Consider the following 66,506-nt stretch of genomic DNA (forward strand, 5'->3'; position numbering starts at 1 on the left):
CGACCAGAAGTGGGGACCACAGTTATCTTTAGTCGCACCCATCTGAAGTCGAAGGCGGGTCTCAACTTCCCGGCTGGTAGCAGCGCGGCCACCCAAGTTGGGTCCCGCCCCTTTCCTTTCGAGCCCCTCCCAGGAAGGCTCCGCCCCCTGCAGTCGGACCCGCCCAGCGAGGCCGGGGTTGGCCAGCGCCGGGGGTGGGCGTGGCCGGAGGCTCCCGAGCGCCGTGTACGTCACCGAGCGGCGCCGAGGCCGCGGGCTGAGCCGGAGGCGGTAGCTGCCGGGCGGTTGGCTCCCGCATTGGGGCCCGGACCCTAGCCGCGGCGGGAAGCGAGGCCGCAGCCGGTATCGGGGAGGGGCGGGGAGCGGGATCCTCGGCGCGGGCGCTACTGGTTCCGACCCGGTGCCGCCTTCCGCGTGCTGCGCTGTGCGCCCAACCCTGCACGGCGAGCAGGTTCCCTCCGCGTGTGCGGCCCTGTCCTCCTGCGGGCGCCGCTCGGGCTTCCCTGTCCCCGGAGACAGCCGGGCGAGGGTCGATCGGGGCGCAGAGGGAGTCCCGGGCCGTGGGGGCCCCGCGCCCTGCGGCCTGGTTCCTTGGTTTACCCCCTGCGCCCCGCCCCTCCAGGCCGCGGAAGATGACCACACTCACGCGACAGGACCTCAACTTTGGCCAAGGTAGGGAGGCCAGACCGGCAGACCCAGAGGGAGGGGTCTGGGCTTCGGGCTTCCCCGGAGCACCGGCGAGTGTCCCCTTTTACAGTGGTGGCCGACGTGCTCTGCGAGTTCCTGGAGGTGGCCGTGCACCTAATCCTCTACGTGCGCGAGGTCTACCCCGTGGGCATCTTCCAGAAACGCAAGAAGTACAACGTTCCGGTCCAGGTGAGCGCACACCGCAGGGTTGGGCCCCTGGTGGCCCCAGAATCTCAGAGTGGGTAAAAGAATTTTATCCCGCCACCATCAGGCCTCCTCTTTCTGGTAGCCCTGCAGTTACTGTAGAGCTTTCCCTGGCCTTCCCCTTGCCAGAAGTTACAGAACCTCAAATTAGAGTTGTCCTGGGGGCCTATTCTAAAAGAGCTCCTGCAGCCAGCATGGTGACATACAGCTCCTCAGAACGCTGAGGCAGGAGGATTGCACATTCAAGGCCAGCCTGGACAGCTTAGTGAGACCCTGTCTCAAAATAAAAAAGGGCTGGGTTGCAGCTTAGTGGTAGAGTGCTTGCCTAGTTTGTGCAAGGCCCTGGGTTCCACAGGGTGAGGGAACTAGCTAGCTCCTCAGCCAACCAGCCAGCCAGAGGGGAGCCTTAGTTTGGGGAGAGGATTCCCAGAAGTTTCCAGCACTTTCTTCCCCATTCATTGGCTCTTTAATGGGTGTTTAAGGTTAAAAGGCAGATAAAGCAGTAAACATGCTGTGCTATATCCAATCCCTAAAGTGCCTGTTCCATAGAAGGCACATTAGAATACATGACCACTGGATATTGGAAGTGGTACAAACTTAAAGGTTATACAGGGAAAAGGAAAAGCCAAATAACAACCAATATGTCCTAGGTGTGTACTTAAGACTTAAGAGATGAAATAATTGAAGCTCAGAAAAGTTAACTAATTTTCCCAAAGCCACACAGCTCCTTAGTGCTTAATTTTCAAACTCTGATTAAGTTTGTTGAGATTCTCTGAGAAAATGGCCATGGGCACAAATATAACTTGGTGCACAATTTTAGGGACTTTTCGGACTCTTTGAAAATCCCATTCCTAATGTTCCATTAAATGCTAGTGTTGAGACTGAATTATTCTTTGAACTTTTCTTTACCATGGATAAACTCATAATTTTTAGCCCCATGAAGGGAAGCCAGATCTCTTGGGCAGGGAGCCCTGGGGAGCTGCTGGGTTTCTGTTCAAAGGCAAGCGGTCGGGTGGCGTGTCAGTTTTCCCCCGTGCTTCTGGCCTCAGCAGCCGTGTGGGGTTGTATGCAGATGTCCTGTCACCCGGAGCTGAACCAGTACATCCAGGACACACTGCACTGTGTCAAGCCACTTCTGGAGAAGGTGAGGGGACACCAGGCCCTTCCACCCCGACACCCCAGTCTGTTCCTCTTGAGTGGAGTGATGCTGAGACTCTGTGGGCCTCCATGGCTCTAATACCCAGAATCCTGTTCCCTGCACTCCCTACCGATGGACAGGCCCCAGGGCATGTGGGCCACATTTGGGGAGCCTTCTGCGGGGGGCTGGAGCCTGGGCTAGCTGGGCTGGCCGAATGGGGGCTGCCCCAGAGGGTCTGAGTTCCTGCCATGTCTGCCCCCACCATAAGTTCTGTCTGGCTGGGGCCCCAGGCTTGCCTTTCCTTCCTGTCCTGGTCTTAGGCTTCCTGGGCCTCCATGGCGCCACCCTCTCCTCCCAGCTGCACCTCTCGTGTCCTGGGGTGCCACTCTCTGGGCTTTCAGGAGCCTTGGGCTAATGGTGGAGGTGGCCAGGGAGTACCCTTTGCTACCCTTCCTTGGGCAGGGAGGGGCAGGGGGGCAGGGTAGAGTGCCCAGCTCTGGAGCTCTGGTGCCTGTCCTTGCAGAATGACGTGGAGAAGGTGGTGGTGGTGATCTTGGACAAGGAGCACCGCCCGGTGGAGAAGTTCGTCTTTGAGATCACTCAGCCTCCGCTGCTGTCCATCAGGTGGGCTGCTGTCCCTGCCACCTGCTGGCTGGCTGTGACCTGGAGCAGTGACCCCTCTACCCCACTGAAGGCAGCCTCTGACCACCTGAGAGGAGAAATTGGCAAGATGTGCCATTTCTTGAGACATGGGTGGCTACATCTTTGTGGACAGTACACAGTTGTCATGGTTGCACTTAAAAATCCTAGCATTGGTGACTGCTAGTCCTGACCTCATTCTGTGGAGACACCAAGGTCCAGAGTGCCCCAGTTTCCCAACTTAGCATCAGTCCGTAGTGAACTAGAAGTTGGCTTTGGGCACTCAAATGCTTCCTATCGGAGGTCGGCACTGGACCTGGCACCAACCTGTTTCCACTGGCCGCATGGCCCCAGACAAGCCCTTCCCCTTCTGGCCTGGTGTGCAGAGTCCTGGCTGCATCCTGGCTCTGCTGCCTGACTCCACTGGAACCGCCTGGGAGGTCCCTGTGCTCTTCCTCCATTGTGTCGGGGGTGGGGGGCTGGGCTGGCATCCTCAAGGACACTGCAGGGGCTCTGGGCCTGGAGGAAGGGTGCCTGTGTAACTGGAGACCTCCTCTTGCTCTCAGCTCTGACTCTCTGCTGTCCCACGTGGAGCAGCTGCTCCGAGCCTTCATCCTGAAGATCAGCGTGTGTGATGCTGTCCTGGACCACAACCCCCCAGGTCGGTGACCTCCCCCTAGTGTGTCCCTGGCTGCCTTGGGTTGCTCTGTTCCCTGTTTGGCTATACCAACCCTGGTCTTGACCTTCGTGCCCACCTCCTGGGAGCTTCCCTGATTGACTCCACCTGGCTTCAGCCTTCTAGCGACTGTGTCCCCTCTTAGCCCTCAGCGCACACTCTGCACCATGGGGTTTCTGAGCCAGCTGGGGAGGTGGGACAGGGCTGGGCCCAGGGCAAGCTCCTGGTGGCTCAGCCTTGATCAGACTCTCGCCTCTCCAGGCTGCACCTTCACAGTTCTGGTGCACACGAGAGAAGCTGCCACCCGCAATATGGAGAAGATCCAGGTCATTAAGGTGAGATGAGACCAGTCTGGCAGGGACAGAATGGCCACTGGGGGGCTCTGAAGCACGATGCCACAGCTGCAGGCATGAGTGTGTTGTGGCTCTTGTCCTCGGGTGCTGGCAGCAGTGCCTGGCACCCGGCAGGTTCCCATGAGTGTTAATTGTGTGGCTGTGTGCCTGGTCCTGCTCCATCTGGGCACCCAGAGCAGAGAGGAGCCCAGATGGAGCCACATGCAGGGGCTGCCAGCTCATCTTGCCTCTTCTGAAGTGGGGTTCTCAAGGGAGGGGTCCTTACCCACCCATTTCAGATTCAGTGCTTGAGGCTTGGAAATCACAAGAGGTTCCAGCCTTCCTGGTGGGGAAGCCCATGAATCTACATTGCCAGTAGCTCCCCAGGGATTCTGAGGACCCCAGCTCTGGAGGGGAGGGTTTGCAAAGGGAGGGCTGGCCAGGGTCCCACTGTCCCACCCCTCTTTGTGGGTCACCTTCCTAGGACTTCCCCTGGATCCTGGCAGATGAGCAGGACGTCCACATGCACGACCCCCGGCTGATCCCCTTGAAGACCATGACATCAGACATCTTAAAGGTGAGCTGGCAGAGGAGGTCCAGCCCAGAGCCCAGGCTTGGAAGAGGACTAGGGAGGTTCCATCCCCTTCCCCCTCCCTCCACTTGGGCAGAGGCCACCTGCCACCTGTGAGCTTGCCAGGGGGTGGCAGTGGCCCTCACTGAGGCTGCCTGCTTCTTCTCATTAGATGCAGCTCTACGTGGAAGAACGAGCTCACAAAAGTAGCTGAGGTGCACCTGCTACCCTGATGAGGGGGTCCCCAGCCCAGGGCAGCGCTGCAGGGCCACCCAGACTCCAAGTGCTCTTACTGCCTCTGTGTACAGATGCCACCTCCAGCCCAGGACTGCTCAGGCTGGTGGCCTCCATGGACAAGGCCTCCCTAGAAGGGCAGTCGGGACACTGGGACTGTGATATCTTGGTCTCTTGGCTTCGGCTGGCCAACACTGTCTGTCTCAAATACTGTGCTGTGAGTTACTTCAATAAAAGGGCCCCAAGGGCTGACTGGGCTGTCACTAACTAGAGCAGGGACAAGTGCAGCGAGCCAGCCTGGGCTGCTTCTCTGTCGGGGTGCCAGCACCCCACCCCACCTGTAAACTCAAGCCCAGGCTGGTTTTACTGGAAACATTTATTTTGACAAAACATCTGCCCAAGGCTGGAACTGGGGCTGGAGCTCCGGGGCAGGGACCTCACTGCGCACTACAGGCTCAGCTCTTGCCTGGAGGGACCCTCCCTTTGTCCTGGACAGAAGATGGACGGATAGCTGCAGATGACCACAGGCTGTCCTCTGGCCCATGGAGATGAAGTGGGAAGGGACACTAGGAAGCCTCCCCCTGTCCCTGCAGTGTCTCAGGCAGAGTCCCGGAGGGAGCCAGGCTCCTGCTGGTCTTGGGGCTGATGATGATGCTGCTGTTAGTGACACGGGGCCCATACCAGCCTGCCCAGAACTGGGTGTCCTTGCCCCCGTGCTGGAACAGGATGTGGCGGACGCCTGGAGGGTAGTCAGAGAAGGTGTGGGAGACCTGGGGAGAGGAGGTAGCCACGGTTACTGGGGACGGGGATGAAGAGGGGTGACCCTCCTCCAGCCAGGTCCCGCCCCTGTTTGCTGCCATCCTGGCGCTGGGAGAAGGGTGGGCAGCAGGTGAGGCCTCACCTCTGTCCATGTCGCGTCGTTCCACTGATGGACAGTCACGGGTGGGGGCTCGAAGGAGGCCAAGACGATGTAGTCGGCGGAGGCCAGCTGCACCCGGATGTGGTAGGAGCAGCCACAGTCGGCCCTGGCAGCGAACCTGGGGGCGGTGGGGGGGTTCAGCTGCCATCAAGAGCCACTGAAGGCTGCCCTGGGGGCGGGGGCAGGCCAAGCCCAGGACCTGAGCTTGCTCCCTCTGCCAGCTGCTCTGCCCAGGAGGCCCAGCTGGCCTTGGCACTCCCTGTGCCCTGGGGTGCAGTCTATCCATGGGGAGCCTTAGTTAACCCCATTTGAGAAAACGGGCAACCTTTGAGCATTCTACTAAAGATCTGACCCCAAAACAAAAAGGTCATCTACAGAGACCAAGGCACCATCTGTCTAAGCTGTGTCACCTGTGTCACAGTGGCCCAGAACATTCAAGTTGGGGACCTGTGTGGTGGGGGCTGGCAGAGCTCACCTCTCCTCAGTTCAGCCACCCTTCAAACATCACCCCTTCTCTCTCAGAGGTGGCCCTGGGACCTGCTGGACCTAGTGCCCTGCTTCTGCATGGCCCAAGCCAGTGCCTCACAGTTCTGTGTGGGCAGGAGCCCTGGCAAGTGCCGTGGGATGGGCGGGTGCAGCCGGTGGCAGAGCAGGTGCAGAGCATGCCTGAGGCCGAGCCCTGTCCCCAAAGCTGTAAATTCAGAAAGTGTGTGGAGGTGCCCACAGAATCCAGAGGGCAGCGTCCCCTGCTACTCCCAGGCTTTAGTGACTATTTTCATCCATAGGCCTCAGTCTCCCGCCTGCAAACGGGCCAAAGTGTCTTGCTGACTACATTGTGGAAAGGGAAGGGGACTGGGTGTTGGGTCCCTAGACAGGCAGCCCTAGCCCCCAGGATGCTGCTGGCACAGCAGGGGGCGCTCACCATAGGCTCTCTGACCCAGTGACTATGGCAGGAGGGGAGGGAGAGGGTGCATGGTGGAGACACTGGCCTTGGGCCCCACTCACCAGTCCTTCACCACGATTTCAGGCCGGAATGTGTCCAGCAGCTCCTCCCAGTAGCCCTCGGCCTTGAGGTCCACCAGCTGGGACTTGAGGCACATGCTGAGGAACAAAGGGCAAGGCTGTCACACCCAGACGTGCTATGCAAGACTCTGTGGGCCCAGTGAGGTGGCCCAGGAACCCAGGGGCTGCTCTCAACCGCTGCAGGACTCCAGCGTCCACTTGGGGGCAGACCCATGGGAAACAACATGTAGGTGATGTGACCTGCTTGGGCCTGGGCAGCATCTGATCCCAGTTGAAAGGCCCAGTCTCCTGGTGGCTGTGGAGGGCCTTCTATGACTCCACTCCTAGATCAGGACCGCCGGTGGACACCCTGCCTTACCCTACTGCCCCGTGAACTCCTGGCGGCCTGAAACTCCTCTCCCCCTGCCTGGACATGAAGCTTACTGGCTCCAGGAAGCTGTGGGCTCTGAATGTGTCTGGGAACTGCCTCCCCCAAGCTTCCTGAGGCCCTCAGGTAGGCCTGAGGTTTGCAAAGGTGTCCTGGTCCTCAGCCCTCAACCCAAGCCTGCTGGCTTCAGCCCGACTTACCCGTAGGAGGTGACAAAGTACTTCTTGACTTGGGGGTCAGGAAAATCTGTGCCATGCTCTCCAGGGAGGCTCTCCACCTTCCAGTGGTCCCCCCCATTGGAGTCGATTCGCCAAGACCCCATATCCTCTAGGAGAAATGGAACTGAGGTGAGATCCCTGCGGAAAGCTGAGGCCCACCTTCCCCAGCTGTCCGGCTTTCAGGCCAGTGACACTGCAGCCAGGGTCAGTCCCCCACCAGCTGAAGAGCATCTCACCTGTGCCTCAGGGCCCCCAGTACATTCCCACCTGGGTCCCCGTGCTGGGCTCTGACCTGGACTCATTCCCTCCCGCTCTGTTCTGATCTGGCTTGGCTCCTAAGGTGCAGTTCAGTTCTTAAAATTAAATCTCAAAAGAGCCTGTGAGAGTGCTTGGTCCCCAGGACTGATGTGAGTTCCATCAGTGCACGCCACTCACTTGACCACTGGCCTCCCCTGACGTCCAGGAGGAAGAGGATGTCAATTAACTGCATAACCACAATCCACAATCCAGGAGGACTGGCTGGAGGGTTTCAGGGAACTTGTTATTCCAATATGACTCTACCGTGGCAAAAGTGGCCAGTGGGGACAGGCACCCTGGTCTAGTGGCTGCAGGAACCCTGTGTTCAAGGACCTCCATCGGGTGGGCTCAGCAGGTGCCGGGCGCCTCCTCCTCACACTGAGCTCAGAGGAGCTGAGCAGGCGACAGTGCCCCTCGGCTGAGGCTGCCCAGGCCGTCGCCACCGCAGCTTTTCCATACTGCTCACCCAACGGGAGCCCACACACCTGGCCCCCATGTGGCCTGGGGGTTTCCCAAGAGAGAACCAAGAGAGTAATGCAGAACCACGGGGGCTATGCTGGTCTGAGCTTAGGCCCAGGGAAGGTCCAGGCAAGCCTGGGGTGACTGCTGCCAGATGCAGGCCCAGCCCCAGGCTCTGGGAGGCCCCATTGGCTGAGTGGGCAGCTTATGGACAGAATCTGGAGCAGGCAGGAAGAAGGCTGGGCACTGGCAGTGGGCCTCTGAGAGGGCCTGAGCCTTTGTTAGTCCGGAAGGGATCTCAAGACTGCCACTTCCAGATCTCAGGGCAAGTCATCTCAGGGCCCACAGCACCCGCCTAGCAAATGGAGCTGCCTTCAAGGCCAATGAGGACGAAGAGAAAACCAGTGGAAAATGACCTAAGTGCCCAGATGAGGCCTCTTAATCGCCACTGTGTCCTGAAAGGAGCCTGGTGCTCTGGGCATGGTAGGTGCTAAGTGAAGGAAGGAGGAAACAGACACAAGAAGCCCCCTGGAAAACACAAATGTACTACAGGCGACACGTGGGTCTCAAACTATGACTGGAGTCACCTCTGGATCCTCACTTTTTGCAGAGGAGGGTTACCACATCTGGAATATCCTTAGACAAGTGCCGGGTGCAGAGAAGGCCCTGGAGAGCAAGGCAGCTTGTGCTGAGCTAAGGGGACAGGCGGATCTGCAGCGTGTTCATCCAGCGAACACCTCTGGGCACCTGCCACGCGACGGCATCTTTGTGGGCACTGTACAGTGGCTCATTAGGGCCTCTGGAACTTCAAGTTTGTACCAGAGGGGAGAAAACTGTAGTGTGAACAGTGCTGCTACGGGGCGGTAAACGGTAGGCAATAGGTGGGAGGCACTGTGTTTAGATGGGAGGTCAGGGCAGGTCTCTGAACTGAGACCTGAAGAATGGAGAGGAGCCAAGGTGTTAGGGGACTGGAATAGCAAGTGCAAGTGCCCTGAGGTTCAGAAAAGCCAAGGAGCCAGCGCCGTGGTAGCCCCAGCCCACCTTCAGCACACGGGTTGCGTAGGAGGTTCCTGCGGAGGCTGCACAGAAAGTAGAAGATCTTCCAGTCGGACACGGGCTGGTCCCAGTCCTCTGTGACAAAGCCCTCGCGCAGGCATTTGCGCTTCCAGAGGGTCACAAGGTCGATGAGGTCTCGCCAGAGGCTGCAGACGGGCCGGCAGTGCAGCAGCAGCTGGCGGGCAGGCACATGCGTGAACAGCTCCAGCAGGATGTTCTCGGGCAGCTCGTTGATGCTGACCAGGGCCATGGTGGTGGAGGGTAGTGTGCACACAAGGGCCTGCAGGGGACAGTGGTGATGAGCCCAGAGCAGCCAGGTGGACCCTGAGATCCAAAGGACTGGCTCTTCTCCACTCCTGTTTCCTCTTTTGTGAAAACAAGGGGTTAGGGAGCATTCCCAGGGTCTTCCCATTGCACAGGGGTGGTCCCGTTTACACACATTTGGAAGAGTAAATAAAAGTAAGGTTTTAGGCACAGAGCAGGGCACGGCAGCCCACCTTGATGGCCCCAGCTACTTGGCTTCAAAGGCTGAGGCAGGAGGACAACAACCCCAGGAGTTCAAGATCAGCCTGGGCAAGGTAGTGACTTGTAGCTCAAAAAAAAAAAAAAAAAAAAAAAAATATTGTTTTCAAACCCCACCCCCAACTATAAAATAACTGCTCAATTCTGAAGCCAGGTGCCTGGGTGACCTGTCCTAAGAGTTTGCTGGGGCCACCTGTTGTATGCAGGTTCTGCGAAGGTTTGGTGATGGTCCTGCACTACTGTGAATTCAGAATACAGAAATCCAGCTTCCAGCCACTGACTAATGTTCCTTGGGGAGGGGCTGCTGCTGCAAACAGCTTCCCTTTCCCAAACCGCTCCCTTTGGCCTGGAATTCAGATGAGGAAACACACCCGGAGCGACCCTGCAGCGGTGGCTGGGCTGCCTTGGTGTGTCTGGCCAGGCCACTGGGAAATCTGTAGCCTGGGGGCTCCGGTGGGTGGGGGTAGGCTCTGCACTGTCACTCTGATGAGCCTGGTCTGCTGACATCTGGGGACAGAGTTCTCCAACCATGGATCAGAAGAGAAACTCGCTAGCTTCTTCTGATTTGGCACAGACGTGGCCAAAAGAGCTGCCTAGTCTTGTGAAACTCCCATCCCAGATTGCAGAGGGATGCGCACCCTGGCTCCTGGGGGAGCAGCATTTCAGTGGGCGGGGAACAAACTACAGCAGACAAGGTGCCGGTGCCTTGTGCGAAAATCCCTGGCGGAAAATCGCCACCAGGCCAGCACGGTGGCCAGCTCTTCCCACCCCGGGCTTGAAACTGCGCAACGTCAACTTCAAAATGCCCCCAACTTCCAAAAGCACCAAACGAGCGCCAGGCGGGGGCGCCCTGGAGCGCGCGGCGCCGGGTCGGTCTCGGGCTTCGGTGGCGCTCTGCCCCGCCTCCGAGTCCCCTTCCAAGTCCCCGGCCACCCGCCCCGCGGGGCGGTTCCGAGGTCGCCGCGACGTTTCCCGTGCGCACTCGCGCCGGCCAGGACGCCGCCTCCGGGGCGGGCTCCTAGGTGCCCGCAGCGCCCCTCTCCCGCGGCGCCGGGCGGGGAGGGCCGGACGCGGTGGGTCCAGTTGCGGTCCGCGCGCCGGGGCGCCGCCGAGGGACCCGCCCCGCCCGCGCCCCCTCCCCGGCCGGCGTCCGCGGGTCCGGTGGCCGCCCGGTGCCCTCCCGCGCGCGCCGCCCCTTCCCGCCCCGTCCCCCTGGGCCGCGACCTGGGCGCGGGGCCGCTCGGCGGCGGCAGCTCCGGTCAGCCTGGGGCCTGCGCCTCGCCGGCGCCGTCCGCTCTCGCCCCGCCCCGTCCGCCGGCGTCACGCGCCGCGCTCGGGCCGCCGCCCGCGCCCCCACCCCCGCCCGCCAGCCCGAAGAGGAGCCTGGGGTCCCCCGGGCCCGCCGCGCCACCCGGAGGCGCTCGGCGAAGACCATCCTGGCGTCTCGCGGCCGGGGTGGGGGCCGCGCCTCCCGGGATCTCGCGGCTGCCGGCGTTTCCCGAGCCTGAGTCTCCCTCTCCAGGCGGTGGTCAGCTCGGCAGCCGGCACCCACCTCTTCCCCGCTTCCTCCTTCTGCTGGGGAAGCCCAGTCGGCTGGGACTCGGTCCTGTCCCGCGCTGGCCACGCCTTAGACTTCTTTTCACCTGTTTACCGCACACGTTGGAGGTGGGGCCAGTTCTTCTCCCTGGATTCGTGGCCCCCTCCCCGGAGGGCCAGAGCTGACATTTTGGGTTTGGGCTGGGCTTTTTGTAAGCCTCAGCTGATGCAAAGATAAAAACCTCTTGTGTGTGTGTTTTTTTTTTTTTTTCCTTCGTTGTTAACTCACAACAATTTATCAAGCACCCATTTCAGACGGCTGAGAGGGTTGCACAGGCTGAGCGCTGCACGAGGGCTGGCCCAGCAGCATCGCTCCAGTCAGGGCTGCGCCTTCTCCATGGAAGGTGTCTTTTTCCCCTTTGGTCCCACCTAGCAGGGCCCTAATTAACTCATAATTGAGTGTCATAAATTTAACAAGTACTCACTAAGCACCTCCCTGTATGCTAAGCACAACTTCAAATGCTGTGGCCTCATCCAATGTCAACAGTGGCACTGCTCCCAGCAGCAGGTGTGCCAAGGGCTGCCCAGAGAAGCCCATCCACGGGCCCAGCCCTGTGGACGCTGTGGTGCCCGAGGCTGCAGGAGTGCAGTCTGTTGAGGGGTCTGCCCCACCACCAGGCCTGTGAGGAGCTGATTCCAGAAATACCAGCCCCTCTCTACTTTGGACAGAAGCCACACTAGAGCCTCTGCAGGTCCAGGAAGGGCACCCAAGAAGTTTGTCTTTCCCTCCAGAAGCCACAGGGCACAGGCTGGCTGGAACACTTTTATTCGGCAGCATGCGGCAGGCAAGGTCAGGAGGACACTGCTGTCCTTGGTGGGGCACTGCTGTGGGTGGGTTTTACTTTGGGGGGGTAGTGCTGGGCTGGAATAATTTCCAAGTTGTAGGGAGCCTAGCCAGGGCTGGAGGTGGACAGCTGGTCCCTGAAAACCATCTACCCTACTCATCCAAGGTTCACGTGTCCCCACCTTGCCCCCACCTAGCCTGAGTCACCCTGTCCCCTAGGACCCACCTGGCGGCGGGGCTTCGGTGATGGTAAGGGCAGCCCACACCCGCCTGCAGCCACCCTACCTGGGGCCTGGCTTGTCACCTCAGACCAGGCCAGAGCCTGGGGCTGAGCCACCTTTGGTGAGCAGGCAGAGTGAGGGTCAGGGGTGGCCACAGGGCAGAAGTGGCTGGCAGAGCCTGCCTCTGCTTCTCAGACCTGTCATCTTTCAGATCTGTCATTGTGAACGGCTGTCACAAATATGACAGGTGTCTTGCCTGCTCCTGCTCCAAAGACCCCCAAAGGACCCAGGGAGAAAGGGCCAGGGAGAGGTACAGGCAGACGTGGCCCAGCGTTCTAGCTGGAGACCCCTGTCCAGGAAGCCTGGGGATGCCCTGCTCCCTGCCCTCAGGGCTCCGTCTCTCGGAGGGACCCAGTTAGGCCGCCCCTGCAATTGTTCAGGTTGGGACCTCAGCGGGGAGCGGGTCCCCAGCATGGGGCAGCTGCCCAAATCCAGAGGCTCCACAGAGAAGAGGTGAGTAGGGGCAGGGACACACTGAAAGGCTGGGGACACCTGGCTTCCGCCTCCCCTTCCCAAACTCAGCCCTCCTCTGACAGCAGTTTACCAGTCAGGGTTCAGTTGATGGGGGGCCAGGGGGTGTCAGGGCAGCGGGGGCCCGATGGTGATGCTGCTGTTGGTGACCCTCGGGCCGTACCAGCCGGCCCAGTAGTGGGTGTCCACGCCGCCGTGCTGAAACCAGATGTAGCGGACGCCGGGAGGGTAGTTGGAGAAGGTGTGGGAGACCTGGGGTGGGGCAGGCAGAGGGAGGCCAGAGGTCAGGGCCACTCCCAGTGGCACTGCTGGGTGGGGGCTGGGGAGCCGCGGTCCAGTCTCCAGGATGGACCAGGAGCTCCAGACCCCGCTCTGTGCCTGGGGCAGATGGTCTCGCTCTGTGACTTGCCTTCCTCATCTGTCAAACAGCGAAATCCCGCCCAGGCCACTGGGCCCAAAGGACCTGACAGTGTCGGTGCATGGCCAGGCTAAAAAGCACACGATACGGGGGCTGGGGCGGGGGCTCAGGGCAGAGCGCTCGCCTAGCGTGTGTGAGGCGCTGGGTTGGATCCTTAGCACCAGTAAAATAAAAAAGTAAAGTGATAAAAACAGAGTAAGATTAACACTGCAGCCCCTCAGCCGCCCGGGAGCGGCTCCTAGGGGCCAGCGTCCTGTGCGGCCCTTGGCTAGGGGTCAGCGTCCTGTGCGGCCCTTGGCTAGCGCACGGGCGGTGCGGACAGCATTTCCACACTGCAGCAAGCTCCCGGGGACCCAGCAACCGCCTGTGGACCACCGCCTGTCTCTGTCCATCACGTGACTGGAATAGCTGTGCCTGGTCCCATGGTGACAGCAGGTGGAAGGCTGAGTGGCAGTGACAGAGGCTGGTGAAGCCTAAGGACTCTGTACCTGGCTGCTTCACAGGGCCCGGGCTTGTCTAGGTGACCCAGGTGCCCGTCTAGGCGACCCAAGTGCTGCTCAGCTCACCACGGGACTGTGTCCAGGTAAACGCACGCAAGCCGAGCAGGACGGGGGACCCTCAGGACCCCGAGCGGAGACCTGCGCTTTGGACGTAAAACGGGGTCAGAGCCCGAGGAATCAAGAAGGCCCGGGTTACGCTGCTGTGAGCGGGGACCCTCTGCGGTCACAGCTGAGAGCGGTCATCTGTGGCAGCCCTTCTGGACAGTTTGATCTTGGGAGCTGCCCCTGCCCAGCTTGCTGTCTAAGGGCGTCCCTGGTCACTGACTTCCTCCTTTTCTGAGGGAAGACTAGTCCAGGCAGCAGATGGGCCCAGGCGGGAGGCGGCTGGCTCTGAGCCCTGCAGTGGGAGCCCTGGGCCCGCCCCTGCCCACCAGGCCACGCACCTCCCTCCATCGGGCGTCGCTCTTCTGCTGGATCATCACTGGGTCTGGCTGGAAGGTCCCCAGAGGGGCGTGCGCAGAGGACAGGAGCTGGACGCACAGCTGGTACTTGGACCCGCAGTCTGGCCTGGCTGCGAACCTGTGGGCAGAGGGAGGCCCATGAGGGCCTGGGAGAGCGGGGGCAGGGTGGGGGTGGGGCGCCGGAGTGGCAGGCCCCACCCAGACCCTCGCCCCGGGCACTCACCAGTCCTTGACCTGGATGTCCGGTCGGGTGGTGTCCATCAGCTCCTCCCAATACCCTTCAGCCTTGAGGTCCACCACCTGGGACTTGAGGCAGGTGCTGGGGGCGGTGGAGGGTGGGACGGGGCTGGGACTGTCCCTCCCAGGGGCGGGAGAGACCCCAGGGTGAAGTGACTTGGGCTCCCCCCGCCCAGACCCCCGATCTTACTAATAAGAAGTCACGAAGTATTTCTTGACCTGGTCATTGGGGAACTCCTTCCGCTGGTCTTTGGAAAGGTCCTCCACCTTCCACTCATCGCCTCCGTTCACATCCAGGCTCCAGAACTCAAAGCCCTCTGTGGGAAAGCCGAATTCACCACGCAGGGAAGACAGTGGCCACCTGCTCCCAAGGCCCTTCCTCCCCACTCTTCTCCCTGGGTCTCAGCAGCCCCTCCAGCCCCATGCTGTGGGTCACTGCAGATCAATACTGCCCTCCACAGGTGCTTCCTGTGTCTGAGCCTAGGTAAGTGATTTCCATTGAGAGTCCGGGGCAAAACCCACCAGACCCCTTCTGTGTCAAGGGCCACACAGACCCTGGTCTCAGATGAGCTCTAACAATACTAGGCTGTGTGATCTTAGACAAGTTACTTTCACTCTCTGAGCTTTAGTCATCTCTGTAAACTGTAGTCAAGAATGGGAAGATACTGGGTGCAGTGGCACAAGCCTGTAATCCCAGTGGTTCAGGAGGCTGAGGCAGGAGGATTATGAGTTCAAAGCCAGCCTCAGCAATTTAGTGAGGCCCTAAGCAACTCAGCAAGACCCTGTCTCTAAATAAAATATAAAAAAGAGCTGGGATGTTGCTCAGTGGATGAGTGTCCCTGGGTTCAACTCAGGTACCAAAAAAAAGAAAAAAGAAAAGAAAAAAGGATGGGACGGGAAGCATCTCCTGCAGAGTGGCACATATTTAGCTTTTGGTGCCCTGTGCCATTTCTGTCACACAGGGTTTTTTTTTCTTGCTTCCTTTTTTTTTTTTTTTTTTTTTTAAATAATCTTTGTAAAATGTGAGGTTTCTCTTCACTCCTTGGCCACATCTGGTTCGAAGGCCATGTTTTGCCAAACACTGGTCAAGAAGAACATGCTGGGAGGGTGGGGGCGAGGGAGGCGGCACCTGGAAGCTCTGCACAGCTGGCAGCAGCTGTTTTGTCACCACTTGACACTAGAATTTGACCATGGAACAGAGCACAAGGTTGCCCTCCCACCCGGGTCCGCACGACAAGTTACAACGTGACGAAGGAAGAAGGGGGTGGCTGTGGAAGCCTTGTTTTGCCTGTGGGGGCACCATGCTGGAAAGACTGGGTGTCCCCTCTTCTATAAGCAGAAGCCCATGTCCTCTAGGACAGTCCTAGGAGTCCCAGGCTAGAGTCTGAAAATGAGGCCCAAAAAATGTGCCTCCAACTTATGTCTTGGGCACAATCAGTCCCCACTGGACAACAGTTCCTTTCCTAGGGAAGGTCACTGGAGAAATAATTGTGAGAGTCGAATAAGAAACACCACCCTTGGCCCCAGTCTGTCCACCTGAAAAATGGGTGCATGGACACTGCCCACCTCTAAGGGTTATGGCGAGAGCATAAAAGGACTTAGCTACAGGAAGTGGTCTGTATGTGTCAGCTGCTACCGTGTGTGTTGGGGCACACAGACCCCTCTCACCCACCTTCAGCACACGGGTTGTGCAGGAGGTTCCTGTGGAGGCTACGGAGGAAGTAGAAGATCTTCCAGTCGGCCACAGGCTGGTCCCAGTCCTCGGTGATGAAGCCCTCGCGCAGGCACTTGCGCTTCCAGAGGGTCACCAGGTCGATGAGGTCTCGCCAGAGGCTGCAGACCAGGCGGCAGCGCAGCAGCAGCTGGCGGGCAGGCACGTGTGTGAACAGCTCCAGCAGGATGTTCTCGGGCAGTTCGTTGATGTTGCCCACGGCCATGGCGGTAGCTTCTGGACACCCGCTGTGGTTATTGAAAAGCCGCACTACAGACCTGGCCCTCTCCCCAGAACCCGCTATTTGCAGCACCCAATAGTGGTGGAGGTTCCCATCCCAGCTGTCTTTGACTGTGTCAGGAAAGTCACTGTGCCTGCCTGAACTTCATCAGTCTCCTCCTCTAAATTTGGCCAAGAACAGTCCTTCCTTCCAGGGGTCATGGGCAGTCTAAGAAGCATGGGACACAGCAGGTGCTCAACACAAGGTGGGTTCTGTTTTTTTTCACTGACACCTCAGAACCACCTCTAGGGAGACTAGGGAGGTCCAGAGAGGTTGAAGGAACTGCCCAAGGTCATGCAGACAGGGGCAGAGGGGAGAAGGAGCCCGGTCCTTTCTGATTCTAGGGCTGCCCTTTTTCAATAGGCCCGTCTTTAGAGGAGGAATAACAGTGCCCAGCACAGGGCACCTGAGCCTGTCCAGGTCTTCTTCATGCTCTCCCTCTCCAGAGGAGAGGAGGGGGCAACGCTGGAGGGCGCTGGGGATACAAATCACTGTCCTCACAAGGTCCAAGGGGCTCGGCGACTTTCCCAAGATCACAGAGAAATGCCCTGCCTAGCTGGGACTGGAGAGGTGGGCCAAGGGCCAGGGCCCTGCCTACCTCCCCGCCCCCACCCCATGGCTAGGCTCAGCCCCAGCCCCCCAGCGCGACTGTGGCGCCCCATTCCCACCAAAGTCGGGACCGGACCTCAGCGCGTCCAAGGCGACCTCAGCTCGCGCTCCCGGCCCTGTCGCGGTGGGCGGTCGCCCTGCGGCGCTGGGACAAACCCCGCGGCCTGGGCCTGGTCGGCGCCGAGCCTCCCCGAGCGCACTGCGGCACGGCGAGAGCCACGGAACCCGCAGCCCAGCGCCCACGGCCGCGCCCCCTCCCCACGGCGCTCCGCGTCCCCACCCGCGGGTCACCTGCGCTCGTTGGCCGCTACGCGGTCCTGCTCGGCCTCCCGGGCTGCGCAGCCTGGGCCTGCGGTCGCCGAGGATGCGGCCCCGCCCCGCCAGTAGGCCCCGCCCATCAAAGCCCCGCCTCCGCAAGGCCCCGCCCCGTCCCCGCCAGACCACGCCCACTCCCTCCAGGCCCCGCCACGCCCCTGCTCCCCTTCTCTCCCTGCACCGCTCCTCTCCCTGCTCCCCTCCTCTCCCCTCCCCGCGCCGCTCCAGCCGGGGACGCGCCCCGCCGCCGCCGCGTAGGAAAATTACCTGCGCGGGGCGGAAGGAGCCTCCCACCCCCTACTCCGCCCAGGCCTCGCGCCCCGCAGGACCAGGCTCTCCCTGCCCCCTCGCCGCCTCGTCCCGCTGCCACCGCAGGGGCGAGCTGCGCGACACCCCACCTCGGACCCCCATCCCCCAATCAAAAGACCGACTCTGACCTTTGCCGGCCTCCCGGGTCCACCCAAGAACCCGCAGCCTCAGGCCTCCGGCCCGACGCGGGGACTGCGGGGCGGCCGGGCGCCCGGCCAAAGGCGGGGCGGGGCGAGCGCGGGGACCTTTAAGAGGCGCTGCCGCCCGGGCGCCCCGGTCTCGAGCGCGGCTGGACTCCTCGCCGCCGCCGCGAGACTCGGCACCCGCAGCGCTCCGGCTCCTCCTCCTCCCGCGACCGCGCTCCGCAGCGATGGACGGAGACGGTGACCCAGGTAGCCGCCGCCTGGACCCGCTCGCTCCAGCCCGGGAGGGGAGACAGGGCAGGCGGGCGAGTGCCCCCGAGGGTCCTCGGAGAGCGCGGGTCCCCGAGAGCCGGCGCGCAAAGTTTCACGCAAGCAAAGCCCTTGGGACCGCCTCGAGGCGGGAGGCCTTGAGGAGCGATAGGCAGGGAGGGAGGACTGCTGGGTTCCAAAACTGGCATTGGACTCCCCCGTTCCACCTGCTTCCTGAGGGTTTGTGGGGCTGGGGGGCTTCTGGGCGGAGGAGCCCCCAAGCTTTTTTCTTCCATCAGCTTCTTCCGTTTGTCCGCTGTGGCCCGTCAGCTGCCTGGACCCTACGGGTTTCTTGGGGTTACTAGCCTCTCCCCACCCATTTCAGTCTTCCCCTGGGGCTGCCTCTGGGTGGCAGGATGCCTAGTGGGACTAGACGAGCCTTGAGGAGGAACTGAGGGGCCGCTCCCCACCTCAGGTCCTCCAGATTGCCCAGTCATCTTTCCTAGCACCAAAGACCCTCCCCCATTCCTCCAGCTTCCTGTTGGGCCTGTAGGGGTCGCCTGCTGAGTCAGGGTGGGGACAAGACCTCCCTGCAGTTTGCCCTCACCCAATTTCTTCACCTAGTGGGTGGCTTTTGGCAGGCCAGGCCCCCTCTCCTGGCTCTGAAATTCCAGCTCCTGCATTCCCCTCCCAATCTGTGCCCCCACCCCCCCATGTCACACTCTTTACCAGGCCTGGGCCTGGTTTTTCCCAGGGCCCAGTTATTCCTGTGGACTCCAGGGGCCCATCCAGGTGAGTGAATCAGCCTGGAAGCAGCTTCCAGGCCCAGGTAACTTTCCTCCAGCAACAATGTGAGGAGTTGTGTGAGCGAGAGTGGGGGTAGGGGGCTGTAATCAGATCCGGAGCCTCAGTGCCAGACCAGGGGGCCAGGAGAGAGGACTGGGCAAGGTGCACCTTTCGGGGGAGCATCAGGTGTCCACTGGGGCTGGGGCAGGGCAGGTGTGTGTGGAGAGGTGAGGACACTGGGCCCAACTCCCCAGAGAGCTGCGGGCAGCAGAATGGCCAGGCATTTTCCTTTCTGCAGTGTGACCTGGAGAAGCTGCTCAGCCTCTCTGGGCCTCAGTTTTCTCTTTGCCAAAGGGAAGGGGTGAACCCATATATCATTAAAATGTGACCCTAAAATGCTAACCACAAAGAAGAGAAAGGGCAGCACTTAGTAAGGTTCACTGAGTTCCTGAGGCCTCACTGTGCGCACTGAGCTCTGAGATGGAGGTCAACCCGAGCTGGAGGTGCTGGTGACATCAGACTTGGGTGTAGGCTCTGCTACCTGTCCCTTCCCCCACCGCCACCTTGGCTTTCCAGGGCCCAACCTTCAGGAACTCCTCATCTTAGTTCTGAGAGTGGTGGCCTCCCCGCAACTAGCTGTCCCTCCTCCAGAGCTCCTGGGCACTGCATCTGCTTACTCAAGGCTTCCGTGGCCCAGCAGAGGTGGGCTAGGATCCAAGAGATGGTCCAGCCGGCCACTGCTGACATCTGCCCTCTGCCTTCCAGTTCACAATGTCCTCCCCTGCTCCTTGGGGGATGTGAACATCAGCACCATCAGGATGACCATTTCCAGATGAGAAAACTGAGGGTCAGGGATGGAAAAAGAACGGGTGACAAAAACTTCCTTTCCCAAGCCCCTAGAACATTTTCTTGTTTGATATACTACTTCCCACCCCCAAGTCACTCAGCAGTGGCTGGTTGGGGACAGTGGGTCTCCAGCCCCTAATCTTCAGGTCTAATATTACCTATCCTAGCATTACCTTTAGCAAGTCACTTCGCATCTCTGAGCCTGTCTGTTTTCACTTGGAAAATCAAAACCACAACTGGGCCTAAAAAATAACCCAACACATTATTTTGTTGGGACAGTGTGGTCAAAGGTGGCTCTAGAGCCAGAGTGGGCTCCAACACAGGTCCAGCTACTCATTAGCTGTGGATCACTGCTCTGTGCCTCAGTTTCCTCATCAATGAAATAGGGGCAGCCATGGGCTCAAGATTCTGCTGATTCTAGAATAATTGAAATGTCTAAAAACAGCACTTGACGTTGGCTAAGTGCCTGATAAACACAAGCTCCGGAGAGTACCGGGCGGGATGGTGTCTCCCAGACCTGATTCTGGCCCTTGGGTGAAGTCAGCCTAGTACAGAAAATGTTCATCATACCCCAAACAAAAGCTAGGAAGCCCTGGGAGGCCTCTGAACTTGGGCTGTGAGAGAATGTACTAAGGGGAAGTTCGGAAGGCTTCCAGAAGGAGGGGAGGGGAGCAGGGGTCCTGGAGGGTGTTTAGGAGGACTGAAGGGGTTGCTCTGGGACAATCCTGTCCATGGCAGCCATCAATTACGGTAGGATGGCTGCTGTCATTTGTTCAAGGGTGGAGTTTCCCGCCAAGCAGGGGAAAAAGACCAATGTGGCAATTATTCAGACCTAGGGGACCCATCTTAGTTCTGCACCCTTGGGCTTCCTCCCTGTGCCTCGGTCTGGAGTCCCAGAAACTCTGTCCCCAGCTGTGGTTGCCCCAGGGTGGGTGGAGGGCCTATCTGGGGCGCGGAGGAGGACCACTGGAGGTTACAGCCGCCTCTCCCCTGGTCACAGAGAGCGTGGGCCAGCCGGAGGAGCAGCCGGAGGAGGCGTGTGCGGAGGCCGAGGAGGAGCAGCCCGGGGAGGAAGAGGCATCAGGCGAGGAGGAGGCGGCGGCGTACCTGGCGGAGCTGCCCGAGCCGCTGCTCCTGCGCGTGCTGGCCGCTCTGCCGGCCGCCGAGCTGGTGCAGGCCTGCCGCCTGGTGTGCCTGCGCTGGAAGGAGCTGGTGGACGGCGCCCCCCTGTGGCTGCTCAAGTGCCAGCAGGAGGGGCTGGTGCCCGAAGGTGGCGGCGACGACGAGCGAGACCACTGGCAGCAGTTCTACTTTCTGAGCAAGCGGCGGCGCAACCTGCTGCGCAACCCGTGCGGGGAAGGTGAGGGTGACGTCCCTGGCCCCGCGCCTGGGGAGCGGGCAATCAGTGCCAGCCCCTCCTGCTGGCGCAGCGTCACATGAGATGAAGACTTTGGCTCAGGGCCTAGCACCCAGCAGCCCCTGTTAGCACTATTACCAACAGCTCCCCAGCCACCTGCTCCTGGGGGGCCTCTTTCCCAGGGGGGGTGGGACTGGCCCTGTGGACAGCCATCCCAGGGAAGAATCAGGAAGTGCCCACCATTCCACCCCCCATCGTCTGCACACTCCTGATTCCGTGAAAGTACCACGTTCACGGTGTCCCCACTGTCGTGGCGAGAGCCAGCCCTGCTGCAGCTTCAGCAGGCACTGGGTGACCAGGGTGGGGCCATCGTGTTCCTACAGAAGACTTGGAGGGCTGGTGCGACGTGGAGCATGGTGGGGATGGCTGGCGGGTGGAGGAGCTGCCTGGAGACAGTGGGGTGGAATTCAGCCACGATGAGAGCGTCCAGAAGTACTTCGCCTCCTCCTTTGAGTAAGAAGATGGTGTGGGGGAGGGCGGGTGTGGGGGGCTCCTCTGCGTCCTAACTCCAGTTCTTCCAGGTGGTGTCGCAAAGCACAAGTCATTGACCTGCAAGCTGAGGGCTACTGGGAGGAGCTGCTGGACACCACCCAGCCGGCCATCGTGGTGAAGGACTGGTGAGAGTCAGTGGGGACGGATGGATTGGGATGGGGAGGGGAAAGCCGAGGGGACACCACCTCTAGTGTTGTGATCACGGGGGCCACAAGTCTGCAAGCGTTGACAGCTTCCAAGTTCTTAGGAAAGGGTGGAAAGCCGTCTCGGCCTGAGTTTCAAATGTTGGCACAGGGAGGTCAATAGTCACCGTCTGAACAAAGTGACTCTGTGAGCTGGCTTTGGCCGAACTGGGGTTTAGTCCTTGTTTTGGATCTTGGGCCAGTTCCTTTCTCTGTTTGGCCTCGGTTTCCTCATCTGTGAAGTGGGTCGCTGGTCGCACTCCGGCGGGGTAGGGACCCTGGGCGCACAGGAGACCTGTGGGAGAAGGCGGGTCCCCAGCCGCGCCCAGCAGGCCCGGCACTCTGTCTGGCAGGTACTCGGGCCGCAGGGACGCGGGCTGCTTGTACGAGCTCACGGTGAGGCTGCTGTCGGAGCACGAGGACGTGCTGGCCGAGTTCAACAGCGGCCAGGTGGCGGTTCCCCCGGACAGTGAGGACGGCTGGATGGAGGTGAACCTGGCGGGGGCGCCTGGGCGGGCGCGGGCGGGCGCGGGCGGGCGAAGGGGCGCGCTCCTGCAGAGAACCGAGCTGCGGCTGCAGGCGGGTCGCCGCGCGGGACCAGCCCGCGAGGCTGACGCCCTGCGTCCTCCCTAGATCTCCCACACCTTCACCGACTACGGACCTGGCGTCCGCTACGTCCGCTTCGAACACGGGGGACAGGACTCCGTCTATTGGAAGGGCTGGTTCGGGGCGCGAGTGACCAACAGCAGCGTGTGGGTGGAGCCCTGAGAACCCCCTGCTGCTCCCCAGCCGCCCTGCCCCGCGGCGCGGAGGCCGGGGTGGACAAGCCTTAACTTAGTCGCCAGCACCTCGCCCAGCCGTGCCCACCTCGCCCCGCCGTGCGCGCCCCGCCGCCCTCCCAGCCCCACGCGGCGCCTTCGCTGGCTCACATTCGCTTCTGTCGGCGGCGGCTAGTCGTCGCCGGCCGCTTCTAGGGTGTAAGATCCGAGGGGCGCGGGCCTGCTGCTGAACCCGCACCCAGCACCGTGCCTGCCACAAAAGGGGGTGCAGAATAAATATTGTTTGTCCAAGGAGGGAATGAATGAACTGCGGATGAATGGGCACCTCTCCCTGCCCGTCCTTCTTGGTCTCCTGAGGCCCCGGCCCAGCTTGGAAAAATACTTGGTGGGGCTCCAGCTGCTCCGGTTTCCAGGGGCCCTTGGGCTGCTATGGAGCCTGGGCAGAGTGGCCGGACAAAGACGGAATTGTGAGGCTCAGGAGGTGGCGAGCTGGGCCTGGCGCCTGACTGACACCCGAGCTGCCCAGAGGCCAGAACAGGGCCGGGGGCTGCCCTCCAGGCCTCTGTGGGCAAAGGGATCATTCCTGGCCTTGCTGCACCCGCCCCTACGCCCTTTTGGAAGACAGGGTGGGCTCCCCTGCCCAGGGACAGAGGAGAGTGGTGGAGGGTGGGGAGGGTGGCCTGGCCTCCCTGCCCCTTCATGGCCTCTTCAAGCTGTCCTTTCTGGCCCAGTGTGGGATTGGACAGGAGTCATTAGTCTCTGGTCTTGTGGTCATTTTCCAAGCCCTGTCCAGGGGCTGGCCCCTGTCTCCCAATTGGGGGAGGAGCGGTATGAAGGGTGTGCTAGGCTGTGGATCCTGGCCCAGCCTCTGGATCCAGCCTCCCAGCAGCTCTTGAACCCAGTGACATCCAAGGGCAGTGGGTGACTGGCTGGGGCCAGTGCAGCCAGTAGCACCTTCTAGACCCCAAAGGTGGATGGGAGTTTCAGCTCCCTACTTGGGTGGGGGGCTGTGGTTCAGCTCTGCCTTAACCCTGAGCCTAGAGCCACCTGCTGGTCGGGGCATGGCAGGGCTCCGCTTGGCTGGCAGCCATTGGCCTTGGGCTCAACTCGCTGTCCCAATCCTGGAGCCCCAGCCTGGCCAGGCCCTGAAGTTCAGACGTTCTGTTCCAGGAAGAACCAGCAACCTGGCAACATGGAAGACGGGCACTTGGGCAGGGATGTCAGCCTCAGGCTGAGAGGGGAGAAGGGCCTTGACCTCAGGGTCCAGGGGGAAGCGGAGCCCTGGGCCAAGGGAACCGCCATCCTGCCATCCTCGCTGGAGGATCCCCAGGGTGTTAGGGAAAGCCTCACCCTAACCCTAACCCTAACCCTCCCCACATGTGACTCTCCCAAGTTGCCAGTCACAAGGGACTAGGTTCTTCCCTGGGGCCCAGTGTGATGCGGGCGGGTGGAGGGAGACACTCCTGTGGTGACATACACAGCAGCAGGCGAGAGGCGCTTTGGGCCGGGGCGCGGGGTGGGCTGCAAGGGCAGCGGGCTGGAGCCCATGGGCCCTGGAGGAAGCTGTGCAGAACTGAGTGGTGGGGAGGCCGGGGTAGGGGCAGGTAAGGGGAGGGGGGGGACAGGGTGTCAGGGGAGGAGTGTAGGAGGAGCTGCAGGGGGAGCCCCCTGAGCTGAGGGGCCCCTGTGCATCCAGGAGAGAGGCCCTCGGGGCCCCGGGGCTCTGGCTGGGGATGCAGCGGTGGGAGTTGGCATGTGGCCTGCAACCCAAGCCACGTGCACCTGGAGCAAGGGTGGGAGGAGGCGGGACAGGCCTGGGGTTGGGATGGATGATGGGCAGGAGGGGCCGAGGGACCAGGGGGGCGGGGGTGGGCAGAAGGGGCAGGCCCCACAAGGCCACCTCCAGCCAACTGCCTGGTCTTAGAGGAAGGAGTCAGAAGCCCACAGGAGCCTGAGGGGCATGGAGGTCGGGCCGTCCACCCCCTGCCCATGAGTGGCGGTCATTAGGGGAGGGACAGTTGGGTTCGACAGTGGCATTTAGTTCAGGGAGACCAGAGGTCTCAGGTGGCCTCTGCGCTGTCCAGAGGTTGGTGCTGCAGGGGAAGGTGGCCTGCCCGGCTCACGGTGCATGGAGCACTTCCTGTCACGCCTCCGTCTGTCCAGTCAGAGATGGGGGCAGGCGAGGGTGTCACCACTCCTTCTATACATGAGGAGACTGAGCACCAGAGAACGGACCCCCGAGTCCAGCACAAGCCCAACCCAGCTGCACCAGGTTCCAAGTGCTCAATTGTTCTGTCCCCACCCTGGAGGGCAGAGCCGGCCCTCCATGTGACTGTCACAGGAAGTCAGATCAGCCTGCTGTGAGAAAAACATTGTGTTGTCCAGCGGGGACATCCCAGGGCTCTCTCTGGCCAGTGGGGTCAGTTGAAGCCAGAGACGGCAGACAGGGGCTGCATATTCCCTCCATATTTATTGAGCACTTACTATGTATTGGGCAATGACTCTGCTTTCCTGGAATATGTGATCTAGGTGGAGGAACTAGGTGAAGAATCAGACAATCACCAACATGCTGTCACAGGTACACAACAGGCGCTACTCCGAGTTTTATTTACAGATTTATCATATTCTTATGAAATGGAAACTGTTATTTCCATTTTTATTAACAGATGAAACAAATTTAAACAGAGAAGTTCAGCAACTTGCCTGAGGCTATGCAGCTAATGAGTGGTATCTCCTTAGCCACCAGGCACTTGACCTCTAAAGTAAACAAACAAACAGTGAGCATAGTAGAGTGCTCCTCTGACCAAGGTAATCAGGAAGGACCTTTCTGAAAAACTGGCTTTGGAATTGAAGGGTGAAGAGGATCAATACATTTCCCTGGGGGAGAACATTATAGGAGTCAAGTTCAAAGGCCCTGGGGTGGGAATGAGCCTATTTACAGATCTGAAAGGCAGCGGCATGGCTGGAGCAGCAGTAGGGAAGTGACTTGACATGAGCTGGGAGAGGCAGACAGGTAACCCTGCGTCTCCTGAGGTCCTACTGTGTGCTCTGCCCAATACGCTGTAGATGCTGGGGAGCAGATGTGATGCCAGTTTCCTTTAGGAAACTTTGCTCTTTCCATCAAAAGCTGGATGGGGTGGGAGTCAGGCACCAGTAGCTGAGGTTATGAAGCCAGACTTCCTGAGAGTGGCCGGATGAACAGGGTGGTGACCATGTGCTGTGGACAGTGACGGTGGCAATGATGATGGGCGTTTGCTGGGGCCTCGTGGCTGCCAGCTCCCGAGCTGAGAGCACAGGCCCCTCTCGCCTGGGCAGTGGCCTCTTTGGTGGGTGTGACGTACCCACTTCATGGAGAACAGAGCAGGTCTTCAGAGGTGGGGAGCTGCCTGGGTCAGTTGTCCAGGAGGCGGGCAAGGCTGGGCTTCAGGCTCGGCCTGAACCAGGTTGCCATGGGCAGGATCAAAGACGGTGCCTGCTTCAGACAGAGCAGGGGAGGAGCCAGGGGCTCCCAGGGGTGGGAGGTGACCAGGACAGAGGCCCCAGGACTTCTGCGGGTGGCACTACCCCCAGGCAGCGGGAAGGGGTGCTGGGGTCTCTGGGCCGCTTTGGTTAAGGGATCAGAGGAGGTTAAGTGAATTTCCTCTTAGATTTCTTGGTGGACACCTCCAGTTGACCTTCTGTGGCACTGTGGGACATTCTGTGCTCCTCTTTTGTGATTCCTGGCTGCGCAAGTCTAGGCCGGATGTTTGTGGGAAGTCAGGGGAGGGAGGCAGAGGCAGTTCCTCCTAGCACCACTGGGTGGCAGCATTGTCAAGGCGGTCCCTAGGCTGGGCGCCTCTGCCCGGTTGGTCGGGATTTGAAACCAAAGACGTCTCTCTCAGTTGCTTGGGGGCTGAGGCTGGTCCTCAGGGGCTGGTTTTAGAGGCTCTTGTAATACAGGGACTGCAGAAAAAACATTCAGGAGGCTGGGTCCTCTAGGACTAGGAAGGGCTGGTGGCCTTTGGGATCCAGGACTAGACCCCATCCCTCTCTGCCTCAGCGGGGGACCCTGGGACTTCCCTGAGCCCCCCCTGGCCTCCAGTGAGCACAGCACACTCAGGCAGATCCCATCCTGATCTCCTGGTGAGTAATGACTTGGCCACTTTTTCTCTCCTGTAAATTAAACCTGATCTTGTGTTGAAGCTGAACAAGGAGAATAATGAAGAAGATTAAGATGAGACGGTATTCATTCTCCTCCAACAAAAGCCAATTAATTGTCAGCAGGATTACCGCCCTGAGCCAGAGCTGCTATCAGCTCTGCAGACAGGGTGGGGTAGGGCTGGGGATGCTTACTGTGCTTCAGCTAGGGTCAGGAGGTGATGCAGCAGGAAAGATTTCAGTTAGATATAAGGAAGAACTGCCTGGTTGGGGATGGGGGCTGGAGCCAAGGAAGGGGATGTGAAGAGCGTGGAGTCATCCACGCAGAGGATGCTCATGGGTCACGGAGGGAGCCTCCACGGAGCTGGAGTCCTGCATGTATAAACCCCACATTTGCTTCCTGAGGCCCTGGATTCCTGGCCATGTCATTGCAGGCCACTTGGGACCCTTTCTGGCCTTTCTGGGGTCACTTTTGACCAATGAAACTGTATGCAGTGGTCACCAGCCCCCTCGCTGCTCTGCTTTCCCTTTTCTCTTCCTCTCCCAGGAATCAGGGAGGCTGAACCGCGGCGGCTGGTGAGGCAGGTGGAGTGGCTGTGTCCACCCCGCGCGGCTGCATTACCTCAGGAAGCCCAGAGGGGGAGGCGGAGGCCCAGAGGGGCAGCTCTTGCTGGGGGCCTCACCAGGGCTCTGGCCCTTCGTGCCCATGGCTTCGTGCCCTGGAGGGCGCTGGGCGCTGGTGGTGACCGAGGGGAGCCGCGCAGCCCTCGCTCATTTCCCCGGCTCCTCACCGTCCCGTTATTTCTCCGAGCGCAGCAGAGGTATTCCCGAAGTCCAGCTGGACAGGCTCTGAGGGCCACAGCGTGGACTCGGTGTTCAGAGCCCCGATCCGAGTGGCTTTATCCAACCCTCTGAGCACACCCCGGGACCGGGACCTGATTCCCCTCCCAGAGGCTGAGGTGAACTGAGGCTCAGAGAGGTGCGACCTTGACCTGGACCACACAGCAGGGCTCCCCCAGCTGTATCCTGGGCCTCTCCCCAGCAGGGGCTGCCCCGGGGTGAGACTCCCGGGTGGACCGACCGCAGCCCTGGGGGAGCTTGGAGGAGGTGCCTTGGAGCTGTGGGTTTTCTGTGTCCCACAATCATCCTGTCTTGGTCTCGGGACGGACCTTTAGTCATTTATTCCAGCATGTATTGAGCACCTTCTGTGTGCCGGGCCCCTTGTTGTGGGCTGAGGGTACATCAGGGAACCGTGAGGTCCCCCTTCCAGGGTGAAGCGGAGGCTGGGTTCCCCGTTTTGAGCTGAGCCAAGTCACCTGGCCATTGGTGCCTTGTTCCCTCATCCAGAGACCTGGACGGTCCTGGTTCTCACCTCCCAGGCTCGAGCCACGTGGATGAGGAGCCAGGCTGCACATCCAATGGGAGACCCGAGTTTGCTCAGTCAGTGGAAGGAAGAGGGACACCTGCGAGACAGTCCAGGCTGGCGGGCGGCAGGCAGGAGGGACCCTAACCTGGGCCTTGGTCAGGGAAGGCTTCCTGGAGGAGGCAGCCTGTGGACTTGGGCCTGAGGCTGACCACAGCCTGCTCAGGCCTCCGGGCCGTCTCGGGAGGGGTGGCCCCACCTGGCCTTTTCCCTCCGTCTGCAGGGACCCTGGGTGGGGGTGGGAGGGGAGGACCCTGCCCGGGAGAGCAGGCGCTGGCCTTGGCGGGCGGCGGCCTCAGAGCTGCAGGGAGACAAAGACGTCTTTGAAATAAAGAAAGAAGGGAAAGGAAGAAGGGGCCGGGAGGAGCGCGATTCCTGGCCGGCGTTTCTGGGGGAATTCAACGTCGCTTTCGTCCCCACTGAGTGGGATAATCCAATATATTAAGGCAGGAGCCCCCTCCTGATTATCGCTGCGCCTCTGACCCGCAGTCGGGCTGCGTTTGAGATTGTCCCAGGGAGGGGGAGGCGGCGGGGGGAGCCTCAGCCCCCAGATCAATTACTCTCCTCTCCGACACCAGAAAAATGAATTATTCCCTGAAAAGCAGGCTCCGCCGACGGATTCTGCACTGCGGAGCTGGCGCAGAGCTACCAAATTGAATTTGGGCTTTGAGAGGCGTTCAAGACCAGGTGGAGCGTGTGTCGGGGGTGTCTGGCGGCCTGGGGGCTTCGGCTGGTCTGGCTGGGGAAGTGGGGCTCAGGGAGGAGGGGTGGGGGGCAAGAGTCCCCATGCTGCCCGCCCCAGGGGTCCCCGTGCTCTGCAGAGAGGGGATGGTTTGGTCCCAGCCGGAGACTCAGAGAGGTGAGGTTGCTTCTCTGAAGCCACACTGTGAGCTGGTGACCATGGCAATCTGTCACCCACATGTCCCTGTCTTTTGGGTCCTGCTGAAAATGTCCCTACATCCTTCCACCTTCCCAGGGAACCCCACATTGAACAAGGGGTTGGGGGTTTTCTGCTCTGGAGCACTGGTACTGCCTACTCATAGCTGGGTGACCTGCAGCAAGTAGCTTACCCTCTCTGGGCCTCATTTTCCTGATCCAAAAAGCAAGACTAATTGTCATCCTGGTTGCCACTCTGTCGGCTACAAACCACAGAAGTGCAGGTCCAAGTGGCTTAGCCAAGCAAATGTTGGGGTTCATGTAACACAGAATCCCAGTCGAGGTTTCCCCTTCAGCTGGATCCAGAGGCTCTGCCATGTGTGCTGAGAACTCAGGTGTCCCCTCTGTCCCTCACTTCTCGGTGGCTCCATCCCAGGCAGGGTCACTGCAGACAGGACTCAGGAGTCCCAGGCCACATCTTCCAGCTGATCCGGTGGTTCACGCTTCCACCTCTGAGCCGGTTCCGGTGGTGACGGGGTGGTAGCAGGGGACAGGGCCAGTGAGGAGCACGTGACTGAGATTAGGAGGAAGATGTCGTGGGGCTCACCAAAGAGGGACTGGTTCTGGTACACAGCGTCCGCCTCCCTGTCCTGGCTGTGGAGGGCAGGGCTCTGCTGGCAGTGACCACTCCCATCTTCCTGTGAGGGGGGTGCAGCGTCCTCCGGGCAGGACGGGGTTCCCTGGCAGACCCCTCCTCCCTCGTGGTCCCCAGAGCAGATGCTCGTTGGCTGGGGAGGGCTGCGTCTCCCCATGTCCCCAGCACGCGGGGGGGGGGGGCAGCCTGGGAAGGAGCTTTAGCAGAAGCCCCCACCCCAGGTTGGAGCAGGGCCTCAGGCTGTGAGCAGGCCTGGGGGGGGGCTTGTGGGAGGCGAGGCTGGTCCTCGGGCTGCGGTCCTGCGGGGCTGGAGGTCTGGCTGGGAGAGGGCGGGGGCTGCTCCCCGGGATGCACTGCTCAGCTCAGGTCACCCCTGCCTCCTCGCACCTGCCACGCGCTGACCCTTGAGCAGGGGGCTTTCCGGGTGGTCAAGGCGACCTTGCCAAGCTCTGTTATCTCCAGGGCCCTGGGTGTCCGCTTCATTGCTCCCCAATATAAAGTCCTGTTGTGACATCACAGGTGCCTGCGTGTGATCCCTCCAGAGAGCTTCGGACCCCCACCTCTGCCTGGACGCGTGTCCAGCGGGGAGGAGGACGAGAGGGAGGAGGAGGATAAGAGGAGGGAGAGGAAGGGGACAGGGAGGAGGAGGAGGGGGAGGAGGGGGACGGGAGGAGGAAGGGGAGAGGATGAGGCCGAGGGGCGGCGAGGGAGAGGAATTCACAAACACACCCCGCCCTGCGCCTCCAGGTGCAGATGGCTGGGCTGGCCAAGTTGGGCGGGGACGAGCCCAGTGTCCCCTGAGAGCCAGCTTTCTCCTGGGTTTCCCACCTGGGGTCTGGGTGACGTGGGTTTGGGGGTGCAGAGGCGTCTCTTCCTGTTTCCCTTGGGTGGAGACAGGGAGAGGAAGGGCTGTCAGGGAAGGCGCTAGAGCCAGGGATGACCCGGACATGGGCTCTCGGGGTCCTCAGGTGCCTTGTCTGACGGCGGGGCCCTGCCCACCAGGGGACAACCTTCCTGGAGGGACTAGGAGTTGGGATTCCCCGAGGTGGACAGGCACCCAAGTCCCCAGCTCAGGCCTGGAAACCAGTGCCCTGCTCCATCCCTCCTGCTGTGTGGCTCCAGGTGAGGCTTCAGACCTCTCTGAACTTTGGGCGTGTCCAGGCAGGAGGCACAGTGGCCGGGGCCAAAGTCTTCCCGCCTAGGACACCCTCCCCTGGAGCTCTGGGTGTGCCCTGGACATTTAGGCTTGGAGGTGATGTAACCAGATGTGGGCTGGGCCTCACGTGCTGCCCACCCTCTGTTGCTGGCCTCTTTGGTTGGACACCTGCTCGTCTGTGAGACCTGGGGGCTCCAGGCCTCACCTGGCACAGGGGGCTTCTGGTTTTCTCTGGACCTTTGTTGCTGGGACTACAAGATGGGGCCACTAGCCCTGCCCGCCCCTCCCTCAGCCCTACGTGTACCTGGGTGGAGGTGCACACCCCCCCACACACCCACACACACCCATGCCCCCGCACACCCCCCACACCCGCACACATCCACACCCCCCCCACACACACCCACACCACCTCAGTGGACCACCGGGTGCATCAGGACCATCAGGGCCAGCTCCCCCAGCTCCTGGACCCTGGGAGCCAGCACACACTGGCCAGGGCAGAGCTCCTCTGCCACCCGTCCAGTACCCATGAGGAACGGGGGTCAACAAGCAGAGCCCCGGAGGACACCCACCAGAGCCCAGGGCTGCACCTGGGCTTAGCTGCAGGGGGTGAGGGTTCTCCTGGGCCGACGTGACCCGAGGCAGAAAAGGGACCTGACACTTTTCCTTTGGGGGCTTCCGTCCGCCACCCTGGGCCTTGGACACTTTTAGAAACGGGGAGGCAGAACCTTGGGGGAGATTTGGGCTCCTTAGGTTATCCCAAGTGACCACCTTTGGGGTGAGGATTTCAGAGCCAGGTGACCAGGAACCAAGGTCAGGGGACAGATGTGCTTCAGCACCACGGACAGCACCCCATGGTCCTCGGGGACCTGATGAGCAGGGTCCCGTGGGAAGGCTCCTCGGTGACAGGTGTGGCGGTCCCTGTCCCCAGGGAAGGCGAGAGGGAGGCCCACAGCTTATCTGCCAGAGCAGGGCCGGGCAGGAAGACCTCGCTGCCCTCGGCCTCGTCTGTCCTCTCATTTTGCAGTTGAGAGATGCAGACTTGGCAAGGCGAGTCAGCCAGAGGACATGTCGGCCCTCGGAGCTGCCTGGCTCCAGGGTCCCATCTGACTGTGTTTTCTAATCAGAGGGAGAGGCATGGCCTGCGCACCCCGTGGCAGTGCCAGTCCCGACGCGGCTGCTGGCGTCTGAAGCCGGGATTCAGGACGGGGTCTGCTCGTGAGCCGCTGGGCACGCACACAGGAAGGCTGGGCGCTGTGATCGCTGACCAGAGGCCGTCCGAGTCCCCGTGGGAGTTGGAAGGTGGGAGTTGTGCCCCACCTTGGGGACCCTCCCTGCTCCCGGCTCATCCAGCGAGACCTAGAATTTGCGGCTGGCTTTTTTTTTTTTTTTTTTTTTTTTTAAAGCACTTAAAGAACAGACCAGAACTGATAGCTAAATTGGACCCGCTGCGAGCGCCTGTTTAATTGAAAACGCCATCTGTAATTTAACGTCAGAGTCAGGACGTTATCATGGCCGCCTCGAAGGCTGGGCTCATTTCACAGTTTCAAAACCGACCAGGAAAGGCGGCAAATGGGCCGTGGCTGGCTGTGTCCGGGGGCCACTCATAACTTCTCTGGTCCCGCTGGGGACTCCGGCTGGGAGCTGGGACTTGGCTTGGGCTCCAGGCTTGGCCTCCTCTCTGGGCCCCTCTGGACCTCACCAGCCGCAGGGCAGCCCTTCCAGAGGCACAGCAGGTCTGGTGTCTCCAGGGTCTTCTTCTAGGTGAAATCCCACCCTCTGGGCCTCTGCCAGGCAAGGCGGCCTGCCTCTCGGGCCTCGGCCCCTGCCACCCGCCTGCTGAGGATAGCGGTGTCCCCAGGCCTCAGTGTGGGCTGCCCGGGGACAGCCACGTTTTCCTGGTCCACCACTTACCAGTGATGACCCAGCCCAGGGTCACCATCTCCAGGGGGCCTTCTGGGAGTGCCCGGGGCTGTGCTTCCTGCACCCAGGCCAGCTTCCTGGTCTCCGGCGGTCCCTTGCTCACCCCCTGAGAGCTACCACGGCTGGCCTCCCTCCCATGGGCTCCCCAGGGACTCCTTGGCACCTGGTTGCCCTCTTGTCCAGGGGTAAGAGGCCATGCCTTCTCTGTATCTCTGGGCCCCCAAATTCCAGCTTAAACTGCTTCGTGGAGGGAGGGCCACCAAGTCGCCCCGCAGACCTTGGCCCACTGCCCATCCTCGTGTTCTTCTGTGGACCCCTCCGCCCTGCGCTGTCCGCTGACCCTCTCTTCTCTGGGGGTTTCATGCTGCCTTTATTCCCTCAGCCCCGAGAAAAACGCAGAAACTCGCTCCTAATTAGGAGGTTTCCATCTCCCCAGGACTCGGCCTCCTGCATGCTCTCGACTTGTTAGAGGAAATCGTCTATCGACATTGGTATTGATTTGCATAATTCAGATATAATGAGGAGACAGGTCTTCTGGAGCAGCAGGTAGTGGAGCCGGCTAAGCTTTTCCCACTGACCTCGGAGAGTTTGGAACTGGGACTTTGGCGGTCACCAAGTTCACGGCCCCTGTCCTCCACCAAGTCCTGCGGACACTGGTCCACGGAGCTTTATCCCCCCACGAGGTCTCCGGGCAACAGGAAGCCCTCCCACCCCAGGCATCTCCTCGCTGCCCTGCATCCGGAATGCTGACCACGAGCTGCCCCGGGGGACCCGCTGGGATGAAGGACCATAGGCTGTCCTGGAGGTCAGTGGACGCGAGACCCTGCGGTGCCCGAGGCCCACCATATGGAGCAGGGAAAGGACTTCAGGGTGGCGTCGTCTTGACAATAGGAGAAAAGAGAGAAGACACGGAGCAGTGCTCAGAGAGTAGAAATCAGGGTGACCCGGTGAATCATGTCCCTGCTGTGATGAAGAGTGGTGGCGAGGCCTCGGGAAGATGAGGAGAAATAGGTGAGCGGTGTGCGTGGGCCTGTCCTGCCCGCAGGCACTTCCCCTACCTTTATTATTCACCTCGTCACTCCACAAATATTTATTGAGGCAAATAGGAAAGACTTTGGCTTTAAAGCTGGGAACCGAGTGGTCTACTGTCATCGTTATGGGTGAACTTGGTTCCTGCCCACTTCAGCCTCGGAGGCTGGATTTGGACCTGGGATTTGGGACCTGAGGGGACCGTGTGCAGGCTCTGGGAAGGACGGGGACCCAGAAGACCATAGGGTGCCTACTCTGAACTGTGCCTCTGTGTGTTTCACCTGTGAGCTGCTCCCATCCCAGGAAGGCTACTGACGGTAAGGGGGAGGGGGACATTGCCGTTCACGATGACCACACGGGGTGGGGGGCGGGGTGGAGCACCCCTAATCAGGAGAGCTGTGTGGAACGGGTGAGTTTCCTGGGAACGGGGAGGTGGAAGATTGCTCTCACGTCCACCCCCACGTGACCCTATCACTCTCACACAGCCCAGAAGAGTGGCCATCACCAGAAGCCACCTCCAATTTCCCCAGGGAACAATCTCCAGGCGCCTGATTTACTCGTTGGCTGTCACCGCGACCCTGAATAATAAGGCTCTTCCTGCAGGAAGGATATTAGAGGCTGGGACGGGAGGGGACAGGGCAGCGTGATATTTATTTCCTGGGCATTTGCTGCCATGAATCACGCGCCTGTCTCTAACCTGCTCTCACACAGCTCTGCAGGCCCAGGTACAGGCCCCAAGACACTGTCCTTGTGCCCCAGGGGGTGGCTTTCCTGGTGATTGGTTCCAGGGCCTGGCGGTGATTCAGGCTGCCTGTCAGGGACATGGGGGACATGTCTGTGTCCTGGGGATGCTGAGCGAGGGGAGGAGCAGCCACCTGCGTCTGGGGAGGCCTCCAGGGCTCATTCATTCACTCGGTTGGCAACACTCACCGGCTTCTGCTCCCCCCTGCTGTGCCCGAGGCTGGGGCTGCAGAGGGCTGAGCCCCCCGCCTGGTCACTGTCCTTGGGAGCTCAAGCCATGTCCCTTTTCTACCCCTCAGGTGGTGGCAGCTCTGAGCACTGGCCAGGCTGGAATAATTCCTAGGTCTCTGTGCTCCCCTCTCCGCTATCCCCACGCCTGCCAGGCCCTGGCCAGATGATTAAAGGAGCCGTCCAATCCTTACCTGCTCTGGTCTCCCCGCTTCCTCCCAGGACCCCAGGAAGCCCTCCCCTGCTCAGCACCAGCCTGGGCGGCCCTCCCCTGTTACTCATATCATCTCATTTAACACCTCCTTTACGGAGGAGGGAACGTGCCCGGGGCACCCCTGAACTGGTGGGTCACAGGTGCAGAATGGCACCAGGGTTCCTCTCTCCCTAGCTCAGCCCTCAGTGACGCTGGGTGGTGGCCACAGCGGGAATGTTTACGCCATGGAAGTTGGCAGAGGCCACGTCAGGTGGCCCTTGGATGCCAGCTCCTGGCTGCGCTGACCGAGGCCTTGCTCTGGGGCAGGACAGGTCAGGTTGGGGCAGCCGCCAAGAACCCGGAAGAGCAAGATGACTTTCCCCAGGAGTGGCGGCCTCAGCCCATTTGGCACTTTCACCATCACAGGGAGTTTAAACTCCGCTGTGGCCCCTGCACTCCCCTCCCACGCCCTCCCCTCGGACGCCCAGGTTAATGACAGCGATAAGACCTTGCTGCTAAGGGGTGGGGGTGGGGGTGGGGGTCTCGCTCGAGGGTAACGGCTTCTCACTGGGCTCTGAGCGCCAGGCAGGACTCTGGCCTGGGTGGCGCAGGGTTCCCCGCAGGGACCTGAGGTGTCTTCTGGGTGCACTCTGTGTTGCTGGGCTTTCTTCTTCTTCCTTCAACCCTTGGTCTCAGTGTAGGGGTCATCTCCTTGGGGACCTGGCCATCCTATCTTCAGTACGCCTCTCTGTCCCCCCAGTTTTCTCTTAATTATGTCTCTTTCCTCCACTAGACACAGGCTCCGTGGGTGGGGGGCTGAGGCCAGAGGAGCAGTCTGTGACCCCTGATGCTTCTCCGTGCACTCCAGGTCCCCGCTGTGGTTTAGCTGTGCTTTGTCCCTGAAAGGTACTGGTTCCTGAAAGGTATTGGTCCCTGGTGTGGTGGTGGCAGGGTGATGGGACATCTAAGAGATGGAGGGTAATAAGGTCATGGGGCACCACTGTCCCCTAACACAGACCTTGTGCCCACATAATGGCTTGTTATAAAGAGAACCTGTTTCCTTTCTCCCCATGTGTCTCTCCTGCATGTGCTGCCACAATTGTGACACCCTCCTCCGGGGAGGAGGAGCAGAGCCAGCACCATACTCTTGAGTATAGAACTGTAAGCTAGAGAAACCTCTTTTTTTTTTCTTAATAAAGAACCTAGCATAAGGCATTTTATTATGGCAAAGGAAAACCGTCTAAGGCCGTCCCTGATTTGGGAAGATCTGGCCCCTGCTCCTTTCCCCTGGCTCAGCTGCCCGTCAGAATGAGGGTGAGGTCCCTGGTCATGCAGCCGAGCCCTGACTTTGCACCCTGACTTGCAGTTCACTATCTAGGGCCCACAGTAGTGGGACAAAGGGACAGTGTGGATCAGAAGTGGCGGGACAATGGGACCCTCTCCCGCTGCCCCTCGCCCAGCACTCGGCAGCTCCCTACTCTCAGAGGCAATTTTCTTAAACACTCCAAATCTCCCTGCCTTGAAAGAAAACATTATTTTTGATATTATATAAACAATGTTTTCTATTGGAGAAATTTGGGAAAATACAGAACAGTGTTAAGACAAAAGCCAAAGTCGTCTCTCAGACGCTAGAGCCCGGCTCTCCACCCTTTGCCTTTCTAGAAGGAGTCCTGCCCACCTAGGCCCCGCCTCCTCCGGTAATTATAACTAACATTAAACGTGCCTCCCGGACCAAGTTATTACTCCCAAGAATAATAGTCTCTGTTACTACAAGAAACTAATTAACAGCATGCAATGAGGGGGAAAAATTCAATTAATTAGTGGCTTAATAAGCACTAGTGACGACTCTGGGCCCAGCTTGGGCCTCGGGGTAAGAGGGATGGGGACCCCCAGAGGACCAGGGGAGGGGGCTTCAGAGGCTGGGCGAATAGGGGGCTCGGAATGGGTGGTGTCCCACAGGCTCCCGAGAGGGTGAGAGTAGCCGAGAGGAGAGATCCAGGTCTGTTTCAGGGAGGTTTCTGCGGGGCCTGCGGGGCTGGGCTCTTGGCCCACCCGTGGCACGTGGGGTGTGTTCTCAGTCTCAGGGTGCCCAGGGTGGGGCTCAGCAGCCGCAGGGACATGGGGAAGGGCTGGCTTCTCTCTGTCCTGGGGCTGGGTGGGGAGGGGCCAGGCACGCAGGGACCTCCTCTCCCTGGAGTCCTCCAGATCCCCAGCCGGAAGCCCAGGTCATCCCTGACGTTGTCCCTTCCCAAGCCCCACCTCCAGCCTGGCGCCAGGTCTGGTGGCTACCACCTCGAGGTGGTGGTCCCCCCCTTCCTTACCCTCGACACCACCCCCTCTCACCTCCCACCATGCCCTCCCTGGGCTTCTGCAGGAGCCTGCCCTTGCCCACACTTTCTCCTCCTGCCATTCACTTCCTGTGACCTGACCCTCACCGTCCTGCTCATGGCTGGGGAGCTGAATGAGGACAAGCCCCTGCTCCAAGCTGAGAGACCCTTGTGGGTCTGGCCAGCACCCCAGGCTCACAGCACCCAGGCTCACAGCACCCCAGGCTCACAGCACCCAGGCTCACAGCACCCAGGCTCACAGTACTCCAGGCTCACAGCACCCAGGCTCACAGCACCCAGGCTCACAGTACTCCAGGCTCACAGCACCCAGGCTCACAGTACTCCAGGCTCACAGCACCCAGGCTCACAGTACTCCAGGCTCACAGTACTCCAGGCTCACAGCACCCAGGCTCACAGTACTCCAGGCTCACAGCACCCAGGCTCACAGCACCCAGGCTCACAGTACTCCAGGCTCACAGCACCCAGGCTCACAGCACCCAGACTCACAGCACCCCAGGCTCACAGCACCCAGGCTCACAGCACCCCAGGCTCACAGCACCCAGGCTCACAGCACCCAGGCTCACAGTACTCCAGGCTCACAGCACCCAGGCTCACAGTACTCCAGGCTCACAGCACCCAGGCTCACAGTACTCCAGGCTCACAGTACTCCAGGCTCACAGCACCCAGGCTCACAGTACTCCAGGCTCACAGCACCCAGGCTCACAGCACCCAGGCTCACAGCACCCCAGGCTCACAGCACCCAGGCTCACAGCACCCCAGGCTCACAGCACCCAGACTCATAGCACCCAGGCTCACAGCACCCCAGGCTCACAGCACCCAGGCTCATAGCACCCAGGCTCACAGCACCCCAGGCTCACAGCACCCAGGCTCACAGCACCCCAGGCTCACAGTACTCCAGGCTCACAGCACCCAGGCTCACAGCACCCCAGGCTCACAGCACCCAGGCTCACAGAACCCCAGGCTCACAGCACCCCAGGCTCACAGTACTCCAGGCTCACAGCACCCAGGCTCACAGCACTCCAGGCTCACAGCACCCCAGGCTCACAGCACCCCAGGCTCACAGCACCCAGGCTCACAGCACCCAGGCTCACAGTACTCCAGGCTCACAGCACCCAGGCTCACAGTACTCCAGGCTCACAGCACCCAGGCTCACAGTACTCCAGGCTCACAGTACTCCAGGCTCACAGTACTCCAGGCTCACAGCATCCAGGCTCACAGAATCCCAGGCTCACAGCACCCAGGCTCACAGCACCCAGGCTCACAGCACCCCAGGCTCACAGCACCCAGGCTCACAGCACCCCAGGCTCACAGCACCCAGGCTCACAGCACCCCAGGCTCACAGCACCCCAGGCTCACAGTACTCCAGGCTCACAGCACCCAGGCTCACAGCACCCCAGGCTCATAGCACCCAGACTCATAGCACCCAGGCTCACAGCACCCCAGGCTCACAGCACCCAGGCTCATAGCACCCAGGCTCACAGCACCCAGGCTCACAGCACCCCAGGCTCACAGCACCCCAGGCTCACAGTACTCCAGACTCACAGCACCCAGGCTCACAGCACCCCAGGCTCACAGCACCCAGGCTCACAGCACCCCAGGCTCACAGCACCCCAGGCTCACAGCACTCCAGGCTCACAGTACTCCAGGCTCACAGCACCCAGGCTCACAGCACTCCAGGCTCACAGCACCCCAGGCTCACAGCACCCCGGCTCACAGCACCCAGGCTCACAGCACCCAGGCTCACAGCACCCCAGGCTCACAACACCTCAGGCTCACAGCACCCCAGGCTCACAGCACCCCAGGCTCACAGCACCCAGGCTCACAGCACCCCAGGCTCACAGTACTCCAGGCTCACAGTACTCCAGGCTCACAGCACTCCAGGCTCACAGCACCCCAGGCTCACAGCACCCCAGGCTCACAGTACTCCAGGCTCACAGCACCTCAGGCTCACAGCACCCCAGGCTTACAGCACCCAGGCTCACAGCACCCCAGGCTCACAGCACCCAGGCTCACAGCACCCAGGCTCACAGAACCCCAGGCTCACAGGACCCCAGGCTCACAGCACCCCAGGCTCACAGCACCCCAGGCTCACAGCACCCAGGCTCACAGCACCCCAGGCTCACAGCACCCCAGGCTCACAGCACCCAGGCTCACAGCACCCCAGGCTCACAGCACCCAGGCTCACAGCACCCCAGGCTCACAGCACCCCAGGCTCACAGCACCCAGGCTCACAGCACCCCAGGCTCACAGCACCCAGGCTCACAGCACCCCAGGCTCACAGCACCCCAGGCTCACAGCACCCCAGGCTCACAGCACCTCAGGCTCACAGCACCCCAGGCTCACAGCACCCAGGCTCACAGCACCCCAGGCTCACAGCACCCCAGGCTCACAGCACCCAGGCTCACAGCACCCCAGGCTCACAGCACCCAGGCTCACAGCACCCCAGGCTCACAGCACCCCAGGCTCACAGCACCCAGGCTCACAGCACCCCAGGCTCACAGCACCCAGGCTCACAGCACCCCAGGCTCACAGCATCCCAGGCTCACAGCACCCCAGGCTCACAGCACCCAGGCTCATAGCACCCAGGCTCACAGCACCCAGGCTCACAGCACCCCAGGCTCACCGCACCCAGGCTCACAGCACCCCAGGCTCACAGCACCCAGGCTCACAGCACCCCAGGCTCACAGCACCCCAGGCTCACAGCACCCCGGCTCACAGCATCCCAGGCTCACAGCACCCAGGCTCACAGTACTCCAGGCTCACAACATCCCAGGCTCACAGCACCCATGCTCACAGCACCCAAGCTCACAGCACCCAGGCTCACAGCACCCCAGGCTCACAGCACCCAGGCTCACAGCACCCAGGCTCACAGCATCCCAGGCTCACAGCACCCAGGCTCACAGTACCCCAGGCTCACAGCACCCCAGGCTCACAGCACCCCAGGCTCACAGCATCCCAGGCTCACAGCACCCCAGGCTCATAGCACCCCAGGCTCACAGCACCCAGGCTCATAGCACCCAGGCTCACAGCACCCCAGGCTCACAGCACCCAGGCTCACAGCACCCCAGGCTCACAGCACCCCAGGCTCACAGCACCCAGGCTCATAGCACCCAGGCTCACAACATCCCAGGCTCACAGCACCCCAGGCTCACAGCACCCCAGGCTCACAGCACCCCAGGCTCACAGCACCCCAGGCTCACAGCACCCCAGGCTCACAGCACCCAGGCTCACAGCACCCCAGGCTCACAGCACCCAGGCTCACAGCACCCCAGGCTCACAGCACCCCAGGCTCACAGCACCCCAGGCTCACAGCACCCCAGGCTCACAGCACCCAGGCTCACAGCACCCCAGGCTCACAGTACTCCAGGCTCACAGCACCCAGGCTCACAGTACTCCAGGCTCACAACATCCCAGGCTCACAGCACCCCAGGCTCACAGCACCCCAGGCTCATAGCACCCAGGCTCACAGCACCTCAGGCTCACAGTACTCCAGGCTCACAGCACCCCAGGCTCACAGCACCCAGGCTCACAGCACCTCAGGCTCACAGTACTCCAGGCTCACAGCACCCCAGGCTCACAGCACCCAGGCTCACAGTACTCCAGGCTCACAACATCCCAGACTCACAGCACCCAGGCTCACAGCACCCCAGGCTCACAGCACCCAGGCTCACAGCACCCCAGGCTCACAGAACCCCAGGCTCACAGCACCCCAGGCTCACAGCACCCAGGCTCACAGCACCTCAGGCTCACAGTACTCCAGGCTCACAGCACCCCAGGCTCACAGCACCCAGGCTCACAGTACTCCAGGCTCACAACATCCCAGGCTCACAGCACCCAGGCTCACAGCACCCAGGCTCACAGAACCCCAGGCTCACAGAACCCCAGGCTCACAGTACTCCAGGCTCACAGCACCCCAGGCTCACAGCACCCCAGGCTCACAGCACCCAGGCTCACAGCACCCCAGGCTCACAGAACCCCAGGCTCACAGTACTCCAGGCTCACAGCACCCAGGCTCACAGCACCCCAGGCTCACAGCACCCAGACTCATAGCACCCAGGCTCACAGCACCCCAGGCTCACAGCACCCCAGGCTCACAGCACCCCAGACTCATAGCACCCAGGCTCACAGCACCCCAGGCTCACAGCACCCCAGGCTCACAGCACCTCAGGCTCACAGCACCCCAGGCTCACAGCACCCTAGGCTCACAGCACCCCAGGCTCACAGCACCCCAGGCTCACAGCACCCAGGCTCACAGCACCCCAGGCTCACAGCACCCCAGGCTCACAGCACCCCAGGCTCACAACACCCAGGCTCACAGCACCCCAGGCTCACAGCACCCCAGGCTCACAACACCCAGGCTCACAGCACCCCAGGCTCACAGCACCCCAGGCTCATAGCACCCAGGCTCACAGCACCCCAGGCTCACAGCACCCCAGGCTCACAGCACCCAGGCTCACAGCACCCCAGGCTCACAGCACCCAGGCTCACAGCACCCTAAGCTCATGCCCCACCCCGCCCTCCAGCTCTCAGTGCCCGGGTGCCACACCTTCTTGGAGTTTTGGGGGTGAGGCTGTGTAGACTTGTCCCACGCTGATGGCTGCAGGCTCAGGTCCCACCTGAGGTGCCTAGGGGGTTCCTCTCAGGAGCTCCCATTGTCACATGTGCTGGTAAGATCCACAAATGCAGGCGATATGAACCACAACCCGTCCAGATCATCGGGGACGCTGGAGCAGCCACGGCGACCTAGCCTTATGCTAGGTCTTTATTATGAGAAGAGGTTTCTCCAGTGCACAGTTCTGAGGACTCAAGAGCATGGTGCTGACTGTGCTCCTCCTCCCCAGAGGAGGGTGTCACAAAGCAGAGGGGAGGTTCCACGAGTCCTCAACAGGACATATGAGGCAGGTCAGTCCTTGGGCCTAAGGAAGGAGCACTCCCGCCAGGCAGCCAGGACTAGGCCGGGTCAGGACATGAAGTGGGGCCAGGGCCAGGGCCCAGAGCAGGTGCACCCTAAGGTGCTGGCCTGGAGGCTTGACACACGGAGCAGGAAGCCAGCAGCCTGCTGGGGACATCTCTGAGTGCAGAATTTGGTTCTCACTGAGGGTCCTCAAAACAGGAGTTCAGCATCCTTGAGGGGACATTGCATAAAAGTGTGTGTGTGTTCGTGTGCGTGCCCACGTGTTCTGTATGTGCGTGTGCGTGCCCACGTGTTCTGTATGTGCGTGTGTGTGCATATACCCCTTTCCCAAGGTAATCATGTGAAGAGGAGTTGGTCGAGTTCCTGTGTTGGACATGCCTTAGTTTCCTACTGCTGCTGAACTAAATCTCACTAATAGAGTGGCTTAAACACACACATTTATTAACTCGCAGCCCTGAGGTCACAAGTCCAAAATGGATCTCTCTGGGCTAACATCAGGGTGACAGCAGGCTGTGCCCCTTCTGGAGGCTTGGAGGGGAGAATTCTTCTTTCTGCCTCCTCTAGCCTCTAGAGCCACTGCCTCTGGGTGAGGGATGAGTCCCTGTGCTGCAGTCTGTCTGGCTCCCCATCTTCTTTTCCTTCCCTATGATTTCATTGCCATTCCCCTTCCCATCTTAATCCGTTGATTGGCAGCTTCATTCCCATTTGCCGTAACCTAAGGTATTCATGAGTCTGGAGATTAGCGTGCACACGTCTTCAGGGCGTGTTCTGCGGACCACACAGGGCACGCACCATAGGCCACCAGTGTGTCTGTGTGTGAGGACATGCGTTCCCGTGTCTCATAAGGCAGAATACATTTATGCATGTATGTGGACATACATGTATGGGTGTGCAAATGCACGTGTGTGTTTATTTCACTCGGTGGTTCTGCAGAAATTATCTCTTTTCTTTCTAGAAAACCGAATTACAAGATCTTGACGCATAAAGAAAGGAGTCCAAGAGTGCGCAGCCCAATCCAGGCAGGCCAGAAGGAATTATTACAGAAGCGTGTTAGGCAGGTAATCAAAATATCTTCGCCCTGTGTTTTGTGATATTCGTCAACTCCTTAAAATGTGTGATTTCTAACACTTTTTCATTCTTCAGAAACACCAACTTTCAGGCCTAATTTTGCATGGTTGAAAAGCCCCGCCCCACCAGGCCCTGGCCCCGCCCACACCATCCCATCAGGCCCCGCCCGCCCCACCATCAGGCCCCGCCCATGCCCATGCCCCGCCCATGCCCATGCCCCGCCCATGCCCATGCCCCGCCCATGCCCAAGCCCCGCCCACAGGGTCCCTGGACTCCAGGTCCCTCTAACCTGGGATCCTGACGCGTGGCTCCTGCCCAGGCCCAGCGCTCTGCGCCTGCCCACGCGTGGTAATGCCTTCCCTGCTGTCGTTTGCTGGCCCAAGTGGCCTCCTGGACTTCTCCGTGGCCCCCTGTTGGGTCATCCATCGCTGATGAAATGACCTGTTTCGCTCCCAGCCCGCGGTGGAAGTGAAGCCCCGTGACCTCGCCTGTCGTGCTTACTCGATGCTCCTGTTGGTGATTAGCACAGAGTCTGGCACACAGTTGGCGCTCAGTAAATACAGAGAAGGCAAGTGGAGGGGGCTGGACAGTGCTGGTGGCAGGGGGAGAGTGCTTCTGAATGAGAATCTGTCCCAGGTGGCCTTGCCAACAGGACCTGGAGCTGGGCTCAAACCCAGAACTTTCTCTTGGCCAATATCCCTCCCCCCGCCCCCCCCACCACGCGTTTGAGGCCAACGGCCATGGAATGGGCGCCAGGTAGTGGGTGGCAGGGTGTGTGTCAGCACATTCTGAGACAGGAGGTTGGTGAAGAGCTAGGCTGGCTCGGGGGGGGGGGGGGGGGGGGGGGGGGGGGAGGTGATAGAGAGCCACCTCCGGCTGACGTGGCCTGCCCTCGTGGAGGGTGGACTCTTGGCTGCGACTTGCCCCGGTGAAGTGTCTGAGGGGTAGGGGGCTCCTGACCTGGGCCCGTGGGCTTGGGCGGCGGGGATCCTGCAGCCCGTCTGATTCTCCGGGGACTTCCCACAGCCTCCCAGAGCCGCCTGCCAGGCAGCTGCTGTGGGCCCACGGAGCACTCTCTGAATTTATGACTTTAATTTATGACAACTCTAATCCCATTAGGGGTTCCCTTTTGTCTGCAGCCTGCACCATGGTGAGTTTAATTACGGCCGTTTGAGATTCCTCCCACCCAGAGGACCTTGCCTGCTGTCCTGGGGGCCCCTCCACAGTTGCTGGAGGGATTTACTGGCCCTGGACGGGCGTGTTGGAGGGGAAAGAGCAGCTCTGGCCCCTGAGGCAGCTGCACTGTGTGACAGGCAGAGTGAGGCCTATGAGTAATAGTGAGGGCTGCAGCATCTGGCTGTGTTGGGCGAGCAGTGTGCAGCCTGCACAGCTGTTGAATGGCCCTGGGGTGTCCTGGGACGGCAGGGCCCTGAGCCAGGAGGAGGGAAGGGAACTCAGGGAAACCAGGGCACTGGCTGTCACAGGCTCTGAGAAAGCGGTTCTCTTGGGGTGGGTCCGGCTCGACCACCCACCTTAGAAAAACAGATGGGTCCCAGGTGGTGACACCCAGAGGCACGCCAAGCAGGGGACGGTCAGATGGTGCTGCAGCGTCCCTTCTTGCTTCCAGGGTTGGGGGGCAATGCAGAGAGAAGGGCAGTGGAGAGACCCCTGGTCACAGAGTCCCCGGGGAACCGTGGGTGGTGCTTAGTCCCTGGACCGATCCTTCTCACCAGACCTGCTGGGGGTCTGGTGCCTGGGCCGGGGGTGGCTAGGGCGGGGGGAGTGAGGGCGGAACCGGCCCTGTCTAGGGGGGAGGAGAACGCAGGCCGGGGGGATGGAGGAGGCCCAGGACCTGGAGCTGGCCTCAAACCAGAACTTGTCTTGGTTCTCAGGGAGATCCTAGAAGTGAGAACAGCCTCAAGCTTGGAAAGAGAGACCCAGTGTCTAGCCTCGGTTTCTTCACCCAACTTCTCCCGCAGCTGGGAATGGGAACAGAGGCCATGCTGGCAGCCAGGGATCCATGACTGTGAGGAGTGGGGCCACAGGGAGCAGCTTTCCTAGCTCTGGGCCTCAGTCTCCTCATCCGTGATTGAACCAGACGGCCTCCAAGGGTCTTTGCAGCTCAGACATTTACAGAGTTGATGAAGCAGGAAGGCTTCCTGGATCTGAAGGAAGTGGGAAGGCGGAGCATCTTGCAGATCTGCAGACCCCAAATCCTGCTTCCTTAAGAACAGACAAGAGTGGGGAGGGGCAGGGGAGGAGGCGGCCAGTGGAGGTGCCCCCGGGGCAGAGAACATGGTGAAAGTGAGTGAGGCAGAGGGGTGAACAATAGGGAGTGGTGGGGACTAAGGCAAAGTGGAACCCCTAAAGAAGCAGCCACTTCTTTGCTACAAGGATCACTGCCGTGTGAGGGTGCTGATCCTGGTCAGACGGGCTCAGCCTTTGCAAATGTGCGCATCTGTCAGTACCAGAATTGGAACTAGTCTCGCTGATTTGAGTGAGGACCAAACAAACGGATAGGCAAAGCGCTCCGGTCGGTGCGTCACCACTACTGTGACTCTTGCTATTGTCCATCTGTACAAGAGACCAGGTGTCTTCCTTCCCTGCCCTCCACACACTGGGAGGTGCACTTGGGGTCCTGGGGCAGTGAGCTTCCCGCCTGTCCAGGGCGGCCGAGGCGGATGGGCAGGTTTTGATCTGGGGAGGACCAGCGGCCAGGTGTGGTGTGAAGGGAGCCCACGGGGAACCTTGGCCTCACTGCATGGGGTCCCCCTTTACCTGGGGGGCTGTTCTGAGCCACAGACACACAGTCTGGAGGAGGGATTTGTCAGGCTTCGCTGGGCTGAGACTGGGGGCTGGGGACAGGGGTCACACGTGAGGCGGGCGGTGGCACTAGGAGAGGGAGCCAGCGGAGGCCTGACAGCTTCCCCACGGTGTCCAAGGACGCGGAGGGGGATCGGGAGCAGGAGCGGCAGGGAAGTGGCCGCCAGCCAGCTCAGTGCCCAGGGCTGGTGGACAGAGGCACATCGCGCGTGTGACGTGGCGTGTCCACGTGGGGTCCGTCCACCTGCTGCCCCTCCCTCCGAGGCGTGTCCTGGTGAGCCCCGGCGGGCCTGGACCATGCCTCTCCTGATTGGCGAGTTCCCGTCCCGGGTCTGTGGACAGCCAGCTGCGGGCATCGCCCTCGCTCTGTCTGGGTTTCCCACGGGGCAGCGGGTGATCCTGCTGCCCCTCCTGCCCCGAGGCAGTCTGAGGGTGACGTCCTTGGAGGACTGTCCTGGGGTGAAGGAACCCAGCCTCATCGGCTGGGCTCTTGGGGGGTTCAGGGATCTTCAAAGGTGATCGTGTCCAGTTCTCGCCAAGGCCACGAGGCAGGTGGACAACTGCTGCCCTTTGCTTGGAAGGGGACACTGAGTCCACCGGGCGTTTCAACATGAGGTTGATCCCTCTCAGGCGAGGTCCCCAGAGCTGGTGGCACCTCCCACAAAGGCACCATGGTGCTCATGGATCCCAAGAGAAGGGGCAGGCCACGCACCAGAGGCCAGCGGGGAGGCAGAGGGACGTCAGGAGGGTAGGAGTGGACACAGGCCTGCTGTGGAGGCAGCCGGGGAGGCCTCGCAGACTCGGCCTTGGGTGGTGTGAACTTTCTCCTGGGGGCAGAGGGCCTGTCGCTGGGGGTCTGGTGCCTGGGTCGGGGGTGGCTAGGGCAGGCAGGTGGCCCGGTGGGAGAGCCTGGGGCAGCCAGTGGTGGGCAACGGCTCTGGATTCCTGGATTTGCATTTTGAAGGCCAATGAGCTCCCTGGGGAGGGTCCTCAATCCTCCTGGTCAGCAAAGGTCAGCACCTGCAGGCCCAGCCAGCCCCCGACGCCAAAGTATCAGGACACAGAAAACAAGACGTGGTCAATACAGGGCTAGCTGCCAAGTCGCAGGAGGCAGGACATGGAGTGGAAGAGCCCAGTCTCGACTCTGTCCAGTTCACCTCCCTCTGGACACTTGTCTTCGCTGGCTTCCCCCAAGTTCCCGGTTTCTTCCTCCCACTTTCTGCCTCGAAATGGGTCTGTCCTGGGACCTCTTTAGCAGTCAGCACCCTTGGTTACAAGTACAGAACCAACACCTAAAGCTGTAGTTTAAGCCAAAAAGTGAATTTATTGGCTCTTAACTGGGTGTTCAGGATTGTCCAGCTTCAGGCAGGGTTAGATCCAGGGGCCCAAATGCTACCGTCAGGACACCGTCTGTTCTCATACCTTGGGTCTGTGTCTTAGTCCATTTTATGCTGATAGAACAGCACAGCTAAGACAGGAGCTTGTGAAGCACAGAGATGTATTTCTTATATTCCAGAGGCCCGGAAGCCCAAGGTCAGGGGCCGGCACCTGGTGGGGTCCTTCTTGCCTTTGTGCCATGGTGGAAGGTGGAAGGGCAAGAGAGGACACACCCTTACTGGGGAGGGGGCCAAACTCGCCCTTTAGAAGGATGCCCTCGGGGGAGATTGCTCTCCCTCTCCTGTGAGGGCAGCGGAGGTGGAATGCCCAGGACCTGCCTCTTACGGCCCCCACTGCGCGACTCGCTGCCCCGGGATTCCGTTCCCCGCGTGGACTTTGCAGACAGTCCAGCAGTTGCATTCCACTTCCCGTGGGGCTTTCTCCTTGTGGTGGCCCGGAGTGTCACCACTACAGCCCGTCACCCACAGGGCCAGCTCCTCCCTTCCGGGGTGGCCCTGCGACAGCCCGGCAGCCTCTGGTGGCACAGGCACACTGCGGGGGTGCAGAGCACCCGGGACCTGGGGGCATCGGAGGCTGGGGCAGGGAGGGAGCCCCTGCCCGCAGCTGGGCTCTCCCACCGACAGCTTCCTCGGGGGACAGCTTCCTGCCTGGAGGGGGACCTTCTTGCCACCCGCTGGGCTCAACAGCAAGGTAAGCGTCCGCTCGGGCAGTCCGACCCCTGGGTTTGGGGGACAGCACTGTCACGGAGACACCCTGCAGCCCAGGGAGCCCCGTGAACCGCAGGGTTCCCGTCTGTGCGAGGGGCGCTGGGCCGGCAGGACCTTAAGTTTGACCCTCTGTGGGCCAAGTGTCCTGCGCGGAGATGGCCCAGCCGCTGCCCGTGACCCAGGGGGCTGGCTGGGAAGTGGGTCCCCGCTGGGAGGGGCCAGGGAGCCGCTCCCCCCCCCCCCCCCCGCCCCCAAGCTGTTGTGCCGTCACTGGTTGACACCTGGGAAACCCGAATGTGGTCCCTGGAAAGGGACAGGCTTCTGCTTGGGAGCCTCTGGCGGGGCCCGTGTGGGGACCTGGGCTGCGCTGGCAGCGCCCTCACTCCACGCCTGTGAGGGCAGCAGGTGGCCCGGGCGTCCCCCCCTGGGGCTGTGGTCTCCCTTCTGTAGAGTGAGCCTGGGGGTGGACCAGGGCTGCCAGGTCTTCAAGCGAGGCTTCCTCATCTAAGGGACCAGTGAGCCACCGAGTCCCCACCCACCTGGTGGGATCCAGGGGAGCAAGAGGTGGGGGGAGGGGAGCACTGGGCCCAAGGGCTTCCCTGGCGGCCTGTGAGAAGCCACGGGTGACTCTGGGGTCCTGTTGTCATAGCCCTGAGAGTGGAGGTGCCAAACACACAGACCCTGGAGCTGTTCTTTCTGGGTTCAAGTCCCAGCCTGCCTCGCTGTGTGACCTTGGGCAAGCCCACCCACCTCTCTGTGCCCGAGTCCTCACCTGTAAAATGGGGAATGGTAACAGCCCCTCCCTCAGGGTCCTCACGAGGACCGCCGACTGACGCATGGAGGAGCTCAGCAGGCACTCAGCTCTGGCGGTGCAGCTGGTGCTGGCATTAGTGTGACAGCCCAGGACAGGCGGGCTATTAGCAGGGGCTTGGGGCTTGAGTGGCCGGCTGTTCCCGTGAGCTTGCTGCCTGCCCCCCGCTCGGCTGCCCCACTTGTAACGGGGAGAACAGCACCGGCCAGTGAGCGCCTCCTGGGTCTGGCTCAGCACAGGGCTCGGCCCACCTCGCCCCGCAGGTCCCCACGGCCACAGCAGCTGTTGGTGGCCCGTCCAGATCTGTCCTGGGCAAGTCTGCAGCAGTGACCTGCCATATTTTCCTGCCAGCTCCAGGGATGGGTGGAGGGGCACCGGACCCTTGGGGCAGCTGTGGGGAGGGGTGTGAGGGGGACCCTGAGGGCCCTTGAAACCCGGCAGGGGACTCGGGGACAGAGGGCCTGTGGGCCCAGGGCCAGGCGCCACTCCGGGGCTCAGCTGAACCGTGTCTTGGTTCAGCCGTCGACTTCCCTGAGGCTCGAGTCCTGCTGAGGGCAAGCGCTGGCCTTTGATCTGGAGGCCTGTGTCCAGGTCCCAGCCAGGACTCTGGCTCTCCTGAGCCTCCGTCTCCAAACCTGCAAAGTGCGGTGACGTGTCTACCCACGGGGCGCCGGGGTGTCAGGAGCCAGGGCGGAGAGGGGAGGAAGCCCAGCAGAGCCAGCCGCACCCATGGCAGCCCCGGTGGCACGAGTCAGAGGGGCCCGAGTTTGCTCCTGAGCTCAGTTGCTGGGTGGCCCTGGGCAGGTTCCTCGACTTCTCTGAGCCTCATCGCCTCACCTGTACCAAATCATGAGTTATTCTCTGGGGCTTGCAGGGTGTTCTTGTGAGGCTCGGAACCCAGCACCGAGGGTGAGGTGGCTGGATGGTGAGCCACCGGAGGGCACCTGGTTCTCTCTCTCCTTCCTGCCTCAGATCCTCCCTCTTCCCGAGCCTCGGCCTCTCCACTCCCTGCTGCGGTCCTCCTCGCAGCCTCCATGGGCTTTAAGGTCAGACCTATCGCTTGCGTCCTAAGGACACTGAAGTGACACGCTGGTGTCTTTGCAGTGTCCCCTGCCAGCCTCCACCCAAGCGCCTGCAAGCATTGCTCTGTCACTGCAGTGGGTGCTGGACCCTGGGTGCCTCTCCATGGCCACGTGTGGGCCCTGGTGACAGGGGAGGAGGCTCCTGTTGGCTCGTGCTTCATGTCTCTGTGCCCCCGTGCTAGGCGCGGTCCCCTGCTCCTTGCGTGTTCACACTCAAGTGGAGAAGGCTGGCCTCCGTCTGCATCCTCCAGGGTGACAACAACACAGCCTCGGAAATGAAATCGCTTTTCTATTTAAATTCTCTTTTTTTGTTGTTGTTGTTTAAAAAAAAAAAAACAAACAGGAACCAGGGCTCTTGGGTCATTTGCAGGTTATTGATTTGGAGCGGAGCTTTGGTGAGCTTGTTAACAGGCGCCTGCTGCAGCCCAGTTCAGCAGAGGGATGTTGGTGACTGTGGGCTTTCGTCCTGGTGGGTGGCCCCCGTGGGAAACGCGACTCCCCCCCGGGAGGCTTGGGAGGAAGCGTCCCCATCTGAGGGGCTCCGTGGATGGAGGTGGGGGCCCGAGAATCGGTGCTGGGATTCTCCTGCTGCCCCAGGACCAGGGGCAGGGCTAGACGGGCCTCGGCCTGCGCTCTCAGCAGGGAGGATGCGCCCATCACCGCGACTGGGTCATTACACGAGGGACTCACATCAGCCCGCCCAGGTACCCCCCGATGTGCCCGACTACTATATCTCAAAGAAAAGAGCGCCAGGTGACAGGCTGTGGGGAAAGGGGTCGCCCGGGTGCTGGGGACATTTCCCTGAGGTCCGTCCACATCGCGGTCACCTCGACTGCTCCGGCCATGGACGCTCTCCCACCCTATTATTTACTGGCGTTTGTGTAGTTCCACTGACTCCTTTTAAATAATTGGTTAGAGGGAAACTTTGTAGCAGAGCCCAGGAGAGGGGGCCAGCGACCCCTGTAAGTTCAAAGCAACATGAAAATGAATACGTGACTATTGAAATAAAACTGTCCACTCAGGCGCCACCTGCGGCCGCTCCCCCGGGCAGGGCTGCCTGGCTGCTGTGTGGGGTCCAGGAGGTGGAGGAAGGGCTTCCTGGCCTTGTGGCCCCACAGTCTCAGGGACGGGGGCGGGGGCCAGGCAGGTGACCAGCCCCAGGGACCAGTCCTCTCTGGGGTCCTTGGAAACCGATGCAGCGGAACCTAAAAGGCTCCAGGGGGAAAGGCAGAACTGGGGAATTCCTGTGTATTCGGAACTTTTGAGAACAGTATTTAAATGATATGCAAATTTACACCAGCGAGCGCTGTCTGGGGGCTGGTAGGAGCTCAGGAGTGAGACTTTCCTTCCATTCTCCTCTGTTCCCTGGGGCCCCCAGCCCTTTTTATTTTTATTTTTTTTATTTAGAGACAGAGTCTCCCACTAGTTGCTTAGGCCTTGGGAAGGTGCTGAGGCTGGCCTTGAACTTGCCATCCTCCCGCTCAGCTGCTGGGATGACAGGCATTCGCCACTGTGCCTGGCTCATTCTGGTTTCCCTCAACCAGTCACATGGCAAGGGGCGCGGGGGATGGAGCGGGTGAGCCCCGAAGGCTGGGGTGGCTGGGGCCTGGGGCCTGTGCAGCACTGAGCCACCGGCCCTCCCAGTTCCCCCTCCCTGTCCCCTCTTCCTCTCCACCTCACCTCCCTGCCCTCACCCTGGCCAGCTGCCCACCACCTGCATCCTGGGCTTCCAGGCGCACCATGCTGTTTACATCTGCCACGCCAGAGCCCCTCCTCAGGAGGACATCCCCTGTCCACTCCATTTGACTCTTTGTCCCTGCGTCTCATCCCCTGTGGCCATGAGTGGCCCTGAGATCCAGGCCAGGCGGACCAGACTTCCTTGAGATCTGTGTTCCTTTTCCTCTGAAGTCACTCCCTGGGGAGAGGGGAACAGGAGCTGGCTGCGGCCACGGCCACCAGGCCCTGCCACGGGGAGGAAGCCACGGGCAGAGGAGGGGAGAGCCAGAGCCTGGCGAGGGATTGGAGTCTGTCCTGGTGGACCCTGGTGGCTCTCTTGGGATCCTGGGTCCCGTCTCCCCATCTTCCCTTTCCCCTGTGTGTGTCCCCATTGCCATCTGCCACACAGCCCTTTGCCATGCCATTTGGACTTTCATCCTCAAAACTCTGAGTTAAAAAACCCTTTTTTCTTGGTGAGTAGTCTGCCTCGGGTGTTTTGTTATGGTAACAGAAAACAAATGAATGGGATCTTTTAAAGGCAGGATGATCCTACCTTGTCTGGCCCACAGCTCTCTCAGGGCTCCGGGTCCCCTGGAGTGAACTCTGTTCTCCGATGGCCCAGGGCATGCTCAGCCCCTTCCTGGGTCTCTGGCCTCCTCTGACTTTTCTACCATCCTCTGCCATGCTCCTTGCTGACCTGGAACTGGCCAAACTCTAACCAGCCTCGAGTGCTTTCCTGTGCCTACCAAGTTCTCAACCCAATCCTAGTTTGCGTTTTCCTTTTAGTTATGGAAAACTTTCAAACAGGTTCAACAGGAAAGACAGTTCGACCCGCCCTCTGCCTGTCCACAGATCCCGCAGTAGTCAGTGCCGTCGGTCCACAGCCCGACCTGCTTCCCCGTGACCGTGAACAGAGCCAGACGCCTTGCCCTCTGATCTGCGGCTGTTCCAGCAGTATCTCCCGAAGATAAAAACTCCCTAAGAAATCAGCTCTGTTCTCTTAACATCCCCCGGCGGGTCCTCAGATTCCCCCATCCGACCACACTTTTATATATATAGAGAGAGTTCTAGATGGACACGTCGTACCTTTATTTTATTTATTTATTGTATGTGGTGCAGAGGATCGAACCCAGCGCCTCACACGTGCCGGGTGAGCGCTCCACCACTGAGCCCAGCCCCTGCCCCACATTGTTTTTTAATGGCAATATTTCAATTTATTTTTATTGAGTATTTACTTGGAACCCCACGGGCTCCTGCCTGTCTTCAGAGGCATGTGGCTTCTGAACGTAGTTGAGTATTGTTTTATTTTACCCTTGATTACGGCTTCTGCCCTGTTGGGTCTGTTTTCTTTGAAAACCAGCATGGTATCTAGGTAAGGTCTTAACCATCTCTGTCCTCCTTCCTTCTTCTCATGGCTGTTTTTCTGATCTCCTCTCTCTGCAGGACGGTGGACCTTCCGGAGCGTCCGTAGTGACCGATCTGTGGTTTGCCCCATCCCCGACGCGCCGAGGCTCGACTCGCAAGCCTTCGACTTTACGACGGTGCAAAAGGGATACACATTGGGTGGAAACTCTTTTGAATTTTGAACGTTGAATTTGCCCCTTCCCTGGGCGGGGGATAGGTGTCAGATCCCCTCTCTTGGCGTGGCCAGTGCCGTGACGTGAGCCAGCCAGGCAGTCCCCAGGTCACAGGCCAGCAGCACGGGCGGGCGCTGGGTGCAGGTGTTCAGTACTTTCCGTGAGTTGCAGCGTTTGACTGTGAGAGGCTGAGTCCTGAATGTGCCCAGCTGCGGGCTGAGTGTGGTGGGCCTGGCTGCGCTGCACTGCTCCGGGGTCAGGCCTCCTGAAGCTGAAGATGCTTTCACTTGATGGTGAGGTTATTATGGGCTGCACCCCAGTGTAGTCGAGCAGCAGGAGCCTTCTTGCCCCCCTGGTTATGCACCTGGCAGTCGCTGGCTTGGTTCTGGGGTAACTTGAACACGGCAGTTGGTTGCTTGGTTTCTTAAGTCTTACTGAGTCTGTGGGTCGACCAGTCCCCACCCGGCTCTGTCCTGCAGAGGACACGTGGGGAAGATCTGAGGTCCCTGAATCCTGAAATTGGGGACTTAGACTCTGTCGAGCGATTCCCTCATCCCTGGTGGTCCCTGGCGTGGGGAGGGCACAAGGGTGCGCGCTCTGCAGCTTCCTGCTGGCTGGAGCCTGCCCGAGGTCTTTGAACGTGTGCCCCTGTCCCTCGCTGCTGCAGAAGGTCGGACCAGAGGCTCTGTCAGGTGCAGGTCGGAAGGGACACGTGGAAGGCCGTGTGTGTGTGTGTGTGTGTGTGTGTGTGTGTGTGTGTGTCCCCTGGTTAGCTGCCTGAACTGGAGGTCCACATGTGCTGGCTCCTGGGGCTCGGGCTTGGTGACGTCTCACCCTGCCAGTCCAACTGACTCCTCTTAAGATGCAAATCCCCGAGAGCTGGCCCTGGCTGTGCCCGGGGCTCATTCTTCTGTGGAATGGGGAGGATTTGAGGTCCCTGAATCCTGAAACTGGGGACTTAGACTCTCTCCAGCGATTCCCTCATCCCTAGTGATCCCTGAGGACTGCAGCAGCCGCCTCAGACCTGGGTGCCCCTCCCTGGCCGACCGTGCCTGGTCACCCTGCCCTGCCCGGGGCTCTGCAGAGCTGGGCAGAACTCATCCTGGGCTCTGGGGTTCCTCCAGGAGCCCCTCCTCATGTCCCCGAGCTGCCCCATCCCGGGAAGCCTTCCCCTCACATGCACACAAGCCGTCCCTGGAGCACGGAGCCTGTGACAGCTGAATTCCATTTCCCCAGAAGCCCCGAGTTCCAAAGGCGCAGGGGCTGGGCTCGGCCTCTCCAGCGCCACCCGCATCCCATCCACCCCCGGTCTGGCCTGGTGCCCACAGCAGAGCGCGTGCTGCACACTGCCGCCCAGAGCTGCCCAGAGCTGCCCAAGGGCCACGGGGGACAATGGGTGGTACACAGCGAGGACGGAAGGAGCTTGCTCGCCGGAGCCCACCTGCACAGTGGCCTTGCAAGGTCACCTGCTGCTGGCGTCCCTTGCGGTCCATGACCATGTCATTGGTGGGGATGTCCCCTGCTGGGCCTTGGGGGTGGGCCACTGGGCCTGCCTCTCCAGGAGTCCCTCGAGCAGCAGGGGGCTAGGGCTGGCGAGAGGCAGGGGAGGGAGGCCGGGGAGGGAGGCTGGGGAAGGAGGCCAGGGAGAGAGGCCGGGGAGGGAGGCAGGCTGGCCTTTTCTCCTAACACTACTCAAGGTGGAGAGTCACTTCCACTCCGTGTGAGCCCCTGGATGTGGGGGTGGGGCGCGAGGGTCCCCTCCTGAGGCCTTAGGCGCCTTGCAGAGGGCTTAGGCCCCGCCCAGGGCCTCCCTGGTGGCGTTGTCCTTGACGATGCTGCCAGGCCCACCGCTGGCCGCCCTGCCCTGCCCAGACCTGCAGCTGCAGCCAAGGCCCCAGGGGGAGCCGGCAGCCTGTCCCTGTCTCCCCCTTCTCTCCTCTGGATGGAAAACGGGGGGTCGCGGATGTGGCAGGTTCATTAACTAGAAAATACAGTCCAAACCCACAGATGAAACTCAGCCGACTGGCACAGGGACATTCTTTATTGCTTTGCTCTTCATGGGTGAGAGGGAGATCTTAGTGTCTGTGGGACGGGACTCCCAGGGTCCCTCCACCGTGGCCCTGCTGGTGGCCCTGCTGGTGGCCCTGCTGGTGGCCCTGCTGGCCTTGGCCTGACCCAGCGTGGTTCTGAAAAGTCCCCCTGGTGTGGGTCAGCTCTGCAGGGTCCAACTAAGGCTGGAGGGCAGGATGGGAAACGGAGGCCCAGAGAGCTTCTGTCCCTCATCAGAGGTCATAGTGGGGTTTCTGGGGATTGAACTCGGGGCCACTCGGCCCCTGAGCCGCACCCCAGCCCTGTTTTGTGTTTCACTAAGAGTCAGGGTCTCACTGGGTTGGTTAGCGCCTCTCCGTTGCTGAGGCTGGCTTCAAACTGGCGATCCTCCTGCCTCAGCCTCTGGAGCCACTGGGATGGGGTGTGAGTTTTAAGGATTCTGCAAAAAAATATCTGAGACCTTAAAATATTTATTGCCAACAAATGGGAAAAGAAAACTGCAAAGTTTAGATTAATAAATGTCGACTGTCTACAAAACGGAACACGAGGCCAGCTGCACTGATCACTGTGTTTGGTGTATACGTGTGTCACCACGCGTGACAGAAACTCCTCAGCTGCACCTGTCACGCGGTCGGTGTTCCCGAGCAGGCAGAGCCCAGGCGAGGGCGCAGCCAGCTACCCGTTGACCAGCACCTGGAGCTGGACAATTCCAAGAGCAGGATGTAGAAGTGTTCTGTTTAATGGGGCCGTTGGCCCATCTGTGCTGACCCAGGGACCCTGGCCGTCCTGCACCACGGGCCTGGCGGGTCCACCCGCCTGGGCGCTGGTGAGGTTCACCCAGGGCCAGCCTGGCACCTTCACCATGTGAGGAGGAGGCTGGCGAGAGCCTGGAGGTGCCCGCACAGCCTCCTGCCCTTGCCTCCGCAGCCAAGGCTTCACAGCCGGCTGCCACCTGCCATCAAGGAAAGTCTCTGGAGTCAGACTGGGACTGCAAGCCGGTGACATGGGCCTGTCGGATCAAAGCCACAGGCTTGACTGGGGGACAGCAAGGTCCTGGGAGAAGGCCACTGGGTTGCTGCATTTGGCCTGGCCCTGGCTGGACAGAAGTGTCTTGAAACCACCCCATAAAAGAATGCCCTGACTGGACCCCTGGCCTCTCCCCAGTTCAGGTGAGGTCTTTGGTTCTGCCGTGAGACGCTGTGTGACCTTGGGTGAGGCACTTTTCCTCTCTGAGCCTCAATTCTTTCTCTTGACAACTGAGAGGAATGGATCATCCCCTTGAATTGAGGGAGCAAGAAAAAGTCTGTAAGCGACATCTCCCATTGTATGGCTGAAAAGAATGAGGTGCAGAGAGAAGGCATCTGCCCCGGGAGAGGGGACGAGAGGGAGGCCGAGCCCCTCTCGATTCCCACCATGCAACCCCACTTCCCATTTCTGTTTCTCCCCCCTCCCTCCAGGGCACCCTCCCCCTGCCCTGAGTGAGTGCTGGGCGTGGAGCAGAGCCTGGGCCTGAGACCCCCGGCCCAGGAGCAGGGTGTGACTGGCCAGGTGCTCAACTGCTCTGATTCTGCAACACGGAGCAGAGGCAGCGGTCCCCTGGCCGCCATACCCAGGGCCTGGGTCTCCTCGGGAGAAGTCACCCTCCTGCCTGTCCAGGAGAGAGTCACGAGACCCGTGATTGTCACTAAGCACCACTCCACCCGGAGAGAGCCCGCCAGGCCCTGTCCTACTCGGGGCTGTGGAAGGGGCACTGCCCCGTGCCAGGACCTACAAACGCCCCCAGCAGGACCCAGGCGGGCCCAGGCTCCAGGTGGCACCTGCTGCCCTTGGTAGCTGGCCCTGGTCTGGTCCCTTCTGTCCCCTCCCCAGTGCTGGGATTGGCTGGATGTCACAGGACCTCAGGGTCAAGGCTGTCCTGGGGGCCTGTCCTGGGCAGGCGGTGGAGGGAGCCGCAGGGGGTCTCCATGTTGGCTGCTGCCTCTGCAGAAGGTTCCGGTCAGGGCTGAGCCCAGGGTCCCCTGAGTGGCTGAGGGAAGGACCTGGGGTCATCACAGGGAGGCCTGATGTCTCCGCCTCCGTCTCTGCTTCAGGCCAGAGCGAGTTCCAAGGTGCCCGTGGGTGCGGCTGTTTCCCGGGGAGCACCCAGCAGCCCGGCCAGCTCCCCTCTCCTGGGCCCAGTCCAGCCTGGCATCTCCACTGGACACCCCCAGGCCTCAGGCTCCCACGGCGGATCAGGCCCCCTGACCTCTTCCGTGCACCCCCTCCACAAGGCGGTGCTGAAGGGGTCGTAGGCGGGCCCCGAGGTCTCAGGCGGCACTCAGTTAACGCAGGGAGGCAGCGGGGTTCGGGGTGGACGGGGCTGAGTCGGGGTGTGTCTAGAAGTCAGGGAGCCGCCTCTGAGAGCTGATGGTGGGACAGAGCTGGTTTGTAAGGAGCCGGAGGACGAGGACTTGGCCTTGAGGGGACCTCCCTGGACTCCCCTGAGGGTCCTGCAGGGGTGGGGTGTGGCTGGAGGAGGTGGGATGGGGCGGGGCTTGTCTCTGGAGCCTGGAGTCTCTGCTTCCTGGTCACATGATGTGAGCGGCTTCCCTCCGCCACGCTCTCCCCTGGAGCTCCGAGGACGAAGACTCCGGAACTGTGAGCTCCTGAGTAAGCCTTGTCTCCTCTGCAGTCGTGCTGCTCGGTCCCTTAGGCCCAGCAGTGAGAAAGCATCGGGCAGAAGGGACACCGTGCAAAGGCCCCGAGGCTGGGCCCGACACTTGTCCCTGTGCTGGGGGCCAGTGGCACCTCAGGGCAGAAACGTGAGTCCCCTTCACGAGACACGTCCCCTTGATGGAAGTGCCAGAAACTCAGCAACCTGCTGGCCGGAGCGCTTTTTCTTTTCCCAATTTTAACCTTCAAGGAGGAGCCAGTGAGGAGAGGTCCAGGGCCTCTTCAGGGCAGGAGAGGAGGCCACCCCACCGCAGGACACCGGCCTCCCCCAGGGCCCATTCTGGAATCTCATCCTGTCACTGTGGGGAGGGACGGGGTCAGGTTTGGGGACAGGGCCTTCGCAGAGCCCTCACCTGCAGTCAGAGCGCCTTGTGCCGCGGCCTGAGGGCTCTGGGCTGGGGTGGCTGTGGTGGATCAGATGTCAGGCTGCAGGGATGAGGGCAGGGGAGAAGTGTGCCGTTTGGGGAAAGGGACAAGGGACAAGGGCTGCCCCACTGTGGTCACCCGGGAGCCCTGGGAGAAGCCGTCCAAACTCACGTTCTGCTTTCTGCCTGGTGGGCTGTGTGGCCGCCCGCCCGCCCTGCCTTCCCTGAGTGGGGGTCCTGGAGACCCAGGTGACAGCGTTCACCCCAGGGCCGAGCGCACCCTCCTGGAGCCTCGGGGGCTGAAGACGCAAGAGCAGCAGCCACGGGGCTGTTCCCTGCTCCGGCCCTTCCACAGGCAGCCGCACCGTCGCTGCCCGTAGACCCAGTTGGAGCGGTCCGGCGGCGGCTGCTCATCGAAGGTCTTTGTTTTCCTTTTGTTGTGGGAGTGAACCCAGGGGCGCTGGACTGCTGGGCACACCCCAGCCCTGTTTTAGATATGATTTAGAGAGAGGGTCTTACTAAGTGGCTTAGGGCCTCTCTAAGTTGTCAAGGCTGACTTCCAACTCACCATCCTCCTGCCTCAGCCTCCCGGGCTGCTGGGACGACAGTGTGTGCCCCGCACTGGCTCATCAGGGGCTTGGCTGCGGCCTCCTGGGAAGCAGCCCCTGGCTGTGGCTGTCTTACAGGGACCCTGGCACAGGTGTCCCATGGCAAGCACCTGGCCTCTCCCTGGAGCTGGGCTGGCTGTGTGGGGGGAGGAAGCGGGGCCCCAGGGCCGAGGGCAGCACTGGGCGGCTCTCTGCTGACTTCTGCAGGGGCAGTGACTCCCTCCCAGCTGCTTCCTGGAAACACCTGGAACTGCAGGGTGCTCCCTCCCGCAGAGCCCTGCAGGGAGGCCACGGCCACAAGATCGCTTCTCATGCAGGGCGGAGGGAGGTCCAAGGGCCTTCAGGTAGGTGTGGGCATCTAAGAGCCCCTCAGGTCTCTGTCCCCTGCCCACCCCTTCCCATGCTGCCTCCTCCCCTGGCTTCCTCGGAATCTTTAGGTTGCCGAGCTTCAACCTGGGAGGCCGGGAGGCCGGGAGACCGGAGGCCGGGAGCCTTCTGAGCCTGACTTCTGCAGTTTTCAGGTCTCAGCAGGTTTTCACACCCAGGAGGGGGAGGGGGTCTGTGGCTCAGATGGGAGAGGTGGGGGGGCAGGGGGAGGCGAGCCAAGCCAGGACAACAGGGAGCTGGCCTTCCAGTGGCAAAAAGGAAGTGGCCACACTGACCTCACCTGTCACTTCCACCAGCTGCAGCCTGTCCTAGCTGGGCTGAGGCCACTGTCCCCTGGGGAAAACCAACAGGGCCATTACCAGCATTTCTTGGGTAATCGCTGATGCGCCAGTTCTAAGGGCTTGCCTCAGGCGCGGCTCCCCCACCCGCAGAGAGGCTGAGTCTGGCAGCCATGTGGTCTGGTCCTGGTGCCAGGGTGTCTGATCCCGAGGAAGGAAAGGCCTCTTAAGTGTAAAAGTTAAACAGATTTACAATTTAAATGGCCTTTCTTGTGAAGATCAGGAGGGCCTGGAGTCAGGAGCTGTGCATTCACTCCTAGTGGGAAGCTGTGTGGCCACTTCATGGTCACCTCAGGTGGTCCTGGGTGTAGGTCCTGCGTCCCCACGTGCCAGCTGTGGACAAATCATGAAACCTCTCTGAGCCTGATTTCTCCTCTTTAAGTGAAGATGATCGTAATCCCCATCTCATGAGGCTTTGGGGAGACGATAGTATATAGGAAAATACATATAAAATGCCCAGCACAGTTACCCAACATGCAGGAAAAATCCAAATGACAGCTTTTATGACAGTAGTGCCACAGCTGCAATCTACAATACAAAAGCACTAGGTAGAATATTCTAGAAACAAACACTTTGTGAGTTTTGAACTGCATGCTGTTCTGAGTAGCATGATGAGATCTCATGCTGTTCTACTCCATCTTGCGTTTGTCCAGTGTATCCACACTGTATACACTACCTGCCCGTTAGTCTTTTAGCCTCCCAGTTATCAGATTGACGGTTGTGGTGCCACAGTGCCTGTGTTCAAGGAACCTGTATTTTTCTTAATAATGGCTCTAAAGTCTGGTAGTGACACTGGCAATTTAATCACAGTATACTGTCATAATTGTTTTAATAGTAGTCATTATTGTTAATCTCTTAGCATGCCTTGTTTACAAATTCAACTTTATCATAGATACACAGCTATAGGAAAAATTGGTGTATAGAGGGCTTGGTACTGTTTGAGGCTCAGACATCCACTGGGGCGGGGTCCTATGTGGATGAGGGATCTTCTGCATCAGAAAAATCTGCAACTTTTTGTGAGCATTCAGGTGGGGTGGGGGTGTCTAGAGATGGTCCCCAGTGTTCCAATTACCTTTTGCTGCATAACAAAACATCCTAAAACTTATCATAAAAGCACGGCTCATTTTCTCAGCTTGGCCTGGGCTGGGTGGGGACATCTTATCCCTGCTCCCGGAGCACCAGGGGGAGGGACCTGAAGCATTTGCCTCAGTTGGGCAGCTTGGGTGGCTGGTGAGTACAGCGGCTCAGCCAGGAGGGGGAGGGGTGACACCCACAGCCCACCTGGGGGGAGTCTGGGGGGCAGGGGGGCAGGGGTGGAGGTGGGGGTGGGGAGCCAAGCCAGGACAACAGGGAGCTGGTCTTCCAGTGGCCAAAGGAAGTGGCCCAACTGACCTCACCAAGGAGAGAACCAAACAAGGGCTTGGCTCTCCGTGTCCATGTCTCCACAGCCTGCCTGGGCTTCCTCCCAGCATGGCGGCTGGTCTAAGCATGAGCTTCCCTAGAGACCCAGGTGGAGGCCATCTTGCTCATTGCCACCGAGTTAGAAGTCACATGACACCACTTTGGTGGTGACAGATGTCCCCTGGATTCAAGGGAGGGGTGGCAGAATCCACTGCTCCGTGGGAGGACTGTCAGGGACACAGTATAAGAGCTTGGGGGCCGGAGGTGCTGGGGTGCAGCTCAGTGGTAGAGCACCCACCTCTCATTCACCAGGCCCTGGACCCCTTGTCCAGTACCACAAGGTAAAAAAAAAAAAAAGAGTATAGGGGACAGAAGGGTCATTTGGGGACTGGACGCCATTGTTTTGTGATTTCTCTTTGGGAAATCACCTCCCATACTCAGTCACCAGCCCAAGTCCCAGGAGCTCAACACCAGCCGTCCCCTTCCCCCTCTAGTGTGGCCCCCTGTGCACTGGCCCAGGCAGCTGCCCCCTCCCAGCAGGAGGTCAGGGGTCCTGGGTCCTCCTGCTCCGTGACACAGTCCATCCTAACCGTGTGTCCTCAGGGTCAGCACAAAGGTGGCTGGAAATCCAGAGCCTTACAGCCCTGGATGTGGGGCCCCCGTTTTCTGCCCGCGTCTTCCTGGCCAGAACCCAGCCAGACACCCCCACGCCCCAGCTGCAAGGGGAGGCGGGAGAGGCAGCTTCCTGTGTGCCCAGGACGAGGACAGGGCTGGGGGACCTCGCTGGCCCTGCCACCCGCTCCTGAGCCCTTGCTCCAGAGAGCACAGGGGGCAGCGGAGCTCACCACTGGGTGTGGGCAGCCGTTGTCCTCACGGAGGTTGAGGCTGGCCTCCACTGGCCCCCAGGGATGGCCCGCGGAAGCTCAGGCGGGTGGCTGGGTGAGCAACCTGGGCGGGTGGAGGTGAGAGCCCGGGGACACGGGTGGGCACTGTCACACGAGATGGTCACAGAGGGGTAAGGAGGACTAGGGGACTCTAGGGGTGGGGCAGTCACTATGCTGAAGGGATGGTGGCAGTCACTAGGCTGGATTCCAAAAGAAGTCACCGGCTGCCTCAGCTCCAAATGGCACAGAGAGACCAAGGCCCCCTTCGTCCTCTGGTCTCTGCTTTTGGAGAAATGAGAGGGGACATCATGCTCGACTCCAAGTGGGGACTCAGGTGGCCGGAGCTGGGCTGACGCAGGCTTCCACCTGGGAGATGTGGGACCATGAGTGAGGGGTGTGGCCGGCCCCCCAGCCCTCTCCCCCACGGACTCCCCACCACGTCCCTTCTCCAAGCTCGGCACCCCCTGAGCCCCGGATCCTGCAGCTACTGGTGGAGCCGGGAAGCCGGGGCAGGGGCCCTGGGAAGCACTGGAAGGAGGGAGTGGGCGACATTCGGCCTCAGGGGCCTGGGGAGGATCCATGGCAGACAGGTCACCAATCGACAGCGAGAAGACACCCAACAGATTCTCCATAAATCTAGAAACAAAGGAAGGTTCTAAAGCATTTCCATGTTGATTAATGAGAATGCGACAAATAAACGTAAATGCAAAAGCTGCCCCCTCCTGAGGCACCTTCCACTTCCTGCGAGAGATTCTTTAACACCCCAGAGGCCACGGGAAGGCACCCGGGGTTGGGGGCTCTCCAGGTGTCTCGTCATGGGTCTCCTCCTTCCAGGTGACCAGGCATCTCAGTCAGCTTTGAGCAGCTGTGAGCAAAAGGCCCGATAAGCGCAGGTTTAGAGGAGGAGGAATCTATTCCACTCTCAGGGTTCAGGGGTCTCAGTCCTGGATGCCGGCTCCATTCCTCAGGCCCAAGGTGAGGCAGAGCATCATGGCGGAGGACTGTGCAGGAGGAAAGCGCTCAGGACACAGCACCAGGAAGGGGACAGAGAGAGAGGGGGGTGGGGGGACGCTCCACCCTCCAGGGCAAACCCACCTGGGAGTGGTGGCCCTCATGGAAGACCCAGAGTTCAGCTTGGATGGAGGGGCCTGAGGACTCGGGCCTCCAGCTGTCAGAGCTTCGTGACGTCCCCTTGCGGAAGTCATGTTCTGGTTACTAGTTGCTGCGTAGCCAACAGCCCAGAGCTCCTACCTGATGAACTGTGACCAACCCTCACCTTTCTGGGGGTTGACTAGACTGAGCCAGGAGGAGGTCTCTTGGGGTCCCTCATGTCCTTACAGCAGGCAGGGCCTGGGATGGAGTCCTCTGTAAGCTCGGCAGGTCTGGGTGCCCAGGAGAGCCTGCATCCCACCTGGCGCCTCATTGATGGCAGGTGGGACAGCGGGCTCTCCCCGTGCAGGCTTGGGCTTCCTCACAGCATGGAGGACTTTGGACTATGTGGGCGTGGGCTCTCCCTAGAACAAAATTCCAAGCTTCCCAGGTGGCATTTCCAGGTTTCTTGTGATCTGGTCTCAAAAGTCTGCAGCTGCACTTCCACCATATTCTCTAGGCCAAAAGCAAACCCCAGGCACCCCACACACTCTGATAAGGGGAGGGGGCCACACGAGTCCAAGGCTGTGAGGAGGCGTGGTTCATGGAGGGTCGTCTCTGGAGAAGACTGCTCAACTCCTCAGTAAGAAATGGACTAGATTCTGGAAGGTTCCCCAGCACTGACAGACCAGGCCTGGTTCTGGAAGCCCAGGGCTGGCCCTGCTCTCCAGCCTGGACCCTGCTCCCCCAGGTGGCTAGCTGCTCACCCCCAACCCCAGAACTCAGGACCCCTGGGAGGCTCCTTTTCATGAGATCTGAGAACAGCTGGGGCTGAGTCCTGGGCTTTGGGGAAAAGCTGGCTCTCCTGAGCCACCCCTGGGTACATTCTTCACAAGTTCATCACTGTTTAATTTAATCACCAAATGCCATCCAAACACCATTTATTCTGCCTTCTCACCGGAGATTTACCTATTTATTTTACATTTCAAATGAATCGCTCATTATTCTGTCATTCGGGGTTTTATTTTGCAATTCCTTTGGCGAGTTCCGACAAGTTGAGTGTGATGCCTGTTGAGCAGAGAACTTTCTAGGTCTCCTCTCACGGGTCCCTCCCTCAAAGGACCTTCCCTGAGCCTCTCTTTGGGAGGCCGGCCCCAGCCCTCTCCACCTTCCTGATGGGTAAATGCAGACTGCTGCTCTCTCCTGCTACCACAAGGCCCTTCCTCTGTCCGTCCTGCACCAGGCACACGGTTAGCGTTTCTGAAGTTAGCTGGGGGCTCATTTTACTCTGAACTCAAAGTAGGACATCCCAACCCAGAAGAGCTCTGCCAGAGGAGCAAGGTCTGAGCCCTCCAGGCCCTTGTGTGCAGGGCCCCCGCGGGGTGGTGGCTGACCGGTGCCTGCCCCCGGGCTGACTGGGAGGCTCCCAGTTTTGAGTTCAGCTGCAGCAGCCGTCCCAGGTGTCTTGGCCGCTGCCTGAGACCCAGTTGCTGAGCCAGCAACCCTGGAAGGGCCATTGATCCAAGAGGCCTGTGGCATCCCGGCCTGGAATCGAAGCCATATCCGTGTTACGAAGCCTCTTGTGCCTCTGGGCAGCTTTACGGGCTCTGAGCCAGCCTCCCCAGCCAGCCTCCCTCCCTAGCCCCAAGGAGCCCCTAGCCCAAGACTCCAACTCCAGATACCTAGGTGGGGCCTGGGGAGAGCCCAGGGGACCTAGAGCTACGGCCTTCCGTGTGCCCTTCCCTGACCCGGAACCCTCCCTGGCCTCTTGGAGTAAGAATTGATTCACTTTTCTAATTACAGATCGATACCTGCACAGTGCGGGAGCCTTGGAAGGAACACATACAAAGACCCATCCACAGGTCAGCAGCTGCGTCCCCAGAGACTGCTCCTGTCCTGGTGACTCACTCTGGGCCTCTTTTCTCGGTGTGTTCCACAGCGGCCCTGGCTCTGCCCGCTGCCCACTGGCCTGGCCGAGGTTGCTTTTCAGGCAGTGGGTGGTGCTCCAAGGTCCTTCCTCTGAAGGAACTTGGCGTCGCCCCGTCCCCAGCCCGATCCTGCCCCGGGCTCAGGAGCTCCTCTCCTGGCCAGACTCATGGTCAGCGGGACCCTTCAGCTCCCACCCGGACCCCCACTCCCCATGAGGCTACTTTCCCTGCTCCTTCTTGATTACTGTCCTGGCCCCCTGCACTGCCCCCCCTTGTCTTCCTTTCTTGATCCAAGAAACTGGCCCCGCCCCCGCCCGCCTGCGTGGATGCTCCAGGGCCGCCCCACAGGAGCCACATTGAATTCAAAATTTCCCAGTAGCCAAGTTCCTAAAGTAAAAAGAAACAGGTGAAATGAACCCTCCTGGTGTGTCGGATCCGACCAATACATCCGGATGGTCACCACCGATGTGGCATTTAATCCACAGAAAAGTCACCAGTGGGGCCTGATTCTTTCTCGGGACCAGGCCTGTGGGAGCTGGTGTGTGCCCTGTGCCCTGTCGCGTCTCCACCTGGACCACGCAGCTTCCGCTGCCCAGTAGCCCCTGTGCCAGGGACGCAGGGAGGTGGATGCCCCCGGGACTCACGGGGGACCCAATGGCAAACCCCCAAATGGACTCCTAGTCTGTTCCCGGGTCCAGCACAGCTGCTTCTCAGCCCACCTCACACCTCGTGTCTTCATCTCAAACTCCTTGTATCGTAGCACAGGCATACCGCCACCTTTCAAGGTCAGAACACTCAGCTGTTGTGATCTAGTGTAGATTTTTTTCCCAGAGTTGGAACCCGGGGCCTCACAGACGCTGGGCTAGTGGCTCTCCCACTGAGCCATGTCCACGGCTCAGTCTAGAACTTGGAAATGGGCCCTTGCTCCTCTCAGACCCTGTAGTCCGCCCCCCCACCCCTCTCCCCGTCCTGGTCAGCAGGGTGCCACTTTACATGGGATTGATTATGGCTGGTGCAAAGAGGCAGGGACAGCCACTGTGGGGACCCTGGGAGAATCAGGGGGAGGGCTGCTGCTCCACAGCTGGGCGCCTCTGGACCTGAACTCCCCCTGCAGCCGCTGGGTGGAGACGGGCAGCTGCTGTCCCACCAGCAGGGCTGGCCCAAGCCGTGTCTCTACTGCCAGGCCCTGGGCCCTCCCGTGACTGGGGCCAGGAGCCACCAGCTAGGGACAGGGAAAGCAGCCGGTCCCCTGTGCAGGGAGGCGGTCCACACATTGGGGGAAGTGTCCCTTTAATAAGCGGAACCCTGCTGCCCACAGAAAGAGCAGGTGTGAGCGGGGGTGTCACTCATTTCCTGTTTCTCACAGTTCTGAGACCGGCAAGTTCAAGGTCAAGGTCCCGGCCACGTCAGCTGGGTGAGGGCCTCTGCCTGGCTTGCAGAGGGCCACCGCTTCTCGCTGAGTCTTGGGTGCCTCCTCACTTAGGCTTAGTTCCCCCAGGCCTCATCTCCAGGTCCCAGGACACGGTGGGGGTGGTGGGGGGGTTAGTGGCTTCAGCACACTGGGGGTGAACCCAGGCCTCATGCTTGCTGGGCTGCATCCCCAGGTCTTCTTATGTTGAGACAGCGTCATACGAAGTTGCTGAGGCTGGCCTTGAAGTTGCCATCCTCCTGCCTCAGCCTCCACAGTCGCTGGTTTCACAGGCGAACACCACCGGCCGGCTCCTGTAGGCTTAA

At 60.6% G+C, this 66,506-nt stretch overlaps 4 protein-coding genes across 8 annotated transcripts; 2 read left to right on the forward strand and 2 right to left on the reverse strand.

Moving 5' to 3' along the window:
• Window positions 1-240: 240 nt before the first annotated feature.
• On the forward strand, window positions 241-4,744 carry Mad2l2 (mitotic arrest deficient 2 like 2). Its single transcript, XM_076863368.1, has 9 exons — window positions 241-342; window positions 623-672; window positions 758-876; window positions 1,964-2,035; window positions 2,553-2,653; window positions 3,235-3,329; window positions 3,606-3,679; window positions 4,161-4,253; window positions 4,420-4,744. Exons 2-9 carry the CDS (start codon window positions 633-635, stop codon window positions 4,459-4,461), a joined length of 636 nt encoding a protein of 211 aa, XP_076719483.1. The 5' UTR covers window positions 241-342; window positions 623-632; the 3' UTR covers window positions 4,462-4,744.
• A 98-nt stretch (window positions 4,745-4,842) lies between these two features.
• On the reverse strand, window positions 4,843-10,953 carry Fbxo6 (F-box protein 6). 2 transcript variants are annotated; one of them, XM_076863370.2, is made up of 6 exons: window positions 10,895-10,953; window positions 8,806-9,100; window positions 6,991-7,117; window positions 6,406-6,501; window positions 5,383-5,518; window positions 4,843-5,251 (listed from the first exon to the last, which is right to left on the reverse strand). In XM_076863370.2, the coding sequence occupies exons 2-6, from the start codon at window positions 9,068-9,070 to the stop codon at window positions 5,048-5,050; spliced, it is 828 nt and encodes a 275-aa protein (XP_076719485.1). In that variant the 5' UTR covers window positions 9,071-9,100; window positions 10,895-10,953; the 3' UTR covers window positions 4,843-5,047. The 2 variants fall into 2 exon arrangements, with proteins under 2 accessions (XP_076719485.1, XP_076719484.1); XM_076863369.2 differs by lacking the exon at window positions 10,895-10,953 and adding an exon at window positions 10,567-10,649.
• A 735-nt stretch (window positions 10,954-11,688) lies between these two features.
• On the reverse strand, window positions 11,689-17,068 carry Fbxo44 (F-box protein 44). Of its 3 annotated transcripts, none has more exons than XM_076861291.2 (6): window positions 16,982-17,068; window positions 15,763-16,038; window positions 14,281-14,407; window positions 14,077-14,172; window positions 13,836-13,971; window positions 11,689-12,726 (listed from the first exon to the last, which is right to left on the reverse strand). In XM_076861291.2, exons 2-6 carry the CDS (start codon window positions 16,025-16,027, stop codon window positions 12,583-12,585), a joined length of 768 nt encoding a protein of 255 aa, XP_076717406.1. In that variant the 5' UTR covers window positions 16,028-16,038; window positions 16,982-17,068; the 3' UTR covers window positions 11,689-12,582. The 3 variants fall into 3 exon arrangements, with proteins under 3 accessions (XP_076717406.1, XP_076717405.1, XP_076717407.1); XM_076861290.2 differs by having other exon boundaries at window positions 15,763-16,049; XM_076861292.2 differs by lacking the exon at window positions 14,077-14,172 and having other exon boundaries at window positions 14,310-14,407; window positions 15,763-16,049.
• Fbxo2 (F-box protein 2) lies at window positions 16,193-22,488 on the forward strand. 2 transcript variants are annotated; one of them, XM_076861288.2, is made up of 6 exons: window positions 16,193-16,286; window positions 20,339-20,698; window positions 21,079-21,208; window positions 21,277-21,372; window positions 21,783-21,918; window positions 22,063-22,488. In XM_076861288.2, exons 1-6 carry the CDS (start codon window positions 16,241-16,243, stop codon window positions 22,195-22,197), a joined length of 903 nt encoding a protein of 300 aa, XP_076717403.2. In that variant the 5' UTR covers window positions 16,193-16,240; the 3' UTR covers window positions 22,198-22,488. The 2 variants fall into 2 exon arrangements, with proteins under 2 accessions (XP_076717403.2, XP_076717404.2); XM_076861289.2 differs by lacking the exon at window positions 16,193-16,286 and adding an exon at window positions 17,192-17,706.
• Window positions 22,489-66,506: the final 44,018 nt, after the last annotated feature.

Source organism: Callospermophilus lateralis, chromosome 7, assembly GCF_048772815.1.
Source record: "Callospermophilus lateralis isolate mCalLat2 chromosome 7, mCalLat2.hap1, whole genome shotgun sequence".
In the NCBI taxonomy this organism is placed as follows: Eukaryota; Metazoa; Chordata; class Mammalia; order Rodentia; family Sciuridae; genus Callospermophilus; species Callospermophilus lateralis.

What these genes read in the sequence shown, in the direction of transcription:
- Mad2l2 (XM_076863368.1), top strand. Translation starts at nt 633, where the DNA reads ATGACCACACTCACGCGACAGGACCTCAACTTTGGCCAAG. An exon ending in AGTACAACGTTCCGGTCCAG is followed by an intron (nt 877 to 1,963) that starts GTGAGCGCACAC and finishes GGTTGTATGCAG; the next exon opens with ATGTCCTGTCACCCGGAGCT. An exon ending in TCAAGCCACTTCTGGAGAAG is followed by an intron (nt 2,036 to 2,552) that starts GTGAGGGGACAC and finishes CTGTCCTTGCAG; the next exon opens with AATGACGTGGAGAAGGTGGT.
- Fbxo6 (XM_076863370.2), bottom strand. Translation starts at nt 9,070, where the DNA reads ATGGCCCTGGTCAGCATCAACGAGCTGCCCGAGAACATCCTGCTGGAG. An exon ending in ACGCAACCCGTGTGCTGAAG is followed by an intron (nt 7,118 to 8,805) that starts GTGGGCTGGGGC and finishes CATTTCTCCTAG; the next exon opens with AGGATATGGGGTCTTGGCGA. An exon ending in TACTTTGTCACCTCCTACGG is followed by an intron (nt 6,502 to 6,990) that starts GTAAGTCGGGCT and finishes TTTGTTCCTCAG; the next exon opens with CATGTGCCTCAAGTCCCAGC.
- Fbxo44 (XM_076861291.2), bottom strand. Translation starts at nt 16,027, where the DNA reads ATGGCCGTGGGCAACATCAACGAACTGCCCGAGAACATCCTGCTGGAG. An exon ending in GCACAACCCGTGTGCTGAAG is followed by an intron (nt 14,408 to 15,762) that starts GTGGGTGAGAGG and finishes GCTTTCCCACAG; the next exon opens with AGGGCTTTGAGTTCTGGAGC. An exon ending in TACTTCGTGACTTCTTATTA is followed by an intron (nt 14,173 to 14,280) that starts GTAAGATCGGGG and finishes CACCGCCCCCAG; the next exon opens with CACCTGCCTCAAGTCCCAGG.
- Fbxo2 (XM_076861288.2), top strand. Translation starts at nt 16,241, where the DNA reads ATGGGCAGTCTAAGAAGCATGGGACACAGCAGGTGCTCAACACAAG. An exon ending in GCGCAACCCGTGCGGGGAAG is followed by an intron (nt 20,699 to 21,078) that starts GTGAGGGTGACG and finishes GTGTTCCTACAG; the next exon opens with AAGACTTGGAGGGCTGGTGC. An exon ending in GCCATCGTGGTGAAGGACTG is followed by an intron (nt 21,373 to 21,782) that starts GTGAGAGTCAGT and finishes TCTGTCTGGCAG; the next exon opens with GTACTCGGGCCGCAGGGACG.